This window comes from Schistocerca gregaria, chromosome 2, assembly GCF_023897955.1.
Source record: "Schistocerca gregaria isolate iqSchGreg1 chromosome 2, iqSchGreg1.2, whole genome shotgun sequence".
Taxonomy (NCBI): Eukaryota; Metazoa; Arthropoda; class Insecta; order Orthoptera; family Acrididae; genus Schistocerca; species Schistocerca gregaria.
Window position 1 is genome coordinate 964,120,194 of NC_064921.1, and position 72,089 is coordinate 964,192,282.

Below are 72,089 nucleotides of genomic sequence, written 5' to 3' on the forward strand. Positions count from 1 at the left end.
TGTTGTGTTCATCTGTGACACCACTAGATATAGTAGCATCATGACTCCCTTCTTGTCTTAATGGCATAGTATTTACTTCTCCACTTTCGTCATAGTAGTTGTTACGAAAGCGTGGTGAGTATCTACCCCCTCTTCCTCTGCCACGGCTTTGGTTTCGATAGTTTGTTTTGGTGTGCCTAACTTCCATATTTCTAACGTTCACGTTTCCATTATTTTGTACGTGATTGTTAGAAGATTTGTTATTCTGCTGCACCTGCTCCTCAGCAGCAGCTACTCTTTCCACTCTTTCCAGATATTCAATAAATTTGTCTATATTATCTCTAGGGGCGGAAATGATCCTCTTCTGCCAGTACCACGGCAGCTTACCTTCTAAACCCATAATGATCATATCTGGCTTCATCTTTTCTGTCAAATGTGACAGTCTTGAAACCCACTTCCTAGCGAAATCCTTTACTGATTCACGCCCTGGGAAAAACTTCTTACCACTCCAGAATTCCCTTAACACATCATTTTGTTTGTTATGTGACCAGTATTCGTTGAGAAATGCAGACTTAAATTCAGATAAAGTTTTACATTTGATCATTACATCCGCTGACCATCGCAAAGCATCACCTGACAAATGACTTCTTATAAATGAAATTTTTTCTCTTTCTGACCAAGTGTTGGGGAGAACATCCTCAAAGTCATTCCAAAATTCAAGAGGGTGAATGTACTTATCAGGATCAAAGCGCAAAAACTGTCGACACCCTATAAAAGAGGCGTCAACTGAAGTCACATGCTGTACAGTAGAATGACTAGAATTAACAGAGGTTACTCTATTTTCTAGGTTAGCAATGTTAGTATTTAATTCCTCTACTTGTGACTCTACTGCTTCTATCCTGGCAGAACATCTTTGTTCCACTGCACCACGAATTTCGGTACAGGTTTCTTTTACTTTCTCAATGTTTTTCTGACAAGTATCTACTTTAATTTGTACCTTTTTAACTTTGTCAGAGCAAAGTTTGGACTCGTTGCTCAATCTTTCGGACAACCTCACTTCCAAAAGTTCATCTGCCTCTTGATAATTTTTTTGAATTTGATCTATTTCACATTTGAAAGTACTATGCATTTTTGTTAACTGTTGCCCTACTTTTACTTGAATGTCACGATGAATAGCATCTATCTTATAATTCAAACTATTCCATTTTGATTGCAGTTCTTCTTTTAGTTCTTTATTACTATCCTCAATTTTAGCCTCAATTTTATTTTGGTTTGATTCGAGTTTGGCAAACAGTATTTGCATCCAATCCGGAGCTTCTACCTTGATACTTTGTATCTCTTGACTTGACTGAGCTGGAGATATATTGAGCTCAGTTTCACTACCTGACAAAGTTAGCAACTCTACTGGCTCCCTTTTGACTTCTATTTCACTTATTGATTGCATCCCTGCACTCTCATTTAAATTAAAGTCATAATTTACTGGTGACAAATTACGTTCTAGTTAAATATTTGAGGGATTAATGGAACCATCCTCATTAAACTCAATTCCTGATCCTGAGGATTCTTGGTCAGAGACCGGTTCCCTTCTGAAATGTACACTACTTTCCATATCTTTTAGTTTGTTAGCAGCAGTTAATAAATATTTTAAAAGTCTTTGACTTAACTTAAATGCTTGATTTCGACGAATGATGTCGTCGCGGTGTACCAGCAATCGTGATGCGACGCGTCGCGACGTATTGAAGGCAGCAGCAGCAGCTGTAGCGTCGAGTACCGCCACAGGAATCGCCTACTGCAATAGCTCCAGAGGGGGGGGGGGGGGGGGGGGCAGCAAGGCACCGTTGACCGCTCGGCGCAGCCGGCAGCTGTCTCGCAGATCAGCGCAGCTCCGCGATGACGCACCGTCTTCCTTTAGTCTCAGGGCCGTCGGCAGCCGCGATCCAGCATCGTCGCCTTCCTCACCATCGTCACTAACCAACGTACAGCGGTAGACACTTATTGTTTATACACTACACCTGCCTTTACTGGTAACACTGTTCCCACACTAGTTCAATTCAGTGTCCTGTTATTGCCTACCGAGTTCGTTAATTTATACCAATCGCTTTCACACATCGAGCACTTTTATTTGCTTTTAATTCAGTTTTCCCGGCCGATAAGCACCATATGTGGGGCGGCGAAGAAGTCGTCGAATGAGTTGTTTGAATGTTCATTTCACGTAACAGACTATTGCCGATGCAACATATGTGGGACGGCGAAGAAGTCGTTGTTTAATGTTGAATGAAAGTTGAACATTGCCACCTTAAATCACGCGAGCCTGGCAACTAATTTGGTGGCCAGTCAGAAAGCGAAGGGAAACTTACTGACCTTAGTTCCCAGTCTGCACGGCCACATTCCTGTACAGCCCAGCTAAACGAAAAACATCCATAGTTCTTCACGGGATTAGGGCTGCTTCAATAAAATTTAAAGTTCCAAACAAGATTTTATTATCTTAAAGGCTCACACAAATTACTCGAAACTTCTGAAAATGCTAAAGACATTAAATATTGTTAATTCAGCCAATCGTTTAATAGTTCAGAGGCGACTTCTACAGCAAGTTCCTCCCGAATAGTTCATTACTCTAACTAACGGTGCTCTATTAATAGTTCGCAATAATGTTAAAAAAAAAGATTAATGCTCGCCTTAAAAGTGGAGTTAGTCACCACTTGCCACGCGGAATTATACTTCACACGGACGGCACAATAACAGTTTGTTACCGAAGTCTAAACGATCCAGGACGGTGTACAGTCCTCGCGATTTTCAATGTCCGTTTACATTGCTAAGTACGCGCATGTCACAGCCCACTATGACGTCACCCGAGGCGAGGCGCGATCGGACGTTAAGCTCGCGTGGACTAGGCGTTGGTCTAATGCGGAGTGAGCTTACTACTGCCTCTGCCGCTCTTTTTATATAGCTCCGGCGCGTACCGCCAAGAGAGCATCTGTTCTTTCCGTTCCTAAGCAGATGCCTGCAGTCTCCAAATGATCGCTATCTCAGGCACATAATCTTAAATATCACATTTAATAATAGCTTTACAAACTTCTCAATTTTTGTATACATACATCTGAGCAGTACAGAAGCACGTAGAAAATCTCAGCCCGCTAAAATTAAAACTTTACTCTCTAGAATTTTTACAATGGAACTAACGGTAGATTGTTACCTCTGAACCATAGCTTTATCAAGACTTGTATCAGCTGTTAATTATGCTACAAGACTAAAACTTGGTGTAGCTTTGTTAATTGTCCTATCTGATCATTGGTCTTAAAGAATTTGTTTTATCATTAAAATTTAAAGTACTTAATCTATAATGCTTATGTACATTTTACTCACAAAAGTAGTTTTTACTAAATTACTAAAAAAACTAGAAGAGGTAACTGATTGTGGTATTTCCATTATTATTATTAGGGTGAACTGAAGCATCCTACCAATTTTCAATATTGTAGCTCTATTATTTCGCGCCTCTGATTTTTCCGAAAAACGCGGATTCTGGAGTCAATTTTAGTTTTATGGTTTTGGAAACCAGCACCACTCATTAATGACTTCTTACTGCACCTTCTCACCAAATTTTGGCTTCCTAGCGTCATTATTTAGCGCCTCCTATTTTTCTTTCAAAACGTGAATTTTACGTAAACTACTAATTTTATAACATTAAGATTTGTTACCTGAAACATTATTACATAGAACTATACTTTAACAAAGTTTTACACACAAATCTTAATTTTTACTTTTATGTTAAATGTGGTGCAATACTATATGCAGGCGCGTTACGATGACGTGACGCTACTAGCAGTGAACTAGGGTAAGTCCCGTGCACTCGCTCGCCTCTGTATCTTATACATGATACAGCGCTTGCTTTGCTTCATGGTGACGTCAGATGTTAAGTCCCATACTGCTCAGAGCAGTAGATACGAAAATTTAAACTGAAAACGAATCTGCATGTTTACAAGCATTTATAGCCTTTCCTTCCGTATCACTATTTTTAGGAAATATATGAAACTTACATCCTAACCTATTTAGTTGTCTGCTGTTGGTAGTAGAACTGGCGATCAAGCAGCTAACCATTATTTTTAGCTTAAAAACTTACTCTAAGAAATCCCTCAGTACACTAATAATTACGGCGTAACACTGAGCACAGTCGCCAGTCAGTAATAAAAATTCACACTGGAGTGAACAACATTGGTTTCGCTGGTAAACGCGATTACAACATAATGCATTATGGCAATTGCGGGTATTGGAGCGCTAACTGGGTTCGCTCTGACATCATCGCAGCTTGCTACTGCACATACACGTGGTGACCCCTATCGTGTGTTTTTTTATCCGTGGCCGGAGCCATGTACTAGTGAATCAGACTAGTGGAGTACATGGCAGCGTCGCAGCTGACCGCAAAGTGCTTTTTAAATAAAGTAACCATAGAGCCGCAGTGCTGCTTTCCACTCAAAATAAATTACAGTCCGATTAATTTGCCGCAGCATACACGATCACAGTCAAATTCAAATCCTGCCAATGGGTTATCATTGTTGGTGGAAATGCGTATTGAGCAAATCCCCTAGAGCTTTTGCACACCCACTGGCTTCCGCTCTACAGTGCTTTGTAGAGTCTGGATGTAGATGCAGATGCAGACGCCGTGCGGGCAGCCTACCTCGCTGCCAGGCAGAAGTTCCGCTTTAGGGCTGCGGCAGGCCCAGGTGGTGCGCGGTGTATTATGCAGGCGGGCCTCGCGCCGTCTATTGAGAAGCCGGCTGAAGCCGCCGCCCTGGCTGCCTCTCCTCGGTACGCCGTGCCTTCGCCCGCGCCTCCTTCATAACGCACGCACCCCCCTTCCCCTTTCCAGCCCACCCCCTCGCCGAGCGGCGCGCCATTAATCTGCCGATACACGCTTCTCCGCCGCCCGCAGCAGCCCCGGAGTATACAGCCTTGTTTATTGGCGCCAGCGCCGGCCCTGATGAACCATCTGCTGGCCCTGGAACTCGCTAGCTCCCCTAAAGCTTTCTACCGTAAGTTGCCGTCAACTCTACAAAGCATTTGCTGTCTCTCCTCCTTCTCACGCTCTTTCTCCCCCCCCCCCCCCCTCTCACTCTCCTACTCCCTCCCTACCTCCCTCCCCCCTCTTTCTTTTCTCTCTCTCTCTATAGGGTGGTCCACTGATAGTGATCGGGCCAAATATCTCACGATATAAGCATCAAACGAAAAAAACTACAAAAAACGAAACTTATCTATCTTGAAGGAGAAACCAGATGGCGCTGTGGTTGGCCCGCTAGATGACGCTGCCATAGATCAAACGGATATCAACTGCGTTTTTTAAAGTAGGAACCCCAATTTTTTATTACATGTTCGTGCAGTACGTAAAGAAATATGAATGTTTTAGTTGGACCACTTTTTTCGCTTTGTCATAGATGGCGCTGTAGTAGTCACAAACGCGTAAGTACGTGGTATCACGTAACATTCCACCGGGGCGGACGTTATTTTCTTTGTGATATATTACCCGTGTTAAAATGGTCCGTTTACCAATTGCAGAAAAGGTCGATATTGTGTTGATGTATGGCTATTGTGATCAAAATGACCAACGGGCGTGTGCTATGTATGCTGCTCGGTATCTGGACGACATCATCCAAGTGTCCGGACCGTTAGCCGGATAGTTATGTTATTTAAGGAAACAGGAAGTGTTCAGCCACATGTGAAACGTCAACCACGACCTGCAACAAATGATGATGATCAAGTAGGTGTTTTAGCTGCCGTTGCGGCTAATCGCAACATCAATATCAGACAAAATGCGCGAGAATTGGGAATCTCAAAAACGTCGGTGTTGAAAATGCTACATCAACATCGATTGCACCCGTACCATATTTCTATGCACCAGGAATTGCATGGCGACGACTTTCAACGTCGTGTACAGTTGTGCCACTGGACACATGAGAAATTTCGGGACAATGACTGATTTTTTGCACGTGTTCTATTCAGCGACAAAGCGTCATTCACCAACAGCGATAACGTAAACCGCCATAATACACACTATTGGGCTACGGAAAATCCACGATGGCTGCAACAAGTGGAACATCAGCGATCGTGGCGGGTTAATGTATGGGATGGCATTATGGAAGAAACTATAATTGGCGCCCATTTCATCAATGGCAGTCTAAATGGTGCAATGTATGCTGATTTTTTTCCTGATTTCCTGCGTGATGTTCTACCGATGTTACTATAAGATGTTTCACTGCATGACAGAATGGCGATGTACTTCCAACATGATGGAAGTCCACTACATAGCTCGTGGGGGGGGGGGGGGGGGGTTGAAGCGGTATTGAATAGCATATTCCATGACAGGTGGATTGGTCGTCGAAGCACCATACCATGGGCCGCTCGTCCACCGGATCTGACGTCCCCGGATTTCTTTCTGTGGAAAAAGTTGAAGGATATTTGTATCGTGATCCACCGACAACGCCTGACAACATGCGCCAGCACATTATCAATGCATGTGCGAACATTACGCAAGGCGAACTACTCGCTGTTGACAGGAATGTCGTTACACGTATTTCCGAATGCATTGAGGTTGACGAACATCATTTTGAGTATTTATTGCATTAATGGGGTATTAATGTGGTATGTATAGGTAATCAAGCTGTAACAGCAAGCGTTCTCAGAAATCATAACTTCACAAAGGTACAAGCGAAATAAAATGTTCAAACGTACATACGGTCTGTATTTTAATTTAAAAAGCCTACCTATCACCAACTGTTCGTCTGAAATTGTGAGCCATATGTTTGTGACTATTACAGGGCCATCTATCACAAAACGAAAAAAGTGGTCCAACTAAAACATTCATATTTCTTTACGTACTACACAAATATGTAATAAAAAATGGGCATTCCTATTTAGAAAACGCAGTTGATGTCCGTTTGACCTGTGGCAGCGCCATCTAGCGGGCCAACCATAGCGCCAACTGGTTTCCCCTTCAAGCTAGACAAGTTTCGTTCTTTGTAGTTTTTTTGTTTGACTCTTATTTCGTGAGATATTTGGCCCAGTCACGATCAATGGACCACCCTGTATATATGAAAAATCCGAACACCAAAAAATAATTAATGCTGAATAATGAAATTTAATGAATACGGTTGTTTAGGTGACATATCGTTTTTAAATGATTAACACTGCAAGATCATGAGTTAATGTAAGAGCGAGATAATCCATTACAGATATTAAATGCTGTTATAAAATAACCGGTGTAACCGCCAGAACTTTGAATTCAAGTATGCAAACGTGCATGTATTGCACAGGTGTAGGATTTCAGGAGTTCCACGGATGTTGCGCTCGGTAGGTCAATACAGGGACGGTTAATGCTTTTTCTGAATGTTGGTGGAATTGTCGTCCGATGACGTCCAATACATGCTTGTTTGGAGAGAGATCTGGTGATTTAGGAGGCCGAGGCGACATGTCGACGCTGTGTGGAGCGTGTTGGGTTAAAACAGCGGTATGTGAGCGAGCTTATCCTGTTGGAAAATCCTCTCTGGAATCCTGTTGATGAATGGCAGCTCAACAGGTCGAATCACCAGACAGAAGATAAATTTGCCGTCAGGGTGCGTGAAATAAGCACGAGAGTGCTCCTGCTGTCATATGACATTGCACCCCAGACCCTAACTCTCGGGGTAGGTGCAGCGCGTCTAGTGGTCATACAGGGTGGTTGCAGGTCTTCAACTGGCGTCCTTATAACTAGCTCGCAGCCACCACTGGCATCGAGGCAGGACCAGCTTGCATCAGGAAACACAACATGCCTCCACCTGTCCTCCAGTGAGCTCTCGCTTGACACCACTGAAATCGCAAACGTCGGTGGTTTGGGATCAGTGGAATAAACGCTATAGGGCGACTGGCTCGGAGCTACTGTGGAAGTAACCGATTTGTAACAGTTCTTTGTATAACTTTTTTGTGGTGCCAACTGCTGTTCAAATGCAGTTCGATGCGCCAGAACCATACATGGGGTTTGCCGATGCTACCAGAGATCATATGAGCACTGGTTACTATTGTTGCAATACCATTTTCACAATGGTCAGGGTCATTCTTCGATGTAAACCACAACAATTACTTGAACCATTGTATAAGAATAAGGTTTTGCTTTTTATTAACATGCAATTGTTATCTTTCACCACTTACGCCAATCTAAATTAGAACCGTAACTCTTTAATAAAACCTTATCACCGTCTTTTCATCCATATTACCAGTTAACATTCATTCTCTCATCACGATTATCCCACTTCACTTCTCGTCTACATTTATCTCATTACTTCATATTCTTATCTACAAGGGTAATCCCAAAAGTAAATTCTCCTTTTTTTTTGTTGTAAGTACGGAACTCTCTTTGTGTGGCAGTTGGTCACACTGTTACGAAGAGTGCTCCACGCGCTGTGTGTAAACATGTTCACGCCGCGCTGAGGCGCTCAGTCTTGGCTTGGGAACCGTTGAGAATGGAGCTCCCGTTGGATATTACCGCCAAGTGCGAATTGAGCGCAGTTATGCGGTTTTTGAACGCGAAGGGCACTGCTCCGATTCAAATACATCACCAATTGACAGAAGTGTGTGGTGAGTCGTGTATGGGTGTCAAAAATGTTCGTAATTGGTGTAGAGAGTTTGCAGATGGTCGGACCAAAATTCACGACGAACAAAGGAGCACGAGACCGTCAATTTCTGAGGAGACAGTGAAACGTCCACTTAGAAAAATTGTACACGACTGTGCTGAAACTGACAAACAATAGTTTTTAGCGCAACGCAATCTGACTTTCAAAAATCCCTACAAAAGAATGGCCCTGACTAACAATAACCTATACGTTTCACAAAGCACTTACCTCACAAAAATCTTCGTTACTCGAACTACTGCAATACAGCAAGCGCCACTACTGCCAGCTAACTAAAAGATTCAAACTACAGAAGTCACTAACTACTGATAGGCACAGTTAGCAAATGAAAGATTTTAATAGAGAACAAACAATGTATTTACCATTATATATATATATATATATATATATATATATATATATATATATATATATATATATATATATATAGTCCTGGAAATTGAAATAAGAACACTGTGAATTCATTGTCCCAGGAAGGGGAAACTTTATTGACACATTCCTGGGGTCAGATACATCACATGATCACACTGACAGAACCACAGGCACATAGACACAGGCAACAGAGCATGCACAATGTCGGCACTAGCACAGTGTATATCCACCTTTCGCAGCAATGCAGGCTGCTATTCTCCCATGGAGACGATCGTAGAGATGCTGGATGTAGTCCTGCGGAACGGCTTGCCATGCCATTTCCACCTGGCGCCTCAGTTGGACCAGCGTTCGTGCTGGACATGCAGACCGCGTGAGACGACGCTTCATCCAGTCCCAAACATGCTCAATGGGGGACAGATCCGGAGATCTTGCTGGCCAGGGTAGTTGACTTACACCTTCTAGAGCACGTTGGGTGGCACGGGATACATGCGGACTTGCATTGTCCTGTTGGAACAGCAAGTTCCCTTGCCGGTCTAGGGATGGTAGTACGATGGGTTTGATGACGGTTTGGATGTACCGTGCACTATTCAGTGTCCCCTCGACGATCACCAGAGGTGTACAGCCAGTGTAGGAGATCGCTCCCCACACCATGATGCCGGGTGTTGGCCCTGTGTGCCTCGGTCGTATGCAGTCCTGATTGTGGCGCTCACCTGCACGGCCCCAAACACACATACGACCATCATTGGCACCAAGGCAGAAGCGACTCTCATCGCTGAAGACGACACGTCTCCATTCGTCCCTCCATTCACGCCTGTCGCGACACCACTGGAGGCGGGCTGCACGATGTTGGGGCGTAAGCGGAAGACGGCCTAACGGTGTGCGGGACCGTAGCCCAGCTTCATGGAGACGGTTGCGAATGGTCCTCGCCGATACCCCAAGAGCAACAGTGTCCCTAATTTGCTGGGAAGTGGCGGTGCGGTCCCCTACGGCACTCTGTAGGATCCTACGGTCTTGGCGAGCATCCGTGCGTCGCTGCGGTCCGGTCCCAGGTCGACGGGCACGTGCACCTTCCGCCGACCACTGGCAACAACATCGATGTACTGTGGAGACCTCAAGCCCCACGTGTTGAGCAATTCGGCGGTACGTCCACGTGGCCTCCCGCATGCCCACTATACGCCCTCGCTCAAACTCCGTCAGCTGCACATACGGTTCACGTCCACGCTGTCGTGGCATGCAACCAGTGTTAAAGACTGCGATGGAGCTCCGTATGCCATGGCAAACTGGCTGACACTGACGGCGGCGGTGCACAAATGCTGCGCAGCTAGCGCCATTCGACGGCCAACACCGCGGTTCCTGGTGTGTCCACTGTGCCGTGGGTGTGACCATTGCTTGTACAGCCCTCTCGCAGTGTCCGGAGCAAGTATGGTGGGTCTGACACACCGGTGTCAATGTGTTCTTTTTTCCATTTCCAGGAGTGTATATCAGTTCATGACACCAATTCTTACAAATTTCAAAACTCCGCCATCTCTCTCCCCTCGTCCACCACTGCTGGCGGCTCACCTCCAACTGCGCAACGCTACGCCCTGTTAGCATCCAGCTGCCGCTGCCCAACACTACAATGGCGAGTATTACAACAATGCCAACCAGCCACAGACTGCACACGGCACAGCCAGTGATTTTCATACAGAGCGCTACGTGGCGGCGGCGTGACCAATAAAAAAACCTAAACAGCCTACTTACAACAGTATTGAAGGTTGAGCAAAGCAAACGTGAAGATCGGCCTGTGACCCTGGATGATATCTGCACTTTGGTTCCTGAGGTTTCCCGAAGCACCGCTCACAGAATTTTCACGGAAACATTGAACTACCGGAAGGTGTGCGCAAGATGGGTGCCCCGCATGCTGACTGAGGACGACATGCGGCAACGAGTTGATGCTTCCCGCGCATTTCTTCATTGCCATGCAGCCGAACGGGACAACTTCCTGGACTCACATACCACTTTACGCCTGAGACCAAGCAACAATCACGATAGTTCATAACTTTCTGAACAGCATGGCGGCGAGTTGGTATGACATGGGCATACAGAAACTGCCACAACGTCTTGGAAAATGCATCGAAAGAAATGGTGATGCCGAAAAATAGCTAAAGGTTCAAGCTGTAAACTGATATAAACCATTGTGGAAATAAACAGGTATACGTACTTATAAAATATAGGAGACCTTACTTTTGGGATTACCCTCGTATTACGCATAACGCTACTGTTCTAAATACTGTCTACCACTACTTGAGTCTAGCATTGAGGACTACATGAAAATGCACGAGCGCTCGAATCAAGGCCATCGCACTATAATGTGCAATGATTAACTACAAGCTTGCCACTAAACTATCCTCGGTAAGGTGACAAAAGGCATGGGACAGCGATATGTTCATATACTGATGGCGGTAGTATCGCTTACACAAGGTATAAAATGGCACTGTTTGGCGGACCTGTCACGCAGGTGATTCACACGAAAAATTTCCGACGTGATTAAGTCGGCACGATGGGAGTTAACAGCATTTGAACACGGAATGGTAGTTGGTGCTAGGCGCATGGGACATTTCATTTCGGATATCGGTAGTTAATTCAATATTTCGAAATCCGCAGTGTCAATTGTGTGCCGAGAACACCAAATTTCAGGCCATATCTCTCACCACGGACGACGAATGGCCGACGGCCTTTGCTTGCCGACCTAGAGCATCGGAATTTGCGTAGAGTTGTCAGTGCTAACAGACAAGCTATAGCGCGTGAAATAACCACAGAAATCATTGTGGGACATACGACGAATGAATGCGGTACCACATTAAAGCGAAATTTGACGTTAATGGACTATGGCAGCAGACGACCGACACGAATGTCTTTGCTAGCTTCACGCCATGGCCTGCAGAGCTTCTCCTGGGCTAGTGATCTTATCGATTAGGCCATAGACGACTGGAAAAACGTGGCCTTGTCGCACGAGTCCCTATTTCAGTTGGTAAGGGCTGATGGTAGGTTTCGAGTGTGGCGTAGAATCCACAAAGCCGTGGACTCAAGTTGTCAACAAGGGACTGTGCAAGCTGGTGGCGGCTCAAGAATAGTACAGACTGCGTTTACGTGGAAGTGACTGGGTCATGTGGTCGAACTGGACTGATCATTGACTGGAAACGGTTTTATGTTCCCAAGCAAAGGATGACAGTGTGCCACGCCAGCGGCCCACAATACTTCTTGAATTGTTTGAAGAACATTCTGGACAATTCGAGCGAATGATTTGGCCTGCCAGATCACCATATATGAATCCAGTTTTCATTTACGGGACATAATTGAGAGATCAGTTCGTGCACAAAATTCTCGCCCCGCAAAAATTTCGCAGTTATGGACGGATATTGAGGCAGCAAGGCTCAGTAGTTCTACAGTGGACCCCAACAACTAGTTGTGTCGATACCACATCACGTTGTTGGCTAGCTTATATTGCAGTTATTGAGACATATTTCAGTTATTGAGACAAGTTGCCTAGTTCTTATTTATCAGATTCCACCCCTGATGGTAGTTTAAAAATTTATTTATTCTGGTACTGTAATTTATTTTGCACTCAGGATTAGTGTAAGTTAAACTGTACTATCAACTGATTTAGTTGAAGCCAAGGGGACATAGTTATTTAAACTATATTTATACATTATGTTTGTCGAAATAGACTGAGTTATTCGTATTTTACTTAATGAGTTCAAATAACATCTCTCAGATTCACCTAAAGGTTGTGTTTAAAATTGTTTTATACACGTGGAAGTGCCAAACACGACGTGGCATGGACTTGAGTTATGTCTGAAGTAGTGCTAGAGGGAACTGATACCGTGAATCCTGCAGGGTTGTCCGTAAATGCATAAGAGTACGAAATGGTGGAAATCTCTTTTTAACAGCACGTTGCAAGGCATTCCGTACATGCTCAATAATATTCATGTCTGGAGTGTCTCGTGGCCAGCTGAAGTGTTTAAACTTAGAAGAGCCACTTTGTAGCAATTCTGGTCGTGCGAGTCGTCGCATTGTCCTGCTGGAATTACACAATTCCGCCGGAAAGCACAATGGACATGAATGGATGCAGGTGATCAGATAGGATGCTTACGTACGTGTCACCTGTCAGATTCGTATCTTGACGTATCAAGGGTCGCATATCACTCCAACTGCACACGCCCCATACCGTTACAAAGACTCCACCAGCTTGGGCAGTCCGTTGCTGACAAGCAGGGTCCATGGATTCATGAGGTTGTCTCCATACCCATACGCGTCCATCCGCTCGATACAATTTGAAACGAGACTCGTCGGACCGGGCAACATGTTTCCAGTCGTCAACAGTCCAATGTCAGTGTTGACAGGCCCCGGCGAGGCGTAAAGCCTTTGGCTCCGAGTGTCCATATCGACGATGTTGCGTTGAATGGTTCGCACGCTGTGCAGCACCTTTTTCCGGCCGCAGCGATGCCGGAGGTTTAATGTTATACCGGACTCCTGATACGGCACACTCGTGAAAATCCCCACTTCATCGCTCCCTCTGAGACGCTGTTTCCCATCACTTGTGAGCAACTTAAACAGTACGTTCAGACTCATTTAAATCACCTGCTGTTGTGGCAGCAGTAACCGATCTGACAAATACTCCAGTAACTTTTTTATATAGGCGTTGCCGAACGCAGTGCCGTATTCTGCCTGTGTATTTACGTCTTTATTGGAATACGCATGCCATTACCGGTTTCATTGGCGCTTCAGTGTATCTGTTCATCAGTGAATGTGATCGCTGTGCTGACATGTGTTAACTGTTGGAGTAGCTAAATGTTAAGTGACGCTGGGTGTCTTTTTGTTTTTCTTGAAACTGAAATCTTTTTGCGTGTGCTCTAGTAGGCCTGAATTCTGCTGTCCTTTGCTGAAATTATTTTGGGGGCAGAATCACTGTGCACGGTCAGACTTTCAGACCTCACTTGATAATTTCTCGAATTTCAAAGACTAATTATTTATTGCTCGTTTTCCTACATGCGTTTGAGGTTGTTAATTTTCACAAGTTTTCATACAACATTTCGTCTGGATGACGTGTTATGTTTTTGTGGGCTGGCACCTTACCACATTCAGCTCCTTGCTTGCTAAACTACTGCGAGCGTAGCAGAGCATGGCTGAGACATGACTGAATCGTCGTACCATAAAATGCATAAAAAAGAAAACTTATTTTCTGAAGTTTCTAATGGTGCATACTGTTTAAGTTATTTTGTTTTCAGTTGATTCCTTTCTCAGTCAGTGGTATAAGAGATGTGGCTGGGACTGGGGATCTGAAGAAACCGACTAGTATATGAAGTATCAATCTCGTCCCAGATGGTTGACAGGATTGATGGTGCGTAAAATTGGGAGGCTCCTCTGTGGCATGATGAACTGCCAGCTGCAACTTTTAACCTTGTATCTAAATACTTGTCGGCCGCACCGGAAACTTCGGCGGGTAAGAACTTAAATGTTGAAAATATTTACTTTCTCAGTCACATTTAGAATATTAGACAGACCTACTTAGCATAATATGTTGAAGTCAGTGAAAGACATGTTGTTGGTAATATAGTTGAAGATAATTTGCGAATGGTTTTTGATAATAAACCGTGTGGTCCGAGCACGGGACTCAGAACCCGAACTACACGCCGCTATTAAGCACTAATGAAGGACTGGGTCCCTTACTTCGATTGCACATAATTCATTAAGATCAATCCAACACATTTATTCCAAATAACATCACTGAAGTTACCTTTGAATCTGTGTGATATTAAACAGGCCTAAAAAAATCAATTTCAATATCAGCTGATTTAGTACGTAAAGCGCGAGTTAAGCCAATAACCAGATAAACTAAACAATTCTCCGTAACTCAAAATAAAGAGAAAAACAAAATTGAATCATTGCACCCCACTGACAAATATCCAAAAAACCTTAAAATACTACTGAAAAGAATACACTGAAGTGCGGAGCAATCATTCACCGGACAGAACACTTCAAAATAAGTTCAATAACACAGCTGCGTGCCCCAGAAAACTGCAAGACATTAAATACACTTCATTTGACGAATAACAAACACTCATTAACATTACGCCACTCATGTTTGAACTGCAGTGTCCCAAAGAAACAGGCGCTTATTCTGAAAGAACAACTTTTTTTATATGTTTAAATTACAGCATTAAGGAATTACAAAAGATGTCCAATCCAACCCCCACCCCCCTGTCAGTTGAGGGACAAGTCTTTCCCCTTTCTAGGCGGAGGCTGAGCCAGAAACACAGAATGCCACAAAAACACAGTTTTGCTGTGAAATCTTACAGGACACCCGGAAGCAGTAACAGACAAGGGGTCGGCATCCACAAATAACTCAGGCTAAGAGTCAAGCTGGGAGCACATCCTACGAGAACTTGTTCACACTCAAACAGTAGACATTCCGGCCTAACATGCGCTTGCGTTGGCTACCAGAAGCACGAAGAAACCAACAGGCCCATGCCATGCTTCTCACACAGGCACCTCAATTTGTACAAACATCTAGGCCAACACGAACTGCGGACTTCCCTCCCACTGCGAGGCTTGGCTCAGTTTATATGAAATGTCTTCCAGGCAACCAGTCACCGCCGCAAGAGTTTCAAGATTAGCAAACGGCACAATCGTAACAGACATAACACATGTGCCTACGCCCGAGCCACAACTCCGCCAGTCACACCGGCCGCCCCATACCGACTGCCTCTCGCCGTCTGCCTTTCGCCGTCCCGTTCGCCCCAGCCGAAAACGCAAAGATCCTGATGCCCGGGGACGCGTCAAAGATAACAAGCCGATCGCTGATGATCGACCAGGGATCTGGCTCACCGTGTAGTCCCTTCAATTGAATCAAGCTGCGTGGGTTACAGAGAGGATTAGTTCTGGTCATCAGAAAAGGAGGATTACTGAGGAAAAGAGTAACTTGTTTTCTCCTTAGTATCACGAGAGTAGCCAATATGACGATATCTTGGATGTTGTTTCAGGTATAATATACTGGGGCATTTTCAAAAATGGTTCAAATGGCTCTGAGCACTATGGGACTTAACTTCTAAGGTCATCAGTCCCCTAGAACTTGAAACTGCATAAACCGAACCAACCAAAGGACATCACACAGATCCATGCGGGCATTTTCCTTTGGGGTTGATATCATAGATGTGAAATAGGTAACGCCAGGTACACTTCCATAAACTGTGTTGGGGAAGACGAACTTGGTGGCCACTCAAGGATATAACCAGTTGCTTATAATCAGTAAGTGCTCTCTGTTCTTTACCTTGGCTACCCTTATCCATGAACCGGTCTGTTTGAGCCTTGTATTCTTGAGCTATATTTCCTTGCTTAATAGTGACTGACATACTACATGAAACGGAACAAAACTCTGGTAGTAACATTTCTAGATTTTTAGAAGGCGCATTACTGCCTCCATAGATTTTGAGTACTAAATATTTTGAGTAATCTGGAGCTCCATGGAAAAGTAATTAAATGAAAAGGAGTTTCTCTGACCAACATCAAATCGAAAGTTAAGTTTAGAAGAGAATTTTTGAACCATTCCTTATAAAAACAGGCACAAGACAACCTTGTATCTGTTCAACTGTGCCCTCGAATACATACCAGGCAACAAATTAAATCACTACAAGAAAGAGCACAGAATATCATAGCCTCAGAATATCATTTGAAAAAAAGAGATGTTATGCTAACTGACCCACAACAAGCAAACAAAATTACAATAGGAGAACAAGAAATTAAAGTTGTTGATAAATTTAATTATTTAGCTGAAATATAAATGAGAAACCATTATGGCAAAATAGAATAAAAACTGAACAAAGCAAATTACATTACAAAACATATATACAATGAAAAAGCCTATCCATAGATGATAAATTAAAATTTAAAACACTTACACAACTAGAAATAAGTTGATCAGCTGAAACTATCTTCAAAACATTTAATACACCAGAAATTGACAAAATAGTGAAGGTAGAAAGAAAAATAGTTACGGCAGCATAAATAAATAATATCAAGTAAATGGGCATTGGAGAATAGCTTCAAATGAAACAGTGTACAAGAAAATAGAACCAATAATGAGCACAATCAGGAAGAAGCATATCTCATTATTAGGGCATCTGATGAGAACGCCAGAAAATAGAATTAGAGAGGGAATAATAGAAAAATTGTGGAATAGAAGAGCAACATTAAATGGATCACAGAAGTTGAGGAAGATATAAGAGAACTACAAATTACAATATATGACTTAAATAGCAAAACAGAGAAAACCAGAATATTGCAAGACACACAAACAATGCTACAAACAAGATCAATGAAAGGGCTACAGGAAGAGTGATCTCAGACAAAGAAAGAAAGAAAATATCTAAAAAAAAAAGAAAGAAGAAAAAGTATTAGACAGACAGAAGAGGGAACACCTTTCATATAACAATTAATTCTAATAATACCTGTATAAACACTGCACTATATTCCTACAATACAGAAACCACTGGAAGTATGTTTCTCCTTACACCAAGCTAAGCATATCTCTCTCTCCGTTGCGAAGTAATTCCTTTCCGCTGGGTTAAACTGTCTTGATGTGAACGCAATAGAATGTTTCTGACTATCCTCCCTCTGCCTTAAAAGACAACAAAGAGCATGATTCGGCACATCACATGATAATGTGAAAGCCTTTTGGAAGTATGGAAGCACCAATACTGGACTCGACGTTAACACCTTTTTTTAATTCAGCATATGCTCCATGACATTCCTCTGAACATACAGACTGGACACCCTTTTTTCAAACAGTGCGTAAATGGTTTTGAAATGTCAGGAAACCCTTCATAAACTTCCTACAATGATTTGTGACGGAGAAATAGAACTCCAACCTCTTGATTGTTCATGGTACTGGAAAATCGTGCACTGCTTTCACTCACCTAGTATCAATTCTAACTCCTAATTTACTAAAGAAATTGCCCAAATAGTTAAGGTCCCCCAGTGCAAAACGATGTTTTTCCATGCTCATTGTCAGATGAGCTGTCGTAATATCCTGAACACTTCCCTCACATGTTGCCTATGCTGTTGTATATTTCTTGAAAAGAGGATTATGTCATCAATCTACATTAGACATTGATGGGGTCTTAATTCTTTCAGTATTCTGTCCAGCAACGTTGAAATGTTGCTGGCACATTCTTCAACGCAAAATACATGTTTCTATATCGGTAGGTTCCACAGAGTGCAGAAAAGGCAGTTTTAAGTCTATCGTATCGAATCACTTGCAGTCCTTAAGTCCATTGTCAAGAAGTGCTGGCTTAGCTCTAGGTTATCTATTGTATCTGTGATGTTCGGAGTTGGGTAAGTATCTGTGTAATCTCACTATTCAAGTGACAGTAATCGCAACAAAATAATCAGCAGACAATCGGCACAGATCTCTGATCTTGATCGCAGAGCTCTTTATACCGGAACATAAGGGTAAAAGAGAACGGTTCTGCAGTACGCTTTGTGTTCAGTAGTTGTCTAATGGATTAACTTGCACAAAATGGTTCAAATGGCTCTGAGCACTACGGGAGTTAACATCGAAGGTCATCAGTCCCCTACAACTTACAACTACTGAAACCTAACCAACCTAAGGACGTAACACACATGGATGCCCGAGGCAGAATTCGAACCTGCGACCGTAGCAGTCGCGTGGTTCCAGACTGAAGCACCTAGAACCGCTCGGCCAACGCGGCCGGCTGACTAACTTGCTCCTGACTATGTGGTTAACAATTTTTTCGTATCTCCAAGTGTGAATCATCTTGTACTCTGGACATAACACAAAAGGAATCTAAGTTGCAGACGTACGCTGCATATAATAGCCAAGAGCGAAACGATTGTTGGATACAGGTTAATAAAACACAAAAGGAGAACCTGAACAATTAACTTGCATGCAGCAAAATTTATACTCGAAATTACTTTAAACTGTGAGCTCATTTCACACAGTCATTTCACCCCAGCACATTGCATACTACGGGAAAACTCTAATCAAAACTCACGAAGTCTGTCTGCAGACAGATTGTGTATTCAAGACATCGAATTACAACAGAAGTTTCATGACACATAATACCCTAATACCCAGCCCCCCCTCCCCTCAATGAACCATGGACCTTGCCGTTGGTGGGGAGGCTTGCGTGCCTCAGCGATACAGATAGCCGTACCGTAGGTGCAACCACAACGGAGGGATATCTGTTGAGAGGCCAGGCAAACGCGTGGTTCCTGAAGAGGGGCAGCAGCCTTTTCAGTAGTTGCAGGGGCAACAGTCTGGATGATTGACTGATCTGGCCTTGTAACACTAACCAAAACGGCCTTGCTGTGCTGGTACTGCGAACGGTTGAAAGTAAGGGGAAACTACGGCCGTAATTTGGCCTGAGGGCATGCAGCTTTCTGTATGGTTAATGATGATGGAGTCCTCTTAGGTAAAATATTCCGGAGGTAAAATAGTCCCCCATTCAGATCTCCGGGCGGGGACTACTCAAGAGGATGTCGTTATCAGGAGAGAGAAAACTGGCGTTCTACGGATCGGAGCGTGGAATGTCAGATCCCTTAATCGGGCAGGTAGGTTAGAAAACTTAAAAAGAGAAATGGATAGGTTAAAGTTAGATAAAGTGGGAATTCGTGAAGTTCGGTGGCAGGAGGAAGAAGACTTCTGGTCAGCTTGGTCAGCTGGATAAAGGGTTCTAAACACAAAAGCAAATAGGGGTAATGCAGGAGTAGGTTTAATAATGAATAGGAAAATAGGAATATAGGTAAGCTACTACAAACAGCATAGTGAACGTATTTTTGTGGCCAAGATAGATACGAATCCCACGCCTACTTCACGTGGAAATACTAGGAGGTATCGGATAGATTATATAATGGTATGACAGAGATATAGGAACCAGGTATTAAATTGTAAGACATTTCCTGGGGCAGATGCGGATTCTGACCAGAGAATCTGAGGGATGAAGTAGTGCAGGCAGCAGAAGATACAGTATGTAAAAAGACGAGGGCTATTAGAAAACCTTGGGTAACAGAAGAAATACTGAATTTAATTGATGAAAGGAGAAAAATATAAAAATGCAGTAAATGAAGCAGGCAAAAGGGAATAGAAACGTCTCAAAAATGAGATCGACAGGAAGGGCAAAATGGCTAAGCAGTGTTGGCTAGAGGACAACTGTAAGGATGTAGAGGCTTATCTCACTAGGGGTAAGATAGATACTACCTACAGGAAAATTAAAGAGACCTTAACATCGTATATAGATTTAAATGTCAGGAAGTCTTTTCTGAAAGTATTTGTATGGAGTGTAGCCATGTATGGAAGTGAAAAATGGACAATAAATAGTTTGGACAAGAAGAGAATAGAAGCTTTCGAAATGTGGTGCTACAGAAAAATGCTGAAGATTAGATGGGTAGATCACATAACTAATGAGGAAGTATTGAACAGAATTGGGGAGAAGAGAGGTTTGTGGCACAACTTGACAAGAAGAAGGGATCGGTTGGTAGGACATGTTCTGAGGCATCAAAGGATCACCAATTTAATATTGGAGGGAAGTGTGGAGGGTAAAAATCGTAGAGGGAGACCAAGAGATGAATACACTAAGCAGATTCAGAAGGATGTAGGTTGCATTAGGTATTGGGAGATGAAGCAACTTGCACAGGATAGAGTTGCACGGAGAGCTGCATCAAACCAGTCTCAGGACTGAAGACCACAACAACAACAACAAACATATGAGAAAAGAGAACCACTAGTATGAATATCAAAAACTCAGATGGAAACCCAGTTCTAAGCAAAGACGAGGAAGCAGAAAGGTGGAAGGAGCATATAGAGGGTCTATAGAAGGACGATGTACTTGAGGACAGTATTATGGAAATGGTAGAGGATGTAGATCAAACAAGGCCCCGGGAGTAGACAAAATTCCATTAGAACTACTGACAGCCTTGGGAGAGCCGGTCCTGACAAAACTCTACCATCTGGTGAGCAAGATGTATGAAACAGGCGTAATACCCTCAGACTTCAAGAAGAATATAATAATTCCAATTCCAAAGAAAGCAGATGTTGACAAATGTGAAAATTACCTAACTATCAGTTTAATAAGTTAAAATACTAAATACTGAAAAACTACTAAATACTGCAAAATATTGCAAAATAGTAAAGCGGATTCTTTACAGACGTATGGAAAAACTAGTAGAAGCCGACCTCGGGGAAGATCAGTTTAGATTCCGTAGGAACGTTGGAACACGTGAGCAATACTGACCTTACGACTTATCTTAGAAGAAAGATTAAGAAAAGGCAAACCTCCGTTTCTAGCATTTGGAGACTTGGAGAAAGGTTTTTACAATGTTGACTGGAATACGCTCTTTCAAATTCTGAAGGTAGCAGGGGTAAAATACAGGGAGCGAAAGGCTATTTACAATTTGTACAGAAACCGGATGGCAGTTATAAGAGTCGAGGGACATGAAAGGGAAGCAGTGGTTGGGAAGGGAGTGAGACAGGGTTGTAGTCTCTCCCCGATGTTATTCAATCTGTATATTGAGCAAGCAGTAAAGGAAACAAAAGAAAAATTCGGAGTAGGTATTAAAATCCATGGAGAAGAAATAAAAACTTTGAGGTTTGCCGACGACATTGTAATTCTGTCGGAGACAGCAAAGGACTTGGAAGAGCAATTGAACGGAATGGATAGTGTCTTGAAAGGAGAGTATAAGATGAACATAAACAAAAGCGAAACGAGAATAATGGAATGTAGTCGAATTAACTCTGGTGATGCTGAGGGAATTAGGGTAGGAAATGAGACACTTAAAGTAGTAAAGGAATTTTGCTATTTGGGGAGCAAAATAACTGATGATGGTCGAAGTAGAGAGGATATGAAATGTAGACTGGCAATTGCAAGGAAAGCGTTCCTTAAGGAGAGAAATTTGTTAACATCGAGTATAGATTGAAGTGTCAGGATGTCGTTTATGAAAGGATTTGTATGGAGTGTAGCCATGTATGGAAGTGAAACATGGACGATAAATAGTTTGGACAAGAAGAGAATTGAAGGTTTTGAAATGTGGTGCTACAGAAGAATGCTGAAGATTAGATGGGTAGATCACATAACTAATGAGGAAGTGCTGAATAGGGTTGGGGAGAAGAGACGTTAGTGGCGCAACTTGACCAGAAGAAGGGATTGGTTGGTAGGATATGTTTTGAGGCATCAAGGAATCACCAATTTAGTATTAGAGGGCAGCGTGGAGGGCAAATATCGTAGAGGGAGACCAAGAGATGAATACACTAAGCAAATTTAGAAGGATGTAGGTTGCAGTAGGTACTGGGAGATGAAGAAGCTTGCACAGGATAGAGTAGCATGGAGAACTGAAACAAACCAGTCACAAGACTGAAGACCACATCAACAACAACAACAATACCCAGGAAAAGCACGACATGAATCTTCCGAATCAGTCCCTCTCTAAATATCAATGGCCACGTTGGCCTCGGCTTCTCTTGTACAGGGACGCTAACTCAAACAACTACAACTTCCGATATTATGTGAGGGAACATTCCTAGTTCGTGAAAGTCACATGCTTCTGGCCTCAATTACTACTCGATCAGTTACTGGAGTCAAAAACAATTATCAACGCTCAGTAAACGGATACAATGTTAGGCACATAAATTATCTTGAAGATGGTGATTCAAAGTCATTCAGAGAAATGAAGGAATGGAGGACATATGGGAACAATGTTACCATCTGCAAAGTATAGTGTGTTGACCACGTTTAGAAAAAGATGGGATCAAGACTTAGATGACTCAAGGCCAGCATGGAAGGAAAGACATTGAGGGAAGGAAAAACTTGAGATGGGAAAAACAGTACAGGTGATCAAGTTTTAAGTGAATTTGAACGTAGTGTTGTAGTCGGCACACGAGCGAGCATCTCCGGGGTAGCAATGAGGTGAGGATTTTCCCGTACGAACATTTCAGGAGTGTACCGTGAATATCAGGAATCCGGTAAAACATCAAATATCTGACATTGCTGCGGGCGGAAAAAGATCCAGCGACGATTTAAGAGAATCGTTCAACGTGCAAGCCCTTCCGCAAACTGCTGCAGATTTCAATTCTGAGCCATCAACAATTCTGAGCGTGCTTACCATTGAACGAAACGTCATCGATAGGAGCTTCCGGAGCCGAAGGTCCACTAGTGTTATAACATTACCAGTACTACTGCAATTTAGTATGGTTTTACCCTAACAGAAACCTTGTTACTATGTTGCCACGTATAACCCTCTTACAAAAATTAAGTTTAGTTTCCAAATGAAGTACGCTATGGGAGGATAGTACTGTTAATAGGCAAAGCTAATGAATAAAGTTATCATTTCGTGGCTAAAGGATAAGTTAATCAGACTATTCAATTCTTTTCCTAAGATTTCATCCAGCGGTTAGAAAGAACAGCAGTATGGATAGTATTGTATTGAAGCTAGGACAACTCAGTTCCAAGTTTATTTAGTAGTTTAAAAATTGTACTAACGGTCGCCATCCTATTCAGGCAATGACACGTATTGGACAAGCAAAAGTACGAAGTTTGCCTATTTTATTGCTGCTGTTTAAGTTGCTTCTTCTAATAAACATAACTCCACGTAAACAATGTTGGTGCAGACACTGGAATTTCCCTTTGACTACTACTCCTTTATACATTAGATTTTTAAAAGAGAAAAAGCCTAGTAGATTACTTTAAGGAAGCTAAAAAAAATTGGCCAGGGGAGACCTTTAGAAAAGCACTTTCTATAATCAACAAACTTAAATACTGAAATACTTAGCTAATAAAGCACACAGTTTTTATACTGGACATTTCACTCCAAGAAAACCTCTTTCTTGCTAGAATTTACTTTCAAAAGCTATTAATCTTTGAACTAACTCTGTATATTCATTTAATAGATTTTAGTAACTTTTCTTCCCTCTGACTGAATTTGACGTAAGCAAACTTTAACTATAAAACTTTGCAATAGTTAACAAAACACAAAAACAGATTAGATTGTGCCTCTTTACATTCATTTGACACTTCATAATTCTGTAGAACAGGATACTCGGATTAATCAAATACCAAGAAGGAACCCTATATAGGTGTGTGATTAGGATGAAATAACAGGGTGAACCAGCTGGATATAATCTTAGGAAAAGAATTGAATAGTCTGATTAACTTATCCATTAGCCACAAAGTGATAACTTTATTCATTAGCTTTACCTATTAACAGTACTATCCTTCCATAGCGTACTTCATTTCGAAACTAAACTAAATTTTTGTAAGAGCGTTATACGTGGCAACATAGTAACAGGGTTTCTGTTATTTAGGTAAAAGCACACTAAATTCGAATGATTATTAAAACACAGTTTAAATCAACGGTTCACGCTGTACAAAAGTAAAATTACAAAAAATCTTCTCTGGTGGCTGTAGGCTTGAGTGTGGCCAACAATACCACACTACCCATAGTACGGCCTGTAAGTATCTTGCTGTATGGGCTCAATTCCTCTTCCTGGCGTCGCTCAGTTTTACATACAGTAGCCTAATAAATCGTAGGTATGCCGTAAGGCGTTTGCAGTCTTCATCCGAAGCAATTTTGTGCAAATTTGCAGGCAAAGTTTTTCCTACTCCTCTAGGGTTTTGCCTCAATCACCGCTGTCTGCAGACTGTGTGGCTTCCTTCCCACGCTTGCTTTAGGTAGCACACAAATTTGCCCTTGCCACCTTTTTCACTCCCCAGAACCACTTTCGATTCAAATAAAGGCACAGTGGGTTTTACATAACACCTATTCCTTACATTGTTCCTAAGCGTGACCTTTTCTTACAATTGTCAAATTTACATCAACGTGAAAGGTTTATACACAAAAATCTTTTTAAATACAAAATATCATCAGAAAATTAACGTAAGAAACAATGTACATCATATTTTACATACATTACTCACATACAATGCAATCTTTACGTTACATATGCAGAAAATATAGTACCAACATTCGAAAATTTTAAAGCAATAACAAAATTACAATAATTTAAGTCAAACATAAACAAATAATATTATAGTGTACCCTTGGTGACTTTGTGACACAAAGCTTTAGGCCACACCTGGACCCGTCAATATGTTTCCTCGTTGCACGAGTCTCGCTTCAAATTGTATCGAGCGGATGGACGTTTACGGATATCGAGACAATCTCATGAATCCATGGACACTGCATGTCAGCAAGGGACTGCTCATGCTGGTGGAGGCTCTGTTATGGTGCAGTGCATGTGCAGTTGGAGTGATATGGGACACCTGGTCCGCCTAAATACGACACTGACAGGTGACACGTACGTAAGCATTCTGTCTGATCACTTGCATCCATTTGGGTCCATTGCGCATTCCGATGGACTTGGGCAATTCCAGCAGAACAGTGAGACAACCTACACGCGCAGAATTGCTACAGAATAGCTCCAGGAACACTCTTCTGAGTTGAAACACTTCCGGTGGCCACCAAACTCCCCAGACATGAACATTATTGGGCACACCTGGCTTGTCTTGCAACGTGTTGTTCAGAAGAGATCCCCACCCTCTCGTACTGTTAAGAATTTATAGACAGCCCTGCAGGATTCATGGTGTCAGTTCCCTCCAGCAGTACTTCACACATTAGTCGAGTCCATGCCACGTCGTGTTGCGGCACTTCTGCGTGTTCGCGGGGCTCTACACGATTTAGGCATGTGTACCAGTTCCTCTGTCTCTTCATTGTATACCAACGTGCAAAGTTTTACAGAAGATGGGGCTCTGCTTAGGGCGACGAACTGCAGCTGCTTTGCTTTGTTTGTATAAGAACGGCTCAGGCTTTCAGGTGATGCAGTAAAAATGTATTCAGAGATGGCTGACAGCATAAGAGAGGCATCAAGAGGAAGCTGTTGGACGGTTCTGATGATACTAGCTATGGAACAGGCACGCATCGAAGTAAAAAGTTGTGGATAAAATAGTTTATCACAGAGTGTATTTAAAGTAAGATTACAGTCCCAACGACTGATGGACAATTGTTCGTAACTTTGGGTTGAGTTAAGCTTTGTAAGCATGGGGCATTCCTTATACCCTTGCACTGAAACACAGCAGCATAGAATGGTTTCCCGGCGGAAACTTGACTAATATGTATTTCGAGTGTGAGTTCACTGAATGCCATACAAGAGGAGTACTATGACGCATATTGCACAAATGCCAACATCGTCACAGTACTTTTGCATTTGAGATTTTTGTATTACTGTATTTTATTTTATGTACGTCTGGTTATTGTGTGGTACAGAATTTTTACTTTTACGAGGTATTTTGAAAGAAATGAACGTATCTGTTGTAACAAACCGAATACCATAATTACTTCATCACTCTGCACAAGTGACTGAAGACGAAGTCATCTTTGTCCCGGAATGTTTAGAAATGTCCATCAACAACCTATGAAATGTTGGTAGTGGGTTTCCGGTTTACCCTTTACAGCTAAATTTCTGAAATGCATAGACGTAAACTCTCATGTCCAGTGAAGAGCATATAGCACTGTAACTGAATTTACGTAGCTTCTGCAATCAAATACTAAATTTGGTTTATTATGTACTAAGCCCCAAGAGAACAAATAATCCTGTCAAGGAAAAGCCACGCATATCAGTTCCGTCTGCTACTGCTATACCATAACCTTAAAGTTAGAGGCAGGTCGTGAAATAAAACTATGTTGTTAAAGCAGTTATGGTATAAAGCAACAGAGCAGTGTTACCCTCTGAAAGGAATCTTGTTGTGTTGGCCGCGATGTACCTAACGGAGGTGGCTTATCGGAAGTGACAGTCAGAATTACGTAAATATTTAAACAGTAACAAACAATATTTTACCTGTCCACACTGTTCATAGGATAACGAAAACGGTCTCCAGCCTAATTAGGCATAAGAATGAGTAACATCTTGTTCAAGAAAATAGATATGAGTAACTTTAATGAGCAGACACAGCCTATACTATATCACGTGAGAGTGCAATGAACTTGCTGATGTTGACGTTAAAGAAAATGCTAACAGTTATAGTAGAACAAGGCTATTTACATAAGGACAACAGAAAATGACATACACTTTTGCCTTCCAGTCTTGGTCAAACTGAATGGTTTAAATAATATTCCTATTAAAGTGCACTTTAAGAATATACAATTAAGCACATATTTAGTCTCACTTTTCAAACGTTTTCCTATCTGACATGAAATGTGAACAAAGTTCACTGCAGAATTATAAATTTGGCACAGTTTTAATCTTTCTTTTACCGATTACTTTTCTAACTGACATGGAAAAGTATTCATTAGTAAAATATTTCTCACTGTCCCCTGAATAATAGGAGTTACTGTTTTCATAGATAGTGGTCTTTCTGAAACTTGTTACCTAGCTTAAGCACAATAGACAAACTGTGGATCCTGTTACACTATTAATATGCACTTCCAATACACAAGAGAGACAAGCACTTTGCCCGCATCTCGTGGTACTGTTCTCGCTTCCCACGCCCGGGTTCCCGGGTTCGATTCCCGGCGGGGTCAGGGATTTTCTCTGCCTCGTGATGGCTGGGTGTTGTGTGATGTCCTTAGGTTAGTTAGGTTTAAGTGGTTCTAAGTTAGGGGACTGATGACCATAGATGTTAAGTCCCATAGTGCTCAGAGCCATTTGAACCAGACAAGCACTTAGCAAACATGAGTATATAACTTTCCACAAATGCAGTTCACGACTTTTGCTGCAGTGAGACACAATATTGACAAATATGTACAAAAATCACTCACCTTTTAAAATTACAATAGGCAGCACGATGATCATTAACTAAGCAAATATTTATAAACCTCAGTTTTAAAAACTTTTAATTTTTGGAAGTAATAGTAAATTGTCTTTATTACTACAGTCTTCTACTTTGAAGTGAATGATTAAATAAGTAATTTTGAAAGTCAACAAAACATTAAATTGGACTGTTTCAATCACTGGGAGGCTTTCACAAAGCTACATTTACTACCTTTCACAATTTTACCAAATCCACAGTAAATCTGAATACTCCCTTCTCACCAAAGATCAAGCAACATTATTTAATCAACTGTTTGGCTTTGAGGCTTTCAGTTTTTCCACAACAACGACACTCGGTAACCATAGTTCAAACGGAGAGGAACCTGAGAGGTGTTGTGATAAGGAAACAATCAAGGTAGGTATATAAATTGAGTTATAAGTTATCTTATATTTGAGCACACTAAATCATCCAATGAGCTGATCCTGCACTTTACATATTTACAATTCCTTGGTTCCTTTTCAGTGACTGCGCAACGTGGCAGCGAATGCATGTTGGTGGGTGGATTTGCAGGTGGAAATGCTGGACTCTGTCATTTCTTGGTGGCGATGATAGGTACCAATTCCAGAATGGTTCCAGCTCTTTATCTGTCCATCCGAGGCATTGGAAAGCGGCACGAAAAGCCTGTCTTGGCACCAGAAAAATACACAACTTTTACATGAGCAGTTAACAGTTTGGCAGCTCGTCCCCGACTGACTCTTAATCCACCTCTTCTACCTATGCCAACCACAATTTACACGCGCTACTAAGTTCCGTTCCGGAGGGGAAACACGCCACCTTTTACGTACAAAATAACTAAGAAACCTAAGTGAAGGTGAGCAGTTTACATAACAGCAAACAATTACTTTAAACAAAACATATCATTTGCACTTATTGGTAGTTCTACACAAAATTATTTAAATAAATTTATTCAATTTTAAAGACCACCAAAGAGATTATGTGAGAAATATAAAACATATCATTTGCTCATATTGTGCATATTAAAGAGATTACACTTCATTACAGTACTGAATTAATCATACACTAATTACGGAAGTTCAACGATGGGATGTTGAGCAGAACAGAAATCTAAATGAATCAACAAAAGGTATGTAGTGTCTAACTATGGTGTTACAAGCACAACAACAATAACAGTATGCAGCACCTCGCTGTTTCTAATTTAACTGTGAGTACACATTATTCCTTAAGTTTATGTTTTTGTTTTAGCCATATTGTTTCAGCAAAAGTAGGAAGAAAAAAATTATTACCAGAAAACCACGAATTATAACCTGGCCGGCTGCTGTGGAAATGTGTCTGTACTGCACATTAATACCTAGAACGTAACTACGTAAGCCTCCACCTCAAGATCATGGTCTGAACTACTGAAACGCATACTGCTTTGATAAATCCGTGAGTGACGCAGAACATATTTGTCTCGTATGTAGCGTTGGTACACGCTTGCAGCCCGTGGCAGACTGGGACATGGAGACGAGTGCGCCGGCGGCTGGCGCTTTATTTGCGAGCGCGTTCTGAAGTTGCCGCGCGGCCATCGGCGCTGTCCTGTTTACGTAGACACAGCAGTTAGCAGATGCGCGCCCATCCCTGTGACGGACACTGCCTCAGCCCTCTGCGTCATGGGTCAAAAGTTCGAGAGGTCACCGACACGATCACATAGCGACGGCCACGTCAGTCAACACTCGCACTGAGCACGAAGGGACGTGTCGCCTCTGCAGCAGCGCTCCACGTAGCCAGTTGGTAGACGAGCGCAGGTTAAATGCCATAGGTGAAAGGTGCTACTAGGAGGCATTATCGCTTCTCGCCGTGATATGAAGTCATAAGTAAAATGCCACAGCATGCTCTCAAATGAACCTGACGGGTACACAGTCTGGACCGGAGACCTTGCCTTTATTAAGTGATTTAAGCTGCTTCGAAACACCGTGGATATGTACTTCTAAAGTCACTCATGTTGGCAGTCGTTCTCTATTCGAATTCTAGAATATTTACTTCATCTTCTTTGATGAAGGAGCTTCGGAAAGCACTGTTCAGTAAATCTGCTTTAGTGACACGGTCATCAGTGACACCACAATTTTTATCGCTCGTTGAATATATTGATTGCGTCTTGCTGTTGTTGTACTTTACATGCAACCAGAATCTCTAAGGATTTTCTGCCAGCTTTCGAGAAAGAATTTGGTTGTGGAAACTATTAAAAGCATCTCACACTAAAGTTTTCTGCTGTAAAACTTCGCCAATCTTGGTGGTTTTGCGTTCTTTTCAATTTGGCATGCTTTTTTTCGTTGCTTCTGCAGCATTGTTCTGACCTGTCTTGCTATTCTGATCTGTTTTGCTTGTTAGTAATTTATTTGATATGTACACTATGTGATCAAAAGCATCCGGACACACCCAGAAACATACGTTTTTCGTATTAGGTTCATGGTGCTGCCACCTACTGCCAGGTGCTCCATATCAGTGACCTCAATAGTCATCAGATATCGTGAGAGAGCAGAATGGGGCGCTCCCCGGAACTCACGGACTTCCAGCATGGTCAGATGATTGGATGTCACTAGTGTCAAGAGGTGAGGCTTCCACAGTCCTAAACATCCATAGGTCCACTGTTTCTGATGTGATAGTGAACTGAAAACGTGAAGGGACACGTACAGCACAAAAGCGTACAGGCCGACGTCGTCTGTTGACTGACAGAGATCGCCGACAGTTGAAGAGGGTTGTAATGTGTAATACGCAGACATCTATCCAGACCATCACACAGAAATTCCACACTTCGAGTATTATGACAGTTAGGCGAGAGGTGAGAAAACTTGGATTTCATGGTCGAGCGCCTGCTCATAAGCCACACATCACGCTGGTAAATTCCAAACGACGGTTCGCTTGGTGTAAGGAGCGTAAACATTGGACGATCGAACAGTGGAAGAACGTTGTGTGGAGTGACGAATCACGGTACACAATGTGGCGATCCGACGGCAGGGTGTGGGTACGGTGAATGCCCGGTGAACGTCATCTGCCAGCGTGTGTAGTGCCAACAGTAAAATTCAGAGGCAGTGGTGTTATGGTGAGGTAGTGTTTCTCATGGAGGGGGGTTGCACCCCTTGTTGTGTTGCGTGGCACTATCACAGTACAAGCCTACATAGATGTTTTAAGAACCTTCTTGCTTCCCACTGTTGAAGGGTAATACGGGGATGACAACTGCATCTTTCATCACGATCGAGCACCTGTTTATAATGCATGGCCTGTGACGGAATGGTTATACCTGTAATGAACTGGCCAGCACAGAGTCCTGACCTGAATACTACAGAACACTACTGGGATGATTTGGAATGTGGACTTCGTGCCAGGCCTCACCGACCGACATCGGTACCTCTCCTCAGTGCAGCACTCCGTGAAGAATGGGCTGTCATTCCCCAAGGAACCTTCCAGCACCTGACTGAAGGTGTGCCTGCGGGTGTGGGAGCTGTCATCAAGGCTAAGGGTGGGCCAACAGCGTACTGAATTCTACCATTATCGATGGAGGGCGCCACAAACTTGTAAGTCATTTTCTGCCAGGTGTCCGGACGCTTTTGATCACATAGTGTATCTCTCAACTGTCGTCGATACTGTAGCTTTGAATTTAAACAACGTCTGGTCTACACTTACATAGTGCGATTGGAATAGAGTGTATTAAGTTTTAGTATTAAGTGAATTACAAAATTATTCTACTTTTCAATAAGTGATCTTCACTGAACGTCAGACTGCTCATTGAACCAAAGCCTTAACAGTCGTAATGTTGTTGCGTCGCGAGACCAAAACAGAAGAAAAATAATTAAATCAACCTGCAATTACTGTTGTAATTCGGGTCTGTGTCGCCAGTACCGATTAGTATTTAGGTCGCTAACATCTGGCTCTGTGATGCGAAAGTAAAAAAGGAAGTTAAGGAGAGCTGTCTGTAGGTACTCGTTAAGCTCATTATAAAAACGAATGAAACACTTACCGAGGGAAGATACAGTAGTTTCCTAGCTCAGAGTGTAATCTGTACATTTCCAAGTATGGTTGCCAGATCATCGGCGGAGAGTATCCGAATAAGTTTAAGGCTGATATTCAGTGTGAGGGTGATTAAGGGAATCTGAGATTATCCTACAGGAAAAAAAAAATACATGCAATGGAACATACTAAAACGGGAATGTTACACTGTTTACTGAGGGAATTATTTTAAAAACTTTCGCCTTTGCCATGTTTTCGTATCTCTCCATGTTATAGTCGGCCACGTTCCCCCGACTCGAACATATTGATGTTTTGCTTAATTTCATCATTCTAGATAGCTTTTAATACCGATTTAGTTCAGTTACTTGCAACAGTCGCGTTATAACACAAAAGAGGACGAAATTAGCTAATCGCTAATAAAATGAAGTAAACTGCTGCTTTAAAAACATAACAGTCCAACGCTGGAAAACGACTTCTTTCAAAAAATTTCACATCTGCTCGCCAGATGTTAAGGATCTAAATACTATTTAGTACTGGCCATAAAGGGGCGACATACCGCCGCAATTATTGATTGACGTATTTTTTTTGTTCATTTTGGTCTTATGTTGCAATATAATTCCGACAATTAACGTTTTTGTTCAATGTGAAGTCTGAGGTTCAATGAAGACCCCTTGTAATACCGAAAATGCAGATAAAATTCTTTCAGCAGCATCCAAAATTTTCGCCGTTCAATATCCGTTGATAACTCGCACTGTACGTTTGATTCTGAAGCTGTAAGCTGTATTACGAAAACTATATTTAATACTTAATCGACGTACTAGTGTATTTATCTTGGACTGTCTCTAATTGATTGTAATTATAACTAAAATATTATAAATTGCTGAGTATTATCCAAGAGAATTGGAATTCCGTTGCAGTACAGGACGGCCACGGACATTTTCACAGAGAGATGAACGTGTGACTGTGCGAAAGGTACAACAGAATCCGAAAATAACTGCCACACGAATTGCAAGTGAGGTGCAGGGAGACATTGGTATAAAAGTTAATTCCGAAACCGCGCGGAGAGTAATCCGACGATCGTAGTACCATGGTCGAGTGGCACGGCGAAAGCCATTCATAAATGCAGTGAACCGAAGAAACGTATGCAGTTTGCGAGGGAATACGCCGAATACGATCAGCCTGGGTGGAATCGGGTGATATTTTGCGATGAATGTAAGTTTATATTATGGCAAAACGACGGAAAGACAAACGTGTGGCGGAAAGACCAACGAAGAGATGAATCCCAGGAACCACAAACCAACGGTACAGTTTTAGGATGGGAGCATCATGGTGTGGGGATGCATGTCCGGCAATGGTGTGGGTGATTTAGTGTTCATTGATGATACTATGAACAAGGAAGCGTATTTGAATATAATGCGAGGGCATATGAAGGAGAGTGCACGGCATCTAGTGAAACGACCCCTTAGAAAAATTTGAAACGTCCCCTTGGAAAAATTATACATAACAGTACTTAAACTGACTCACATTATCTTTATAGCGCAACGAAACCTGACTTTCAAAAATCCCTACAAAAGAACGGCCCTGACTAACATTAACCTGTACCTTTCACAAATCACTTACCTCACCAAAAATCTTCGTTACTCGAACTACTGCAATACAGCGAGCGCCAGCTAAATAAAAGATTCAAACTACGGAAGGCACTAACTACTGATAGGCTTAGTTAGCGAATGAAAGATTTTAATAGAGAACAAACAGTGTATTTACCTTAATAGTCATAATATATATAGCAGTTCATGACATCCATTCTTACAAATTTCAAAACTCCGCCATCTCTCTCTCCATCTCTCTCCCCACATCCACCACTGCTGGCGGCTCACCTCCAACTGCCCAACGCTACGCGCTGTTAACATACAGCTGCCCAACACTACAATGGCAGACAACAATCAAACTAGCCACTGACTGCACACAGCACAGCCAGTGATTTTTATACAGAGAGCTACATGGCGTTACCAATATAAAAACCTAAACAGCCTACTTACAAATTATAAATAAATGTGCTTACACTGACACACAATATTTTTAGCGCAACGCAATCTGACTTTCAATAATCCCTACAAAAGAATGGCCCTGAGTAACAATAACCTATAGCTTTCATGAATCACTTACCTCACAAAAATCTTCGTAACTCGACCAACTGCAATACAGCGAGCGCCACTACTGCCAGCTAAATAAAAGATTCTAACTACTGAAGGGCTGAAGGGACTAACTCCTGATAGGCATAGTTAGCAAATGAAAGATTTTGATAAAGAACAAACAATGTATTTACCTTAATAGTGTTCAAAAGTCATAATATATATTTAAGTTCATGACATCCAGTCTTACAAATTTACTGTCTCTGATGGACACACGTCCAGATCATCCGCTCTCAAAACTCCGCCATTTCCCTCCCCACATCCACCACTGCTGGCGGTTCACCTCTTTCATCGCAGGATTGTGACGGATGTGACCTATAATTATTGTTTTCCTGTTTTCGCGCCCCGCGATTGTATCAATTTCCATTCCTTGTACGAGTTCCTGGAAAGCTTCAATGTCGTCTTTGCAACGTCCCGCCAACATAATACGTCGTAAATGTTCAGGCAATTTGATTAAGCAAATGTGGATGAGTTCTGAGGGGCTGTATGGGTTTGACAGGTACTAATTCTTGTGCAACATGTCTTCAAAATATTTAACAAAACTGGAAAATTCAGATTGTTCGAAATGTTTCATCATTATGATGCTATGTTTTACTCGGTCTTGTGTAGCTTGAGACCAATATGCTGAGAGGAAGGCGTGATAAAATTTTCCTTCACTGTGACAATTGTGAATGACCGATCGCATTCTTACAGCTGGTTCATTCTCTAAATAGCCACACATAAATTATAATCTGTGCTCTAATGACCACTTGGGAGGAAAACAATGAGATAATTGATGAAGACACGCTTGTGGATGAATATCATTGCTGGAATTCTTAAATATTTTGATTTTACGTATAGTAATAAACAACTTATAGTCAAAATCATCATCTCGAGAAGTTGCATATCGATCATTGTTACTTCGTTTCTGCGGTTCCATCTCAAAATTCGGTGTACCTTGCCAATTTCTTTCATAATTTCCGAAGTGTCCTGTGTTATTATTTTGTGGTTGTTCTGTATTTCTACGTCCCTCTTCCCGTACTGGAGCGCGAGTGTCCTCTGAAATATGTAATTCTTGTATTACTTGTGCCAACTGATCTTGTACTTCTCGGATTTCTGTTTTGTACTGTGAATTGATTTGATTTTGATTTTGTTTGAATTTTCTAATTTGTTCATACTCTTCTGTGTGAGTGAAGGTTATGGGTCCTGTGTCATTCAGATCATCATCTAACTTTGTAGATAAGTTAGTGAACTGATCCGGCTACTTTCTCCAATAGTGAACAGATTTCCTCATCGTGTTTTTCTGAACGAAGTTTCAGAGTGTCCATTTGTGTTGAAATCCTATCTACTGTGTCCTTTAAGTTTTCCTGAGTTTTTGCAAGTTGCGTAACGGAATCCGTAGATGCAACTGAGTCAATTTTAGCGTGCAAGGTGTCGTGATTTTCATGAACAATAGTTTGCAGTTCTTTTATGGCTGCTTCGTGATTCTGTAACGCATTTTCATGACGTGAAAAAATAAGTTGAAAGTGCTCGCAAATATGTGTTTTTACGTCATTGCAGACTTTTTGACATTTCGATTCGATTTTAAGTAACTCAGCAGTTAAACCTTCACGTGTTTGTTCAAGAGTTTGTTCCATTGAGTCTAACTTCTGAAGCTGTTGCTGTGTTTTTCTCTGATTTTGTTCCATTGAGTCTAACTTTTGAAGATTTTGTCCAATTTGTTTCTGATTTTGTTCAAGCGTTGTGTCTAACTTTTGTAGCCTTCGTCCCATTTGTTGCATTAACTGTAATAACAATGCACTGGTGTCTCAAACATGTTCCTCAGAGCTATTCGGCAGTGCATTTGAACCGGCAATATTCGCATTTTGAAAAGCAGAAAATGTGTCTTGACGTATTTGAGAAAACTGTGAGGACGCAAAGCCTGAATCTACAGTATTTGCAAGATAATGTCCTGACATTTCGGATTCATGAGGCGAGCTGTTGCCGACCGATCGATCGATAATGCTTCCGTGTTCACTAATTGGTTCAATGTCTACACCATTATTTGCAGCCCGCTCCATTTCCCTATGCACAATTACCAAGTTACTACTTTGAACAATAGTTAATTCATTACTCGGTGGCGCTAACACACTGCTTTCGTCTTCACTGTCATTTCTTAGTTTACTTTGGAGCCTAGTATTACGTTTTTCACACGCCATTATTGTCACAATGTTTCACACGATAACACAGAAAAGCACAATTTGAAGAGCAAAATAAGAAGAAACATTAGCAAAGCACTGAAAATAATATCTAGTTACTTGCAAGCGCAGCTGCGAAATACTTGGTGCAAATCTACATGCATGCCACAACTGTTTTACTCTACAACAATGAAAAACCAAACTATAAAGGAAATAAGGAAATTCTCTCTATAATTACGCTCTAGTAATAAACAGAACCTACACTAATTACACAAACTACAAGAAAAAGCAGAAGGTTCAAGTGAGGTATCCTTGGCTAAGGGTCTACATATGAAATGTCCCCTTAGGAAAATTATAAATGACTACTTAAACTGACACACAATATTTTTAGCGCAAGACAATAACCTATACCTTTCATGAATCACTTACCTCACAAGAATCTGCGTTAGTCGAAGTACTGCAATACAGCGAGTGCCACTACTGCCAGCTAAATAAAAGATTCTAACTACTGAAGGGACTAACTCCTGATAGGCATAGTTAGCAAATGAAAGATTTGGTAAAGAACAATCAATGTATTTACCTTAATAGTGTTCAAAAGTCATTATATATATATATATATATATATATATATATATATATATATATAAATTCATGACATCCAGTCTTACAAATTTACTGTCTCTGATGGACACACGTCCAGATCATCCGCTCTCAAAACTCCGCCATTTCCCTCCCCACATCCACCACTGCTAGCGGCTCACTTACAACTGCGCAACGCTACTCGTTGTTCACATCCAGCTGCCCAACACTACAATAGCAAATTCCAACAATGCCACCCAGCCACAGACTGCACACAGCACAGCCAGTGACTTTCATACAGAGCGCTACGTGGCGGTCGCGTTACCAATATAAGAACCTCAACAGCCTACTTACACTAGGTATTGCGAAAAATTTTCATTTTTATCTGGATAATGATCCCAAGCATACCGCGCATATTGTACAAATGTGGTTGCTCTTCAGTTGCCCGAAAGTATTGCACCCCCTTCCCAATCACCAACTCTTAACCCAATCGAACATTTGTGGGATAAATTGAAACGGACCCTCCACGCGGACTACACCATACGAAGGATACTTTGAAAGAGAAACTGCGCCAAGAATGGGCAAATATAGGCCCAGATTTCACGAAAAATCTCGTGGAAAGTATACCTAGTAGGTTGGAGGAGGTATTGAAAATGAAAGGTGGACACATAAGGTACTGACGTTATCGTCGTACAACTTATGAATATTTATTGGACAGTGTTCGAATACTTTTGTAGCAGCAGGGTGTGCAGGATGCTGCATTTTTGTTGCTAATTTTTCTGTTATTTATGTTTTGGATACGAAATAATACAATAATTCTTTTGTAATTAATGTTGTTAAGCATGTATATTGCTAACAAATATGTTTGGGTTTCATAGTCAGTGTTTCTCGAGTACTCATTGTGAAACTTCCCACTGTCAGAGTAGTTTTGCGACTGAGTGTATTCTCGCGCCTATGTAGACGCGCCTGATTTCATAATCCACGAGTATTGTGAATACGGTAGGTTTGGACGGGCGGAGGAACCTGCAATTCAAACTGTTGCCTGTCTCATAATTATCCGTGGCTCTGGGGACGACTCGGGGTTCTCATCGAACAGCAGCAGCAGCAACAGTGGCAGCTCAGCATTGGCGTCGGTACATCCATCGTCGTCCGCATAGCCACAACATCCCAAAATCCTTAAGTGAAAAATTATAAACCTACGTGGACATAGCACTTTAGAGGTTATACCCAGTTGCGCTTCTTTCACTAAGTGTGACTAACGTGAATAATAACTTGCAATAATTAAAACGTGTAGGGCACCTGTGTTACAGTTGTCCTCAGACATTATTACCAAGTAGGGTCCCTTTTCCATTCCATGCAATCATCGAGTATCGTAAGAATATGAAAATTGATGAAATACTTACTGCCAGTTTTGTGTGTTTTTGCTAGGAACCAGTTTCCGTCAAAATTTTCTGCCTCACTAACTGTTCATTCTTGTATTGCATGTCAGAGACTAGTTAAAGTAAAGTAAAATTTCACTGACAAAACTAATAACTAAAGGTAAGCACAAATTAACAGTGCGCAATTTCATTTATTCTGTAATTAGCTTAGCGAGTGAATTCTGCTGGCTTGGTATGTATTTTATTGTTATTATTTTAAAAGTAAAACCAATTGCTCATTTGCTTAAGGTAAATCCAATTCAATATTTTAATAATCGAAAGTAAATTGCTTACCTTCTTCTAAATTTTGCGTTTTGTTACACTGAGGTTACTGATAGTTTTTTTTAATTTTATTTTACATAACAGTGTTTAAGTTAAGCCAGTCATTCATTTAAGCAGTAACGCCATTTAATTTTAATTTCAAAATTTAGTATTTTAGAAAACGTATCTGAAAACTCAGTGCTTCCTGATTCATTTATTTTCGTGTGTACTGTTGTGCTGTAGAAAAGAGTAACAACCGTATGTTGCCACGTCAGTTATTATTATTAAGGTTTTGGGTCCGGTTGGGTTCTCTCACGACCTCTCAAATTGTGATGCTGATTGTATCATTCCCCATCATTATTCTTTCGTGGAATCTGTCCGGTATCCAAGAGTGAAAGCAAACAAATGGCGTTTTGATTCACTAATATTTGTTTGTTGTTTTTATTTTCGTGATATAAGGTTATTCTCGGGCGTTATCAGACTATGGTCTACAAACACAGTAGCGTGAAAGGATCTAAACCTTGGAAACTATTACCAACTGTTCAGACTGTTTGGTCAGGATTATAGAAGAGTACTCAAAAGTCATGTCATGTGTCTAATTTGTTGCAAGGCACGCCAGGTAAGCTCCATAATGTTCATGTCTGGGGAGTTTTCTGGCAAGCGGAAGTGTTTAAGTTCAGAAAAGTGTTCCTGGAGCTATTCTGTAGCAATTCTGGACGTTTAGGGTGTCATACTGTTCTGCTGGAATTGCCAAAGTCCGTCGGAATGCACAATGGTCACGAATGGATGCAGGTGATCAGACAGAATGATTACGTACGTGTCACTTGCCAGAGTCGTATCTAGACGTATCAGGAGTCTCATATCACTCAAACTGCACACTCCCCATACCATTACAGGGCCTCCACCAGCTTGAGCAGTCTCCTGCTGACATGCAGGATCCATGGATTCATGAATTTCTCTACGTACCCGTACACGTTCATACGCTCGATACAATTGGAAACGAGACTTGTCCGACCAGACAACATGTTTCCAGTCATCAATAGTCCAATATCGGTGTTGCCAGGCCCAGGCGAGGCGTAAAGTCTTTGGATCCGAAAGCCCATATCGACGATGTTTCGTTAAATGGTTCGCACGCTGACAGTTGGTGATGGTCCAGCATTGAAATCTGCAGATATCAGCGGAAGAGTTGCACTTTTGCCCGTTGAACGGTTCTCTTTAGTCGTCGTTGATCCCGTTCTTGTAGGGTTTGTTTTCCGGCCACGGAGATGTTGGAGATTTGATGTTTTACTGGATTCCTGATATTCAAGGTACACTCGTGAAAAGGTCATACGCGACAATCCCCACTCCATCGCTACCTCGGAGATGCCGTGTCTCGTCGCTCGTGCGCCGACTATAAGCTGCCATTATAGAAACAGGAACCCATCTAACAACTACGCCGACCGCAGCGCAGTATTCTGCCTGTTTACATCTCTCTGTATTTGAATGTGCATGCCTGTATCAGTTTCTTCGGCGCTCCAGTGTACGAGGCGTGTTTTTTTAAAAGTAAGTACCGATTTGAAATTAAAAAAAGAGTTGCTAAGATATCTCAATAATTTTATTTTTACATGAAAGCCTGTACCTTAATCTACACACTGACGCCATTACAGTCTGATTCTTCCTTGTTTACGTTGTGTACTGAGTGTGTAAGATGCCTCCAATAATCGTGAGTCCCGCCGACTGTAAATACGGGTCGGTTATAAGATTTCTTATGGCTAAAAGCCTAAAAGCGATCGATATTCATCGTGAGATCCGTGCAGTTTACGGAGAAACATTATGAGTGATGGAATGGTAAGAAAGTGGGTGTGAGCATTTAAAGATGGCCGCACAAATGTGCATGATGAGCAGCAGAGTGGGCGTCCTTCGGGCGTTAATGGAAGTTTGAGCAGGAAGTGGACAATAAGGTGAGAGAAAACAGACGCTTTACGATTTCCTCCTTGCCTGATGACTTTCCTAATGTTTCTCGTAGTGTTTTGTATGGCTTTATGACCGAGCACTTGAATTACCGAAAATTGTGCGCACGTTGGGTACCGAAAATGTTGACGGATGTGCACAAAACCAAACGTTTAGACAGTGCATTGACTTTCCTTGACTGGTCCCACAAAGACGATGATGATTTTTTAAGCCAAAGTGTTACGGGCGATGAAACATGGATGGCTTACGTCACACCAGAGTCAAAGCAACAGTCCATGGAAATTGAGCAAGAGCATCGTTTTGCTGCAAGACAATGCCCGTCCTCATGTGAGGAATCAGACCAAAGATCTCATCACATCTTTTCGATGGGAAACTCTAAATCATCCTCCGTACAGCCCCGATCTTGCGCCCAGTTACTAACATCTGTTCCTGCACGTGAAGAAACACCTGGGCGGTCAGAGTCTTCAAGACGATGACGAAGTCAAAACGGTGGTGTTACAGTGGTTAACAAGCCAGGCGGCAGACTTCTATGAGGAGGGTATTCAAAAAATGGTACAATGTTATGACAAGTGTGATTACGTAGCCTTTCCCGGCTTAACTTAATAAGTCATGAAAGTCTCTTCGGGTTTGCTGCCGGATCCTAAAATCAGCTTGACTCGATATTTCGGCGATCCAGCTGGTCGCCATCTTCAGAAAAATGCTCCTTCTGCTGACGAGTCCCGCTGAGAACTGACGCCAGTTTTTTTTCTTTATTGTTATTTTAAAGCCTGTACAACAGGTAGGCTGTCAGCAGCGTTCTATGCTGCTCTTCAGCCATAGGATACACAATGAGAAAAAAACAGAAAGATTACACATAGGTTACAGAAAGGTGGGCAAGAAAACAGTTGACACAGAAAGACAAACACAGAGCCGTTCACAGTCGACGATAATCCACACTTGAAACTGTTGACACGACGCACAAACACTGAAGACGGCGATGACACAGGTGAACGATGGAGTGCGACGGTGAACACTGAACACTAAACACGACGGCACACACGAGACACTGATGGCGATGATCTCCGGCGCGCGAAAGTCCACGTAGTGTGTGCGAGTCTGGGGACCTGCCAAGAGGGGATAAAGGGCACGGAGGGGGGGCGGTGGAGAGGGGAGAACAAAGAAGACAATGGCTGAGGAGATGGGAGGAGGGGGAGAGGGACAGGGGAGGGGAAGCCTGTTGGAGGAGTGGGGAGAAAGGGAGGAGGGAGGGAGGGTGCCCAAAGGAACAGACACAGGAAGAGGGAAGGAGGATCAAAGTTGGTAGGAGGGGTATATGGAGGGGAGGAGGACATCATCAGGGAGGGGGAGCTGGCGGAAGCCACCTTGGGAGAGGCTTAGGAGGGTGGAGAGATGGAGACCGGGTGGGACGTGGGAATACAGGCGCGGCAGCGGGTGGGGGTGGGAGAGGATGGGCGAGACGACGCCAGCTTGCAAATCGACGTCCTATATAGGCCACCGTTCAGTAAACGGTTCATGCCGGAAAAATCGGCGGTAGCAGAACACTGCCTAAATGAGGGACACAAAATGAAATTTGTGGAAACTGTTGTGGTTGCCAACAATTCTGGTTTTTGGAACAGTGTCTATAAAGAGACGATTGAAATTATGTTGGCTGATAATTTAATCAATAGAGACAATGGGTTTCCACTTAGCAAAACGTGGAATCCTGTATTATCTCGCATCAAAACTGAACGTTCTTCAGTGCGGCCTTGATTGCGGTGTATCGTTTCCAGCAGTGTTTCACTGAGGGCGGCGCCACCTCCCTGTCTAGGAAGGCATAAATCGTGATGGGCGGCGCATGCGCCGTGTACTGAACGGTGGCCTATATAGGACGTCGATTTGCAACCTGGCGTCAGTTCTCAGCGGGACTCATCAGCAGAGGCAGCATTTTCCTGAAGATGGCGACCAGCTGGATCGCCGAAATATCTACTCACGTTGATTTTAGGATGCGGCAGCAAACCCGAAGAGAATTTCATGGTTATGACAAGTGCCTTAATATTGATGGAAATTATGTAGGAAAGTAGATTAAGGTATACGTTTTCATGTGAAAATAAAATTATTCAGATATCTTTTTAAATTTCAAAACGCTTCTTACTTACAAAACACGCCTCGTGTAACGTGAGTCCTCACTTCAGCCTTGGCGTGTGTTTGCGCGGCATGGGAGGACTTTGTTCTTACCTGTTCTGGTTGAAGTGTGGGCTGGGAGCTTTGAGCGGTCTTAGCACACGTTGTTGGTGATCACGCCTTATAGGCACCGCTTCTGTGTGTATTCTCTCAGTTGCGTTTTGAATTTTTGTCTTTTACCGTTTGTAAAGTTTGGTATTATGTGTGTGTCTTTTCTTCTTAACTAAAGAACATTAAACCCGTTTACTGGGGTATTTGTATAAACCGTAAACGAGTCTTGAAAGAGCACCGAAATGCTGTCACCTATCTTGTAGGTCTTAATGGTTCTGTTTTATCTCCTTTCATATCAAACAGAGATTCTCTTGCAATTTTGTCATATGATGACATGATGGAGACCGTGGCTGTTGTTTGAAGACAAATGTTGATGGTGTTAGGACAGTAACCAGCCACAAATTTACTATCAATTCGTTTATTCAAAGGAAACCGTTACCGGTTTTGAATCGTTGTGATTCATCCTCAGACGGTTTACATGATATTTAGTGTGTTTTAGATATTAATTGTCCTAAAATATAAATAAAACATAATTATTAACACGCCACACACAGATGGATGCGTTACAGATTTTCGTTGCATGTGAGTTACGTGAAACGCTGGTTTCGAGTGTTTGTTTTCATAACATTCGTCCAACAGATGTAAATGCATTCCCACTGCATCCTCGTTGTTGCACACGTAAATAGTTCTCACTGTACACTTTAGATTTGTCGCTGAGATCATTTCAACCATGCACCACATGTTTTGATACATACAAAGAGCTTACAAACATATGAGTATCACAGATGCCATATGTTTGGAAAGGATGATATATTCATTTACACAACTGTAATGCCTTTTACATTAGTACAGAGAGATTGAATTTTTGAGTTGATATTGCAAAATTAATTATAATTTTTTTATAAATATTTAGAACTGTATAGGTAAAATAGTATATTATTTTATTACATTTGGCATTATGAGAATTATAGTAACATATAAATTTGCTACTTGATCTGGAGATAGGTTTGTTAATATTATTTGCTTTGAAGGCTGGAAAGTAATACTTGGAAATTTTTCGGGAAAGGGGTGTTAGCTAACTCTATTTGTTCGTTAAGGATATAGTCTGGGGTGCTGTTTTTGTGTGTGTGTATTTCTAATTCTTCTAATATATTCATAGTGGCTCCTTTTTCTGCTAGATGCAAAATTTTTAAGTTGTCCTCAATGTTTCCCACTGAATGGTTGTCTTCAGCAATATGGGCTGCAAATGCTGATTTGTTCAAGTTACCAAGTCTTAGAGCATCAATATGTTCTTTGTATATAATTTCAAAACTTCTGACTGTCTGTCCAATGTAGAATTTTGGGCATGTATCACATTTCCGTTTGTATATTCCTGATTTACAGTAGGGACTCTTGCAGGTATTTACAACATGGATTACTTTTTGTTGTAATTTATTATTTGTGGAAAAGCTGATTGCGGTAATTTTCTTCTTTTTAAATAAGTTTGCTATTTGGTATGAAAGTGGGCCTATGTATGGGAGAGTAGCATATTTAGGTTTGGCTTCTGTGGCACACTGATTTGCCTTGAAGTGACTGCTGTGAATTGGATCTGTGGTTTTTGTCTTCATTTTGTTGTGGAGTTTCTCTATTAGTGTGTGGATTCTCTCACTCAATCACTTTAATTTACAATCGTTACCTCGTAATCAATTTGCATTTGTAATAGTAATAATAATAATATTAGTAATTATTTTATGGCCCAATAAGTTTGCAACTGTTGGATCGAACAATGCTCAACTCCCCCCCCCCCCCCCCTCTTGGGTCCAGCCATTTCTGAAGTATTAAGCCGAACACTCGCGGTGGTACCTTAGTACCACGCTATAACACCTTTTATAACAGACTAAAAAGTGCCGCAAAATACCGGTTAAGCAGAACTAAAGTACCAGTATCGATTTAATCCGGTCTGTTTTCCCCCTCAAAGTTTTGGACCCACGGTCGCACAGACTGGAACGTCACTGTTAATTTCTCCTTTACTGCTTGGAGTGAGAGCACGGTTCTCTGGGATAAAGGGATGCGGAAATCTCTGAGTCTTCAGTCGTCCCGCATTCTCGGTGGTAGAGTGCCTTCACTGCACCGGCACTAAGCCGCTTCCCTCAGCCGTCCACAGGTGGCGCCTTGGAGAGCTGTGAACGCCGCTCGGTTGCTGATGCGATGCGGTAAACGGCCCGGACAGGGCAATTTGCACTTAGCGCCAGCTCCGAGTAATTAGTTAATTGCGTGGGGTGCGCTTCCCTCTCCCCCTCTTTCCCTTCCCTTCCAGTCGGGCGTTCCGCAGTGCGGTCTGACAGACGTCTCGGGCTTCGCAGATAACGTGTAGCAGCTTGTCGCTGGCCGCCTCCCAGCTTTCATTCATCGGTGCACATTCACCGCCGCTCCGGAGTGGCGTGGCGGGCAGAGCAGATTGCAGCGGCGGCAGCGACCGCCCCCGGCTGCAGTCTTTGTTCGGCAGATGCTTTATGAACAGCGCTGTACTGTACGCAACCGAGCAATTAGCCAGCCCTGTAAATGGCAGTCCTGGCGCACGCAGCTGGAGCGCTTAGCTTTATGGACTAGGTAATGCATCGCCATCATCTTAGCTGAGTAGTTGCGCGGCGTGTAAGCAATTAACATTTAAGGTCTCACTCTGGCGTAATGAAATGTGAAAACGCTCTTTCCTGTAAATGTATCCGGTACACTGAAATGAGGTATGGAATTACGTTGTTAATGACTAACACAGTATCGCTTTGGAGAGAGCCTTAAAGCGTTAGAGCAATGAGTTTCAACGAGGTTATCGTCAGCGGTTAGGATGTTATACTGCTGGCCACTGACATTACAAAATAATGAATACTGCGAGCAACAAATGGTAAACTGGCACAAATTGTGCTATTAAATGTTTGATTATGCAAATAATTAGCGTGTCAGCGAAACCACAAAAAGTAGTAAAATCTTTCTAAGGCCAAGAACGCATAAATATTTCTTCATTTACGATAACCGGTTTCGACAGACTTTGCTGTCACCCTCCGGTCTTCAAAAATGTGTTATTATAAAACGTGTTCGTTTTGAGTTGGAACCTCACGCCAAGTTGCCATGTTAGGCTAAAATGTAGTACATTATACAAAGGTTTGCATTAATAAATCATTTAAAATAAAAAAATACCTTGTGTAATGGTCGTGTCCAGACATGTAGCGCCCAAAGATGATTTTTACGTCACAAACATCACAGTGCACAATGCACATCTGTTTATCTGAACGTGTTGTGGTCATAGAAGATCCAACTTAGACGGCCTTTAAGGTACAAGTGTCTTGCACCATAAAGTATAACTGAATTCGTCTCCTGTGCCAGCTCTTCATCTCAGAGTAGCACTTACAGTCTACGTCCTTGATATATTCCGATCTCTGTCACCAAATACAATTTTTACCCTATACAGCTATCTATAGTACCACGGAAGTTACTACCTGATTATCAACAGACTTCCAGCTCTTCTTGTGTAAGTAGGCTGTTTAGGTTTTTATGTTGGTAACGCCCCGTAGCGCTTACGCAGTGTCAGTGTCGTCGTAACTGCTGCCTGCTTCACGTCTGCTGTGCAGCGAGCTACGTTAATTTAAGTATTAACTGTATTTCTTTACTCGTCACTTCTTCTTCCGTGTGTTTTTGCTTTTAGGTAGCTTTACTTGTTAAGTGCTAGTAATAGTATTCCATAGATTTCGTGTTTGTTTTGAATACAGTCAGAGAGAGTCCCTTTAGTCAGTCATAGTGCCAGTAGTGCTAGGGTTTGTTTCCACTACAGTCCAGAGACAGGTAGTGCTATCTTCATTGTTTTCTACAAGAAGTGGCTAGCCATCAGAGTTTAGTCAACAATCAGCCGCCTTTAGTGAATTAGCTGTCTACTTAAAAGTTGATTAACTCTCTGCAGTAAATTGATTTCTTAGGATGGATAGGATATGTGACTGCTGTGTACGGACGCAGGAGGAGCTGGCCACTGTTCGCTAACAGCTGAGTGTGTTGATGGCCGCGGTCAGCCTTCAGGCTGCTGCCTCGGAGTGTAGCGGCAGTGGGGAGTCTGGTGCGTCGCAAGGTACACCCCAGGTGTTACATGCTTCACCCACTGACCCTGCTGTCGAGACATCTTCCCGGGTACCGACCGCGGTTGGGCCACCCTCTCCCCAAGGGGAGTGGCGGGTTCAGCGACGTTCGCGGCGCACGAGGCGGAGGGTAACTGTGGAGGCTGGCCGTGTGGCATCGCCCGCTCTGCCTGTGAGTGGACATGTGACTGCTCCTTCAGCAAGGTCCGAGCAGGCACACGGGGGGAGGGGTTTATTAGTTATTGGGAGCTCTAACGTTAGGCGGGTGATAGAGCCCCTTAGGGAAATAGCGGAAAGGTCGGGGAAGAAGGCCAGTGTTCACTCTGTCTGCTTGCCGGGGGGTCTCATCCGAGATGTGGAGGAGGCCCTACCGGCGGCGATAGAGAGCACTGGGTGTACCAGACTGCTAATTGTTGCTCATGTCGGCACCAATGATTCCTGCCGTCTGCGTTCAGAGGTCATCCTCAGTTCGTACAGGCGGTTGGCGGAATTGGTGAAGGCGGAAAGCCTCGCTCGCGGTGTGGAATCAGAGCTAACTATTTGTAGTATCGTTCCCAGAACCGATCGCGATCCTCTGGTTTGGAGCCGAGTGGAAGGCTTAAACCAGAGGCTCAAACGATTCTGCGGAGATCTGGGGTGCAAATTTCTCGACCTCCGCTGTCGGGTAGAGAAATGTAGGGTCCCCCTGAATAGGTCAGGCGTGCACTACACGCCGGAAGCGGCTACAAGGGTAGCAGACTACGTGTAGAGCACACATGGGAATTTTTTAGGTTAGAGAATTCCCTCCCTAGGCCCGACAAGACGTCTCCTGAGACGCGGCAAGGTAGGAGTAGGCAAAATGCAACAGGGAATAACAATATTAATGTGTTAATAGTAAACTGCAGGAGAGTCTATAGAAAGGTCCCAGAACTGCTCTCATTAATAAACGGTCACAACGCCCATATAGTACTAGGGACAGAAAGTTGGCTGAAACCAGAGGTAAACAGTAATGAAATCCTAAACTCAGATTGGAATGTATACCGCAGAGACAGGCTGGACAGTGAAGGGGGAGACATGTTTATAGCAATAAGAGGTGCAATAGGATCGAAGGAAATTGACGGAGATCCGAAATGTGAAATAATTTGGGTGAAGGTCACGGTTAAAGCAGGCTCAGACATGGTAATCTCAATAGGCCCCCTGGCTCAGCAGCTGTTGTGACTGAGCACCTGAAGGATAATTTGGAAAATATTTCGAGTAGATTTCCCCACCATGTTATAGTTCTGGGTGGAGATTTTAATTTGCCGGATATAGACTGGGAGACTGAAACGTTCATAACGGGGACAAAGAATCCAGTGAAATTTTTTTAAGTGCTTTATCTGAAAACTACCTTGAGCAGTTAAACAGAGAACTGACTCGTGGCGATAACATATTACACTTTCTGGTGACAAACAGACCCGAACTATTTGAAACAGTTAACGCAGAACAGGGAATCAGCGATCATAAACCGGTTACGGCATCGATGATGATTCAAATGGCTCTGAGCACTATGGGACTCAACTTCTGAGGTCATTAGTCCCCTAGAACTTAGAACGAGTTAAACCTAACTAACCTAAGGACATCACACATATCCATGCCCGAGGCAGGATTCGAACCTGCGACCGTAGCGGTCTCGCGGTTCCAGACTGCAGCGCCTAGAACCGCACGGCCACTTCGGCCGGCGGCATCGATGATTTCAGCCGTAATAGAAGTATTAAAAAAGGTAGGAAGATTTTTCTGTTTAGCAAAAGTGACAAAAAGCAGATTATAAAGTACCTGACGGCTCAACACAAAAATTGAGGATCAGTGGACAAGGTTCAAAAGAGTCGTACAATATGCGTTAGATGAGTACGTGCCAAGCAAGATCCTTAGAGATGGAAAAGAGCCACCGTGGTACAACAACCGAGTTAGAAAACTGCTGCGGAAGCAAAGGGAACTTCACCGCAAACATAAACATAGCCAAAGCCTTGCAGACAAACAAAAATTACGCGAAGCGAAATATAGTGTGAGGAGGGCTATGCGAGAGGCGTTCAATGAATTCGAAAGTAAAGTTCTATGTACTGGCTTGGCAGAAAATCTTAAGAAATTTTGGTCTTATGTCAAAGAGGTAGGTGGATCAAAACAAAATGTCCAGACACTCTGTGACCAAAATGGTACTAAAACAGAGGATGACAGACTAAAGGCCGAAATACTAAATGTCTTTTTCCAAAGCTGTTTCACAGAGGAAGACTGCACTGTAGTTCCTTCTCTAGATTGTCGTACATATGACAAAATGGTAGATATCGAAATAGACGACAGAGGGGCAGAGAAACAATTAAAATCGCTCAAAAGAGGAAAGGCCGCTGGACCTGATGGGATACCAGTTAGATTTTACACAGAGTACGCGAAGGAACTTGCCCCCCTTCTTGCAGCGGTGTACCGTAGGTCTCTAGAAGAGCGTAGCGTTCCAAAGGATTGGAAAAGGGCACAGGTCATCCCCATTTTCAAGAAGGGACGTCGAAAAGATGTGCAGAACTACAAACCTACATCTCTAAAGTCGATCAGTTGTAAAATTTTGGAACACGTATTATGTTCGAGTATAATGACTTTTCTGAAGACTAGAAATCTACTCTTTAGGAATCAGCATGGGTTTCGAAAAAGACGGTCGTGTGAAATCCAGCTAGCGCTATTCGTCCAGGAGATTCAGAGGGCCTTGGACACAGGTTCACAGGTAGATGCCGTGTTTCTTGACTTCAGCAAGGCGTTCGATACAGATCCCCATAGTCGTTTAATGAACAATGTAAAAGCATGTGGACTATCAGACCAATTGTGTGATTGGATTGAAGAGTTTCTAGATAACAGAACGCAGCATGTCATTCTCAATGGAGAGACCTCTTCCGAAGTAAGAGTGATTTCAGGTGTGCCGCAGGGAAGTGTCATAGGACCGTTGCTATTCACAATATACATAAATGACCTTATGGATGACATCGGAAGTTCACTGAGGCTTTTTGCAGATGATGCTGTGGTGTATCGAGAGATTGTAACAATGGAAAATTGTATTGAAATGCACCAGGATCTGCTGCGAATTGACGCATGGTGCAGGGAATGGCAATTGAATCCCAATGCAGACAAGTGTAATGTGCTGCGAATACATAGAAAGATAGATCCCTTATCATTTAGCTACAAAATAGCAGGTCAGCAACTGGAAGCAGTTAATTCCATACATTATCTGGGAGTATGCATTAGGAGTGATTTAAAATGGAATGATCATATAAAGTTGATTGTCGGTAAAGGAGATGCCAGGCTGAGATTCATTCGAAGAATCCTAAGGAAATGCAATCCGAAAACAAATGAAGTAGGTTACAGTACGCTTGTTCGCCCACTGCTTGAATACTGCTCTGCAGTGTGGGATGCGTACCAGATAGGGTTGATAGAAGAGACAGAGAAGATCCAACGGAGAGCAGCGCGCTTCGTTACAGGATCGTTTAGTAATCGCGAAAGCGTTACGGAGATGATAGATAAACTCCAGTGGAAGACTCTGCATAAGAGACGCTCAGTAGCTCGGTATGGGCTTTTGTTAAAGTTTCGAGAACATACCTTCACCGAAGAGTTAAGCAGTATATTGCTCCTTCCTACGTATATCTCGCGAAGAGACCATGAGGATAAAATCAGAGAGATTATATCCCACACAGATTCATACCGACAATCCTTCTTTCCACGAACAATACGAGGCTGTAATAGAAGGGAGAACCGATAAAGGTACTCTGGGTACCCTCCGCCACACACCGTCAGGTGGCTTGCGGAGTATGGATGTAGAGGTAGATGTAGCGCTCTGTATGAAAATCACTGACTGTGGCTTGTGCAGTCTGAGCCTAGTTGGACACATTGTTGGAAAATTCGCTTGTGTACTGTTGGGCATCACGTAGCGTTGTGCAGTTGGAGGTGAGCCACCAGCAGTGGTGGATGTGGAGTGAGAGATGCCAGAGTTTTGAGCGGACGATCTGCATGTGTGTCCGTCAGAGAAGGCAAATTTGTAAGAGTGGATGTCATGAACTTATATATATATTATGACTTCGGAACACTAGTTAGGTAACTACATTGTTTGTTCTCTATCGAAATCTTTCATTTGCTAATTTTGCCTATCAGTAGTTAGTGCCTTTAGTAGTTAGAATCTTTTATTTAGCTGGCAGTATTGGCACTCGCTGTATTGCAGTAGTTCGAGTAAGGAAGATTTTTGTGAGGTAAGTGATTCATGAAAGTTGTAGGTTATTGTCAGTCAGGGCCATTCTTTTGTGAGGATTACTGAAAGTCACATTTCGTTGCGCAAAAGAGCAAAAAATATTGTGTGTCGCTGTAGTGATGATCAGAGTTAGTAAAGAGAGAAATGTCTGAGTACGTTCAGTTGCTTAGCTGTTTGAATATCAAATAATGTAAGAGGTTTACGAGCACAGTAATTCATAATTTTTCTATGGAGACATTTCATTTGTCAATGTCTTCCACATATATCTTTCTTCTCCGATTCTTCGCAGATCCTCCCTATTCCTAACCTTATCACTCCACTTAATTTTCAACATTCGTCTTTACCATTACATCTCAAATGCTTCGATCCTCTTCTGTTCCAGTTTTCCAACACTCCATGTTTCGCTATCATACAATGAACGTACATTCTTTCTCAAGCTGAGGCCTATGTTTGATACTAATAGACTTATATTGGGCAGGAATGCACTTTTGCCAGTGCTAGTCTCCTTTTGATGTCCTCTTCGGCCCTTCCATCATTGCTTTTTTTTTTACCTAGGTAACAGAATCACTTAAGTTCATCCACAACGTGACCATTAATCCTGATGTTAAGTTTCTCGAAGTTCTCATTTGTGCTACTTCTCATTACTTTCGTCTTGCTTCGATTTACTTTCAGTCCATATTCTGTACTCACAAGACCACTTCATTCAGCAGATCATGTAAGTCTTCTTCACTTTCATTGAGGATAGCAATGACATCAGCGAAACTTATCATTCATATACTTTCATCTTGAGTTTTCGTTCCGTTCTTGAGCCTTTCTTTTATTTCTATCATTGCTTGTCGGATGTACATATTGAATAGTAGGAGTGAAAGGCTACATCCTTGTCTTATACCCTTTTTAATCCGGACACTTCGTTTTTGTTCTTCCTCTCCTATATTCCGTCTTGACTCTTGTACATGTTGTACGCCACCCGTCTCTCCCTATTGCTTACCCCTATTTTCGTTAGAATTTCAAACATCCTGCACCATCTTCCAGTATAGAAAGCTTTTTCCAGGTCGACAAATCCTATGAAGGTGTCTTGATTCTTCTTTAGTCTTTCTCCGTTATTAACCGCAACGTCAGACTTGCCTCTCTGGGCCTTTACGTTTCTTAAAGCCAAAGAGATCGTCATCTAACGCATCCTCTTACTTTTACGTCTTTTGCATATCGCTCTTGTCAGTAACTTGGATGCATGAGCTGTTAAGCTGATTATGCGACAATTCTCGCACTTGTCAGCTCTTGCAGTCTTCGGAAATGTGTAGATGACATTTCTCTCAGTGTCAGATGGCATGCTGCAACACTCATACATTCTACACACCAAAGTGAACAGTCGTTTTTTTGCTACTTCCCCAACGATTTTACAAATTCTGATGGAATGTCATCTATCGTTTTTGCCTTGTTTGATCTTAAGTCTTCCAAAGCTCTTTTAAATTCTGATTCTAAAACTGGCGACTGTATCTTTCCTAAATCCACTCCTGTCTCTTCTTCTATTAGATCAGACATATCTTTTCCTTTACAGAGCCTTCAATGTCCTCTTTCCACTTATCCGGTCTCTCCTCTGCGTTTGAGGTAAAATTCCCGTTGCAGTCTTAACGTTGACTCCCCTTATTCTTAATTTAATCGAAGGTTGTTGTGACTCTTCTATACGCTGTGTCAGTCATTTAGATAGTCTTTCTTTTCGATTTCTCCAGATTTTTCATGCAGCCATTTTGTCTCAGCCTCCCTGTTCTTTCTATTTATTTCATTCCTCAGCGACTTGTGTTTCTGTAGTCCTGAATTTCCTTGAACATTTTTGTACTTCCTTCTCCCATCGATAACCTGAAGTATTTCTTCTGTTACCCACGATTTCTTCGCAGATGCCTTCTTGGAGCCATGTTTTTCTTTCCAACTTCTGTGATTGCCCTTTTAGAGGCGTCCATTCCTTTTCAACAATAGTCTACTGATATATTCCTTATTGCTGTATCAGAAGCCTCAGCGAACTTCAAGCGTGTCTCGTCATTCCTACGTACTTCAATATACCACTTCTTTGAGTACTGATTCTTCCTAACGAATCTCTTAAGCTCCAGCCCACTCTTTATCAGTACTACATCGTGATCTGAGTGTATATCCGCTCCTGGGTACGCCTTACAATCCAATACCTGAGTTCGGAATCCCTGTCTGACCATGTAATGTAACTGAAATTGTCCCATACCACCCGGTGTTTTCCAAGTATACCTCTTCCTCTAGTGATTGTTGAACAGAGTATTCGCTACTACTCTCTGAAATTTATTACTGAACTCAATTAGTCCTTCTCTTCTTTCATTCTTAGTATCAAGCCCACATTCTCCCGTAACCCTTTCTGCTATCTTCTACTCTTCTACCGACAACCGCATACCATTCCCTAAGACCATCCGATTTTCATCTCCCTTCATGTACTGAATGACCTGTTCAATATCCTCATCATCTTCACCAGTCTTACCACTGAACTGTTCACGGTAACACAATCGTTGTCCTACCTTCCTAACCGTAACCAATCCTACTCCCGTTATACCATTTTCTGCTGCTGTAGCTATTACACTATTCTCATCTGACCAGAAATAGTTATCTACTTTCCATTTCACTTTACTGACTCCTATTATATCTAGACTCTGCCTTTGCATTTCTCTTTTCAGATTTTCTAGCTTCCCTACCACGTTCAAAACTTTTGACATTCCACGCCCTTGCTAGTAGAAAATTATCCTTTCGTTGGTTATATAATCCTTGCCAGTCCGGTCTCGGGGATCCGAGTGAGGGACTATTCCCGAATGAAGAGATTTTCATGACCCTTTTTTAGTTACAGGCCACATGTCCTGCGGATACACATTATGTGTCTTTAATGCAGTGATTTCCATTGCCTTCTTCATCCTCACGTGTTTGATCATAGCTGATTCTTCCGCCTTTGGCTGCAGTTTCTCACCTTAAGGGGGGATCTGAGTGATCTGAACCTCTCTCCGCTGCTCTGCCGTCTTTGGCAAAGCCGTTGGCAGAATGAGGGTGACTTCTTATGCCGTAAGTCTTTGGCCTGCAAAACTGGTGGTTTTTATTCAAAATTTAAGCAGTGGTAGGGTTCGAACACGGACCGCGCAGATTTTTATCAGTAACTGAAGACACTGTCCCTAGACAATGGTGATTTTTTATGACGCAGCAATCACCTGTGAGCGCTACATACCTTGGCATGGCCATGTGCACAAGGTGCTTTTTGATTTTAAATGTTTTCTTTATAACAAATATTTGTAAAATGTGCTACACTTTAGCCACTAACATGACAATTTTGTGTGAGCTTCCTGAGCCGTACACGACTCGTGTTCGTGCCGTTTATCGCTTGACATTTTGTCTTTGCGGTACAGCCTTCCCGTTTCTTATTCGATTTACTGCCTATCCATGAGTGGTAGCAGCAGCGCTTATCGATAGGAGCACTATTGTACTATCTTTGCAGCGAACACTAGTATTTCCGGGTCGTCGTGTGCGGGAGTTGAGTTGGGTCGCATCAACAGTGAGGTCCGGACAGCAAAGACTCGCCCGACTGTTGCCGACACACGTGACTTGAGTGGGGACGACCTTGGTTGGTCGTTTGGTCAGTCGCCTTATCGGGCGACGTGTATTTTGTCTCCGACCGCTTCTGGGTTCTCTATGTGTGTGTCGACTTGTGATTCGTCCTTGTTGTTCCACAGTCCCTGGTTTTAGTATTGTTAGAGTTGTTTGTGCAAGTGTTTTCGTGGAACCGTGTGTAGCTTGTGTGGTTTCCACTGAGCAGCTATGTTAATACTGTCCGCGTGCTGCATGGAGTGGGTCAACGGGTACAGAGCAGCGAGGAAGTCTGCAGCACGAGGTTAGGCCGGGATCGCTGGCAGCGTGTACGTGCGGTCGGATTGTGAGGCGCTAGTTGCGAGAGCTACAAAGTTCGTTGCCCACCGAACCTGGACACTGAAGTTGAGTGATCAGTTAACCTGTCACGAAACCTCAACTGCTGTGACATCTCTTCATTCATTGCCACTTGTTGCTTCCTGGGCCGTTCTGGCTAGCAGCAATGTATGGTATGTTGGAGTCGGCGAAATTTTGCAGCTGTCTTCCTGTATGGTCTTTAACTATTAAATTGGTTCTTACTTATCAGTGAAGTGCACCAGCTGGATTTTCTGCCTTGAGGCATTTAACGCCCCAGTTACCTGCCCTGGTTGTTAGCGTAGTTTCCTCACTGTGTTGATGCTGTCCGGTACGGGGTGTAGTTAGGTAGGCTTTTAGTTGTTTGTTCATGTTTTTTCTTAAGTGTGGTTATGGTGCCTTGGCTGTTTTTAGACGCCAATCTGAAAGACGTAGTGCGGCTATTAGCTTCGTCCTCGGCTGATATTTTCGGTTGTTGTACTGTTGGTTGGGCGGAAGAGGACTGATTAAATTGTTGGTCGGTCCTTCAGCCGTCCCTGGGTCGAGTTGACATCCGATTATTTAACCTTACTCTTGGCTGCCTGTCTCACCTCACCTTACATTAGAGCTACCTCATCTGGCTGACCCTTGGAACACTTCTGAGTACCACTGTTGTCTTGGTTTTAGATTGTGATTTTCCTGTTAGTTTGACGTACTGTGTGAGGCCTTCAGCCATCTATTAATTTAATTTGTTTTAATTTTAAAATAAGGCCTTCAGCCAACTTAAATTGATTTGTTTAAAAACTAAATTTTGAAAGTTTGGTGTATCTGATATTCTTGTTATCTAGCCTTTAGGCCCTGAGTTGTTCAGTGTCTAGAGTGTGGCTGTCAGCCGAGGTTTTAAGTGAAATATTTTTAAGATTAGGCCTACAGCCGACTTAAATTAAAATTACAAGATTGATTTGTTTAATAACTAAAATTTTGAAGGTTTGTTCTATCTGATATTTTTGTTATCGAGGCCAGGCGGTCAATACCGCTGTTCAACCGCGTCCGCATTGTTTCTTTGTGGCAGGAAGGGCTCTCAACATGGGAAGTGTCCAAGCGCCTCGGAGTGAAGTAGAGCAATGTCGTTCGGACATGGAGGAGATACAGAGAGGCAGGAACTGACGATGACTTGCCTCGCTCAGGTCGCCCATGGGCTACTACTGCATTGGATGACCGCTACCTACAGATTATGGCTCGGAGGAACCTTGACATCAACGCCACCATTTTAAATAATGCTTTTAGTGCAGCCACAGGACGACGAGTTACGACTCAAACTGTGCGCAATAGGCTGCATGATGCACAACGTCACCCCCGACGTCCATGACGAGGTCCATCTTTGCAACCACGACACCATGCATTTGGGTACATATGGACCCAACAACATGACGAATGGACCGCTAATGATTGGCATCACGTTGTCTTCACCCATGTTTGTCGCATATGCCTTCAACCAGACAGTTTGGATGCAACCCTATCAGGCTGAACGCCTTAGACCCACTCTGCAGCGAGTGCAGCATGGTGGAGGTTCCCTGCTGTTTCGGGGTGGCATTATATGGGGCCGACGTACGCCGCTGGTAGCCATGAAAGGCGCAGTATCGGCTGTACGATACGTGAATGCCATCCTCCGACCGACAGTGGAACCATATTGGCAACATATTAGTGAGGCATTCGTCTTTAAGGAGGACAATTTGCGCCCCCATAGTGCACATCTTGTGAATGACTTCCTTCAGGATAACGACATCGATCGACTAGAGAGGCCAGCATGTTCCCCAGACATGAACCCTATCGGACATACCTGGGAAAGATTGAAAAGGGCTGTTTGTGGACGACGTAACCCACCAACCACTCTGAGGGATCTTCACCGAAGCGCCGTTGAGGAGTGGCACAATGTGGGCCAACAGTGCCTTGACGAACTTGTAGATCGTATGCCACGACGAATGCAGGCATGCATCAATGCGAGAGGACGTGCTACTGGGTGTTAGAGGTACCGGTGTGCTCAGCAAACTGGACCACCACCTCTAAAGGCTTCGTTGTATGGTGGTACGACATGCAATGAGCGGTTCTCATGAGCAAATAGAAAGGGCTGAAATAATGTTTGTGTTTATCTCTATTACAATTTTTTGTACAGGTTTCCGGAATTCTCGGAACAGAGGTGATTTAACACTTTTATGATGTGTGTGTTTTAGGTTTGTTCATGTGTTACATTTTTCACTCTCTTTGTATGACCAGACGGCAGCTTCGTCCTGAATGTAATCAAAGATGTGGAAAATTTTCTTTCTATTATCCCAAGAGCGAGGTGAGGCTTTTTTGAATGCCTTGAGGATTATCACACTGTCTATGGTACTCTTTCCTGGAATAAAGGGTTGAAACTTCCTGTGTTTAAACAGGCTTACTGCTTCAGTGTAGGCATTGCGTCTGCTGCGATCTGAGAATGTGTAGTGTTCTTGTTGGTGTTACGAATGTATGTCTTCTGAGCAGTAATTGTAATTGTATTCTGGTGCCATGTGTCGGTCCGTGTCATCATACATTTTCGGTGTTCCTGTGTGCTGCGATTCATGACACACCAAATCTTGTGTTGCCTTTTCGTGTGTCAGACTGTCGTGTACGTGAAGGATTGTATGTACGTGTCTGTTCAGATACGGTATGTGGTATGAGTACAGTGTGGTCGATCACGTGTTTGTTTTTCGACATATAATCAATCACTGTGTTTTGCACTATGGCTGGCAATTTCTAAAACATGTATCGAAATCTTTATCCTTCTAAGTCCGAAACTATTCATTGAAGTTTGCTAAGTATGTGTCAGTTTCTTTCTGTACAGTGTCGTGTATACAGGGTGTTACAAAAAGGTACGGCCAAACGTTCAGGAAACATTACTCACACACAAAGAAAGAAAATATGTTATGTGGACATGTGTCCGGAAACGCTTACTTTCTATGTCAGAGCTCATTTTATTACTTCTCTTCAAATCACATTAATCATGGAATGGAAACACACAGCAACAGAACGTACCAGCGTGACTTCAAACACTTTGTTACAGGAAAAGTTCAAAATGTCCTCCGTTAGCGAGGATACAACCATCCACCCTCCGTCGCATGGAATCCCTGATGCAGCGCTGGAGAATGGCGTATTGTATCACAGCCGTCCACAATACGAGCACGAAGAGTCTCTACATTTGGTACCGGGGTTGCGTAGACAAGAGCTTTCAAATGCTCCCATAAATGAAGGTCAAGAGGGTTGAGTTCAGGAGAGCGTGGAGGCCATGGAATTGGTCCGCCTCTACCAATCAATCGGTCACCGAATCTGTTGTTGAGAAGCGTACGAACACTTCGACTGAAATATGCAGGAGCTCCATCGTGCATGAACCACATGTTGTGTCGTACTTGTGAAGGCACATGTTCTAGCAGCACAGGTAGAGTATCCCGTATGAAATCATGATAACGTGCGGTGAATCGAGGAAGTACAGCTCATACTGACGAAACTAAAATGAGGTCTAACATAGAAATTAAGCGTTTCCTGACACATGTCCACATAACATCTTTTCTTTATTTGTGTATGAGGAATGTTTTCTGAACGTTTGGCCGTACCTTTTTGTAACACCCTGTATGTGAGCGTTCCTCATTGAGTTTACATTCAACATCCTTCAGGTTGGTGTGTATTTCTCCCTTTATACGAGTATTAGTCTTAATCTGAGTAACTATATTTGCACAGACTGCGGCTAAGTTTTTTTATCTGATGTTTCACTGCATTAACATATGATACTGCCTGATGGTGCTGCAAAGTAAGCTCTGGGAATGTCTCCGACAAATCGTTTACTTGCTCTCTCAAACGAGTGTTAATATTGTCAAGTAATCGCGTCAGTCTTTCTTCGGTGTTTGTCAGATGGTTTGCATTGTCTTTCACAAACTGCGAAATGCATTCGTAATTCTTTGTTTTTCATTTAGCTTGGAAATACCTTTCATGATTGTGTTCAATAATGCGATAAAATTTGTGTTAGACAATGGCGCTGCCCCCATCACGTTACTAGCTGGGGCGTGCAAGCGCAGGTTTGGTTCGGAATTTGATCTTTCGGGAGATGACAGCAAAGAAATAAAATTATTTTCTGTCACAATCTGATTTTGTATTTGGTTATTCATGGTGTTGTCGTTTGTGTTTATGTTGGTGTGTATATCAGTATTCACGTTATCTAATTATTGCTCCGTGTTGGACTGTTTTCTGATTTTGACGCTAGTGAAAATTGCGAAAAGAAAGTAATTAAATTCGTATGTGTGTATAATTTGTGTGTATAATCTCTACAATAAAGTCACTGATCCTGTTAATATGAATAAACGAAACCAAATCTTCACACGCAAAATTTCAATCTTGCTGGCTTATCACCGAGATATATGAAGTGAAAAATACGCCCATTTTATGGATTGAAAAGAACCTATTGTTAAAGCTGTTAACTATTTTCGCAATTTCTATGAACTTGCGAATTGTCAGAAAATGAAATAGAATTAAAATAATGTCAATTTTGAATGAATTTAGCACTGTATCTAAAGACTGATTGTTCACACTGTAAACTGAATGCACTTATGCTGCGTCTTAACGAAATCTGGAATTTGGAACCGCACATGGCAATTTCGGCCAGGTCATATCAGAAATTTTTGATTGTTTTCCAAATAATGGTTGGTATTTGTTCCTCTTGTTGTTGTTGATTGTCATGGAAAAGAGAACATGCAGTATAATACATGTGACAAAGTCCTAACACATCGTCGCCAAAATAAATAATATAAATAATAATATTACTTATGCATGTGAGGATGAGAATACAGTTCAGATAATTAATAATATTTCAAAGTATTAAGATTAAACAAAATTATTTCCTCACACATTGTCTGGCGTGTGAACAGTGGCATTGGTGGCTGGGTTCGTGCATTTGCTAAGTACACTACTGGCCATTAAAATTGCCACACCAAGATGAAATGCATATGATAAACGGGTATTCATTGGACAAACACATTATACTAGAACTGACATGTGATTACATTTTCTCGCAATTTGGGTGGATAGATTCTGAGAAATCAATATCCAGAACAACCACCTCTGGCCTATTAACGGCCTTGGTACGCCTGGGCATTGAATAAAACAGAGCTTGGATGGTGTATACAGGTACAGCTGCCCATGAAGCTTCAACGCGATACCACAGTTCATCAAGAGTAGTGACTGGGGTATTGTGACGAGCCAGTTCCTAGGCGACCATTGACCAGACGTTTTCACTTGGTGAGAGATCTCGATAATATGCTGGCCAGGGCAGCATTCGAACATTTTCTGTATCCAGAAAGGTCCGTACAGGACCTGCAACATGCGATCGTGCATTATCCTGCTGAAATGTAGGGTTTCGCAGGGATCGAATGAAGGGTAGAGCCACGGGTCGTAACACATCTGAAATATAAAGTCCACTGTTCAAAGTGCCGTCAATGCGAACAAGAGGTGACCGAGACGTGTAACCAATGCAACCCCATACCATCACGCCGGGTGATACGCCAATATGGCGATGACGAATACACGCTTCCAATGTGCGTTCACCGCGATGTCGACAAACACGGATGCGACCATCATGATGCTGTAAACAGAACCTGGAATCATCCGAAAAAATGACGTTTTGCCATTCGAGCCCCCAGGTTCGTCGTTGAGTACACCATGACTGGCGCTTCTGTCTGTGATGCAACGTCAAGGGTAACCGCAGCCACGGTCTCCGAGTTGATAGTCCATGCTGCTGCAAACGTCGTCGAACTGTTCGTGCACATGGTTGTTGCCTTGCGAACGTCCCCATCTGTTGACTCAAGGATCGAGACGTGGCTGCACGACCCGTTAGGGTCATGCGGATAAGAAGCCTGTCATCTCGACTGCTAGTGATACATGACTGTTGGGATCCAGCATGGCGTTCCGTATTACCCTCCTGAAACCACCGATTCCATATTCTGCAAACAGTCATTGGATCTCGACCAACGCGAGCAGCAATGTCGCGATACGAGAAACCGCAATCGCGATAGGCTAAAATCTGACCTTTGTCAAAGTCGGAAACGTGATGGTACGCATTTCTCCTCATTACACGAGGCATCACAACAACGTTTCTCCAGGCAACGCCGGTCAACTGCTGTTTGTGCATGAGATATCGGTTGGAAACTTTCCTCATGTCAGCACGTTGTAGTTGTCGCCACTGGTGCCAACCTTGTGTGAATTATCTGAAAAGCTAATCATTTGCATGTCACAGCATCGTCTTCCTGTCGGTTGAATTTCGCGGCTGTAGCACGTCATCTTTGTGGTGTAGCAATTTTAATGGCCACTTGTGTATTTTTGCATTACCGTGTGAAATATCAGACTTCTAGCAATAAAATTGGCGTAAAGAATGGTTACTTTATGTTAGGACTTTATAATTTTCCATCAGATTGCACACAAACCTCTGCCATGTCGCAGCCGCTTACATCACTGTTAAACCTACTAAAGTGAGATAAAGACATAAAGATGAATGAAATATTTATTCAGAAACTCATTTATACACATCAATTATGAGTAGACACTTACATAGAAGTAATAATTGTTGCCTGATTGTATATTAATATAATGGAGTACGTGGATGCGCCTCTTTAAATCTTTCTATATTCAGTATGTAACGAAATGTCTGGATTTATGTAGCTATGACAAAATGCTTCCGCACAGAAACAGATTATCTCACCACTCTGAGTAGCGCGAGAGGAGTCATAGATGAAGTACAGTATTAAAACATTTACTGTTTTCACCGCAACTACATATTATTTATCAATAGCGCCTTATATCATGCATTTGACAGAGAGAAAAAATTATATTATCGCTTTCACGCGCAGATGAGCACTTAAAGTGGCCACTGCAATGTTGCCCTGCTGTCACCGAAGCTCTTCCGGCTACTGCGTGGTGTTGTAAAGATTCTTTCTATAAAATTTTTGGAAGAAATCCGTATACGGTTTATTTCCCATTTGTGAAGTAGTCAACAATGTGTCTCATTACATTCCCCTAGCTGCGTTACTGATCTGTGGGAGTATGAATGGTTCAAATTGGCGTAACGCTACAAATGCCCATTCTAAGAAGAAGAAATGCTGTCAAAATTGATGAACCGGTCAGAACAAGACACAAGTTGCGTCACTTGCAGATTGATGTCTACAAAATCACAAGTTCTTAGTTAGCAATGAATATATCCTTCCAGTCTTACAGATGTACACTCAGATCTCTGTGAGACACTGCTTTAATATATGTTATTCTCAATAATATCAGTGATATTCTTCCAAATACGTTTATCCTCATGCATATGAATGGTGTCGCTACAGAGTTAACCAGAATATACTTACTTATACTTATGTATAATGTTAAATATATTCTTCCAAATATTTGTAATCCCCAGGCATATAAATGGGGTGCTATCAGTTAACCAGCATGTACCTATTTATTCTTTTGTAATACCTTTCATTGTCATAAATCATCATTATTAGTAATAACATAATTCACTTCTTACACTCATCTTTCTCTACATAAATCCTCTTATTTTAAGTTTTCCTCCTTTCCATTTAGTTTAAATGCAATAAGTGTAAAGAATGTTGTTCATCCAGCTCTGCTATAGTGATCAGAACATCTACAAGAGAGATCCATTCACGTGACTGCAATGTGGGTTAATAGCTCCATTCAGTGACAGCAATATTCAACTTGACACCTCGAAAAGCGTGGCTGCAAGTTTTATCTTAAGCAGATCCACTCAGTGACGGCAATATCATTTTACTGGTCCCAAACAGTGACTATAGTGAGATTGTACAAATATGCATTTACTCACTTCGCACACACACTGTTTATGGTACCTTCAAATAATTGGTCATCTTAAACGTAAGTAACGTAAATATAATTTCTTGACCATTGGTGTCACTTGCTTACACCCCAGCTACTTGACATTTCATCTTAACTCCAACACCGAATACAATTACAACAATTTATGTAAATATATCCCATTCTTACCTTAAAACATTAAATGATCTGTTTGCGATATATGCAGAGCATGTTACGTAACTAACTTTATAGTAAGACATTATACATAGGTGACAGGAATAAATATTTCACTCTGAGTGTGCAACAGAGTGTCTGCCTTTTTGCAAGTGCAATATAATTGTTTTGCTTTAACGCCCAAACATATTTCACCACTGTTGTGGCATCCTCAGTGGTTTTTTTCTTTTACCGTTTCTGAAACACATACATGCAGATGTTGTTTAAATTACATATTATGTTACCTATTTTTACATTTTCTGTGCGCTGTGGTTGCTAGCAGATATTAGACACAGGTTCAAATTAATATAGCATGTCGTCTGCAAACAAGCATGGGAAGAGAGATTAAAATTTCGAATATATAAGTTTGCTACATACCTTACTTTGTTCATCTATAATACCATTTACTGATTCGCAGTAGCTAATTTATTTTAGACGCTGGCAGTGAAAATAAGTCTTCCACTCCGTGTATTCAAGTTTGATAGTGTAACTGAACTTAGATTTCATTTAGACCTAATTCTTAAGAACACTAGATGCCTGTAAATAAAAGGATTATATTTCATGCCGTGCGGCGTTTCTCGTGTTTAACAGCAGTATTTAATTTTTTAGACGACTTTTAAAGATTTCATTCAACATTCATTTACTTAGTAACTCGACAGAAGTGACTGTTATATTCATTCATGTAATAAGCATATCCCGTAAAAAGACTACACAACAGCGTCCTCGAGAATTTTGTTTAACCTTTCACGATGTTGCTCTTAATCAGCGACGTTATTGTAACTACTTCTACTGCTGCAGTTGAAAACAATGTAACAGTATTAACATTTAATACATTGAAGCGCCAACGAATTGGGCGAGTTGGTTAAGCTTGTGGTGAAGGGCACGCCGAAACACAACAGATACTTTATCTCGTTCTGTCACGTATCCACGTCGACGCTGCTTTCCGAGCTGGTTGCATAGAACCTATCGGCACTTAACATGCCACTTCGTGCCATGACTCGTGTCAGCGGTGCAGGGATACGTGTCAGCCTCCTACCAGTTCTACACAGTATGCAGTTCTCCAAAGAGACCAGTGTGCTTTGTTAACGGCGTGACTAATATTTTGTCCCGCTGACTAAAAATGTAACGCTGATAACCGAAACTGGCAGTTTATTCTTTCCTTTTCTTTGAGTCATCAGTCTTCTGACTGCCTGCCACGAATTCCTCTACTGTGCCAACCTCTTCATACCGGAGTAGCAGTTAGAACCTACGACTTCAATTATTTGCTGGGTGTATTGTAATCTCTGTCTTCCTCTACAGTTTTTGCCCCCTACAGCTCCCTCTAGTACTATGGAAGTCATTCCCTCATGCCTTAACAGGTCCTATCATCCTGTCCCTTCTCCTTATCAATGTTTTCCATATATACCTTTCCTCTCCGATTCTGCGCAGAACCTCCTCATTCCATACCCTATTAGTCCACTTAATTTTTAACATTCGTCCGTAGTACCATATCTCAAATGCTTCGATTCTCTTCTGTTCCGGTTTTCGCACAGACTATGTTTCACTACCATACAATGCTGTACTCCAGACGTACATTCTTCGAAATTTCTTCCTGAAATTAAGCCCGATATTTGATATGAGTGGACTTCTCTTGGGCGGAAATGCCCTTTTTGCCATTGCTAGTCTGCTTTTGATGTCCTTCTTCCGTCCGTCATTGGTTATTTCGTTATCTAGGTAGTAGGATTCCTTACCTTCGTCTACTTCACGATCATCAAGGCCGATGTTAAGTTTCTCGTTGTTCTCATTTCTACTATTTCTCATTACCTTAGTCTTTCTTCGATTTAATCTCAACCCATACTCTGTACTTATTAGATTGTTCATTCCGTTCAGGAGATCATATAATTCTTCTTCACTTTCACACACGAGAGCAATCACATCAGCGAATCGTATCACTGATACCCTTTCCATTTGAATTCTTAGGTGTGTCCATTGATGAGAGGTTAAACTGGAAGCAATACATTGATGGTCTGCTGAAACTTCTGAGTTCAGCTACGTATGCTATTAGGGTTATTGCAAATTTTGGTGATAAGAATCTCAGTAAATTAGCTTACTATTCCTGATTTTATTCACTGCTTTCGTATGGCATCATATTCTGGGATAATTCATCGTTGAGTAGAAAAGTATTCATTGATCAAAAACGTGTAATCAAAATAATTGCTGGAGCCCATCCACGTCATCCTGCAGACATCTATTTAAGGATCTAGGGATCCTCACAGTAACCGCACAGTATATATATTCACTTATGAAATTTGTTGTTAATAATCCAACCCAGTTCAAAAGTAATAGCAGTGTGCTTAGCTATAACACCAGGAGAAAGTTATGTAGGGTTAAATCTGACTTTGGCACAGAAAGGGGTAAATTATTCTGCCACAAAAATCTTTGGTCACCTTTCAAACAGCATCAAAAGCCTAACAGATAGCCAACTAACATTTAAAAATAAATTAAAAGAATTTCTAGATGACAACTCCTTCTATTCATTGGCTGAATTTTTAGATAAAAATTAAGGGAAAAAAACAACAGCAACAACTTAAACATTAGTGACATGCAATATTTTGTGCAATATAATATCTTGCACAGGCATCTTTTATTAACCTGACATGTTCCACATCATTACGAAGTGTCGTACTCATGATCTATGGAGCAAGTATTAATCTAATCTAATCTAATCTACTCCTGAAACTTTCTTTTATTTCCATAATTGCTTCCACGATGTACAGACTGAACAGTAGGGACGAAAGGCTACAGCCTTGTCTTACACCCTTTCTAACACGAGCACTGCATCCTTGTCCTCCACATCTCCCACTAGTATCATGTAAGTCATTCCCTGACGTTTTAACAGATATCCTATCATCCTGTTCCTTTTTCTTGCAGTGTTCTCCGCGTACTCTTTTCCCCTCCAGTTTTGCGGAGAACGCCCTCTCTCCTTACCTTATCAGTCCCCCTAATTTTTAACATTAGTCTGTAGCACCACACCTCAAATTCTTCGATTCTCTTCAGTTCCTGTTTTTCCACAGTCCATGTTTCACTAGCATAAAATGTTGTGCTCCAAACGTACATCCTCAGAAATCTCTTCCTCAAATTATGTCTGATACCAGTAGACTTCTCTTGGCCAGCAATGCCCTTTTTCTAGTGCTATTCTGCTTTTGATGTCCTCCTTGCTCCATCCGTCATTGGTTATTTCGTTAAGTAGGTAGTACGATTCCTTAACTTCGTCTGCTTCATGATCATCAATGCTGATGTTAAGTTTCTCGCTATTCTCATTTCTCCAACTTCTCACTACTTTCGTCTTTCTTCTACTTACTCTCAGCAGATACGCAAAGAAGTGGGATACGGAAGTACTAAGGAACGACGAGATACGTTTCAAGTTCTCTAACGCTATAGATACAGCAATAAGGAATAGCGCAGTAGGCATTACAGTTGAAGAGGAATGGACATCTCTAAAAAGGGTCATCACAGAAGTTGGGAAGGAAAACATAGGTACAAAGAAGGTAGCTGCGAAGAAACCATGGGTAACAGAAGAAATACTTCAGTTGATTGATGAAAGGAGGAAGTACAAACATGTTCCGGGAAAATCAGGAATACAGAAATACAAGTCGCTGAGGAATCAAATAAATAGGAAGTGCAGGGAAGCTAAGACGAAATGGCTGCAGGGAAAATGTGAAGACATCGAAAAAGACGAGAGAGCAGATAGGTGGAAAGAATACATTGAAAGCCTCTATGAGGGTGAAGATATATCTGATGTGATAGAAGAAGAAACAGGAGTCGATTTAGAAGAGATAGGGGATATAGTATTAGAATCGGAATTTAAAAGAGCTTTGGAGGACTTACGGTCAAATAAGACAGAAGGGATAGATAACATTCTATCAGAATTTCTAAAATCGTTGCGGGAAGTGGCAACAAAACGACTATTCACGTTGGTGTGTAGAATATATGAGTCTGGCGACATACCATCTGACTTTCGGAAAAGTATCATCCACACAATTCCAACGACGGCAAGAGCTGACAAGTGCGAGAATTATCGCACAATCAGCTTAACAGCTCATGCATCGAAGCTGCTTACAAGAATAATATACAGAAGAATGGAAAAGAAAATTGAGAATGCGCTAGGTGACGATCAGTTTGGCTTTAGGAAAAGTAAAGGGACGAGTGAGGCAATTCTGACGTTACGGCTAATAATGGAAGCAAGGCTAAAGAAAAATCAAGACACGTTCATAGGGTTGGTCGACCTGGAAAAATCGTTCGACAATATAAAGTGGTGCAAGCTGTTCGAGATTCTCAAAAAAGTAGGGGTAAGCTATAGGGAGAGACGGGTCATATACAATATGTACAACAATCAAGAGGGAATAATAAGAGTGGACGATCAAGAACGAAGTGCTCGTATTAAGAAGGGTGTAAGACAAGGCTGTGGCCTTTCGCCCCTACTCTTCAATCTGTACATCGAGGAAGCAATGATGAAAATAAAAGAAAGGTTCAGGAGTGGAATTAAAATACAAGGTGAAAGTATATCAATGATACGATTCGCTGATGACATTGCTATCCTGAGTGAAAGCGAAGAAGAATTAAATGATCTGCTGAACGGAATGAACAGTCTAATGAGTACACAGTATGGTTTGAGAGTAAATCGGAGAAAGACGAAGGTAATGAGAAGTAGTAGAAATGAGAACAGCGAGAAACTTAACATCAGGATTGATGGTCACGAAGTCAATGAAGTTAAGGAATTCTGTTTCCTAGGCAGTAAAATAACCAATGACGGATGGAGCAAGGAGGACATCAAAAGCCGACTCGCTATGGCAAAAAAGGCATTTCTGGCCAAGAGAAGTCTACTAATATCAAATACCGGCCTTAATTTGAGGAAGAAATTTCTGAGGATGTACGTCTGGAGTACAGCATTGTATGGTAGTGAAACATGGGCTGTGGGAAAACCGGAACAGAAGAGAATCGAAGCATTTGAGATGTGGTGCTATAGACGAATGTTGAAAATTAGGTGGACTGATAAGATAAGGAATGAGAAGGTTCTACGCAGAATCGGAAAGCAATATGTGGAAAACACTGATAAGGAGAAGGGACAGGATGGTAGGACATCTGCTAAGACATGAGGGAATGACTTCCATGGTACTAGAGGGAGCTGTAGAGGGCAAAAACTGTAGAGGAAGACAGAGATTGGAATACGTCAAGCAAATAATTGAGGACGTAGGTTGCAAGTGCTACTCTGAGATGGAGAGGTTAGCACAGGAAAGGAATTTGTGGCGGGCCGCATCAAACCAGTCAGTAGACTGATGACTAAAAAGAAAAAAAAAAAAATACGATGTATTCATTAGCTTGTTCATTCCATTCAGCAGAACATGTAATTCTCGTTCACTTTCTCTCAGGATAACAATGTCATCAGCGAATCGTATTATTGATGTCAGTTCATCTTGGATTTTAATTCCACTCCCGAATCTTTCTTTTATTTTCATCATTACTGGTTCGATGTACAGATTGAACAGTATGGGGGTAAAGACTACTGGTAGTGCTAGTGGGAAACAAAGGAAACAGTAGCATCTCCCGCATGTGGTTAGGAGGCGCTGGATGCCGGCAGAGCCACAGAAAGCGGCTTCCGCCGTATCAGCCGCCCGGATACATTAGGGTTCTCGCATTTGTCGCCCGAGTTCGGTAAGTACCCGGCGTGGCGGCGCGGTCGACCGGTGTGACGGATGGCAGTAATCGATCAATCGCGACTGAGCGGGTCGTGGCTCTGTAGTCGCTGGCGGGGCAGCCTCGCATTAGACGACCAGCGCACGGCGGGGAGAGGCGGGCGAGTATTTGTTCGGGCGATCCTCCCCCCCCCCACTCCCCTCCCTCCCACTCCTCACTCCCTCACGCGAAGGCCATTTCTCGCTCTTGTGGGACTTCAAAGGACACGATCCATGTTTAATAGAGCCACGCTCTAAAGGGCAAAGAAATGTCGTCTCGCATAAATTTCTTTCTGGGTGCCCTTCTTTTTTTTCATTAGAACAGCCCGCACACTTCTCGCCGCAGAGGAGGAAGAAGGGGGAACAAAAAAAAAAATCACTTCAAAGAGCTTCTCGAGATTTAAAATTTATTGGGAAACTTTGAAAGTGAAAACCGTCATTAGCAAAAAGGGGAGTGGAAGTGTTAATTAAAATGGAGCGCGAGCGAGCTATCCGCGGCGACGTGTCATCTGCGCATAATGAATCACTGGTGCAGACCCACCCACAACACAGCGTCGCGGGTTATGACCACGTTCAGCTTGCAAATCTAGTGGCGCTCCCCTACGGTGGAATCTTCACGGAAGAGACAACGTCTCGTATGACTTTTCACGTAGAACGACCCACTATATTTCATCATCATTTATCAACTTTGAGGTTCGCCGATGACATTGTAATTCTATCACAGACAGCAAAGGATCTGGAAGACCAGTTGAACGGAATGGACAGTGTCTTGAAAGAGAGAACATCAACAAAAGCAAAACGAGGATAATGGAATGTAGTCGAATTAAGTCAGGTGATGCAGAAGGAATTAGATTAGGAAATGAGACACTTAAAGTAGTAGGTGAGTTTTGCTATTTGGGGATCGTCGAATTAGAGAGGATACAAAATGTAGACTGGCAATGGCAAGAAAAGCGTTTCTGAAGAAGAGAAATTTGTTAACATTGAGTATAGATTTAAATGTCAGGAAGTCGTTTATGAAAGGATTTGTATGGAGTGTAGCCATGTATGGAAGTGAAACGTGGACGATAAATAGTTTGGATAAGAAGAGAGTAGAATGTGGTGCTACAGAAGAATGCTGAAGAGTAGATGGGTAGATCACGTAACTAGTGAGGAGGTATTGAATAGAATTGGGGAGAAGAGGAGTTTGTGACACAACTTGACTAGAAGAAGGGATCAGTTGGTAGGACATGTTCTGAGGCATCATGGGATCACCAATATAGTATTGGAGGTCAGCGTGGAGGATAAAAATCGTAGAGGGAGACCAAGAGATGAATACACTAAGCAGATTCAGAAGGATGTAGGTTGCAGGAGATACTGGGAGATGAAGAAGCTTGCACAGGGTAGAGTAGCGTGGGGAGCTGCATAAAACCAGTCTCTGGACTGAAGACCGCAACACACAAACAACACACATTTATTGCTTTACGGGCCTTTTAGGCCTACATCAGAAGAAAAAGGGATTCAAAGCACAATATGAAAAGAATACTGATACGTCGCACGGATGGCGCAAGTACCTCTTTTTTGTAGTGTCATCTTTGCCATCGATGTCGCAAGTCGATTGTTCATCGCAGGTTCGGCTATTTTAGTGTGCAGCCCGAGGCAGCTGGGCTCACTGTGTGGTCTGTCAGTTGCGGTTACAATAAATGCACCAACCGTTCGCCTGTGCATATGGTGGGTGTTAGATTTAAACATTTGCAATTGTGTGCTTATCTATGTTTGTTAAAGGTTAACTAAAGTTGTCTTCAGTGTGAATTTTTTGACGAGTGTGATATGTCAAAGGTATGTCACATATGGCATGATAACGGGGCTTGGGGTTTCTATCTTAGTTTCCTACCACTTGATGAAGGATCTGCAGCTATATGTAAGGAAGCCTGGTGAGCTGCTCGTTATTGACTGGTTGTATATGTAACGTTCTTGTACTCTTAGCGCATAAGTGTCAAAATTCGCACGTTAGTTTACGAGTAACGAAATACTGTGCTGCCCCCTGAAACTACATCAGATTCCATGAAAGTGTAGTTCTGGTGGGCTCTTGCCCGTTTAAAAGCATACTCAGCCATTACTATCACGTTTGAAGAACAATCTTACGTACGCATGTAGCGTAGTTCAAATGGTTCAAATGGCTCTGAGCACTATGGGACTTAACTGCTGAGGTCATCAGTCCCCTAGAACTTACAACTACTTAAACCTAACTAACCTAAAGACGTCACACACATCCATGCCCGAGGCATTTCTCTGTTTCGACCAGTGTCGCGGTTTACTTTTTCCAAGTCCAAGTTGAATAATATTGGCGCCAATGGATCTCCTTGTTGCAATCCATTTTGAATACCGAATGGTGAAAATATTTGACTGCCGTACCTTACTTGGGAAGTTGGTTGGAAGTAGCAAGCTCCTATTAGTTGGATGTATTTCGGTAGAATGTCGAGTTCTTACTTTTTTTCTCAAATTATGACCACGGCGGTTTTCTGCTGGCTCATTTATATACGCAGCATCCTATGTGCTTAAGACAGTATTTTTCCAGCCACTCTGAATAAGGCAAAAAGGTCATTCGAGAATAAATCAAATAAAAAATCCAGTTTTTCAACCAAGACTGTTATTCTTCCTTTTGTTACCATTGATTGCTGTATCGAACCGCTACGGACTGGAAAAAGTTCTTTGCATCTACTTCTGTGATTGGTTGCTGTAATGAGAGATGGTGGGATTACCCAGTGTCTTGCACACCGAAACACACATTTTATTTATTAAATATTACTAAAATACCTTGCAGATTTTGTTTAATATGCGAGAACCTCTTAAGTCTGCCACATCACTACTCAATCAAAACATTTTATCATCGACTTTCAGAAACTAGAGAGAGCCAAATGACTTTGTTTCTCACTGGTTTCAATGCGAATGTCCAATTAGTGAATTGGTCCGCGACAAACAGGTAATTCGCAAGTTAAGCGCTTCAGTTGTTAGTGAAACGTCGAACTGTTATACTGGATGGGCTTCAGTGCATGATTAACATCCCATTTCCGCGATCAGTACATAGGATAATTCAGTCCAGGAGAGTGCAGTTTGGTTTGTAAAATTTTAATGACACTCGTAATTCAGTTTGAAAATGTTAAAGAATTGTACTTTCAACGACAAGAATGATTATCAGCTTTGATCGTGATTTCTGTAGTCCCATTCGTTACTGCAGTACACCAATGAACAGTTCACAATTTTATCTGAAAAAGTGAGCATGAAAAAAAAAAAGGCTGAAATATCCTGGCTGATTAAAACTGTGTGCAAGAACGTGTGTTGCACTTGGGACCTAAGCCTCTTATCTGCAAGTACTCTACCATCTGAGCTGCCCAACACGCCCTCTCCTTAGAGCTTTACTTCCGCCGGTAGCTTGTCTCTTGCTTTCCAGACTTCACAGAATTTCTCCTGCGAAACTTTTGGGGCCTGCACTCCTGGAAGAAAGG